This window comes from Nicotiana sylvestris, chromosome 5 (genome assembly GCF_000393655.2).
Source record: "Nicotiana sylvestris chromosome 5, ASM39365v2, whole genome shotgun sequence".
Classification (NCBI taxonomy): Eukaryota; Viridiplantae; Streptophyta; class Magnoliopsida; order Solanales; family Solanaceae; genus Nicotiana; species Nicotiana sylvestris.
In genome coordinates this window covers 112,545,132-112,617,220 of record NC_091061.1, presented here as the reverse complement: position 1 = coordinate 112,617,220, position 72,089 = coordinate 112,545,132, and the positions used below count along the sequence as shown (strand labels likewise).

Genomic DNA, 72,089 nt, shown 5'->3' with positions numbered 1-72,089 from the left:
AATTGGATGATGGTTTTATCCCTTAGTTTTTAAGGGATTTTTTGGTGAAAGTCCCCAGTTATCATAATGGGGCACTTGTATAAACTTTTATTGACTAAGTTTCTACTTAGTCTTTTTAATTATATTAAGAAGTTTTGTTAGTACTTCAATGTGTTCTATTCTTGCCTTTTCCTTACTTATTTAGGACTTATAGAATAGTTTAGCATTTTTATCCTTTGAAAATGCTTTATGATTCTTCTCATGACTTATTAACATGAGGTTTATAAAAGAGGGCCCTTTTATTTTATCGACACTTAATGAAGAAGACGTCTCAACTTCACAATGGTGTTATAATACGATGAAAGAAATAGGAATACACATGTTTTGTATGAAACAACTTTGACAAGTTTTATTCATGAACTTTAACAAGTTTTTTTTTGACTATTACATGTATTAAAATTTATCTATGACTTTCTCATAACTGTTTTTCTTGTAACAGATTTTTACATAATATAAAATAAACAAGGTTTTTCTTCATAACCTGTTTTAGTACATAGCCAAGACCCTATCTTTATATATTAAGAAGGATTTGAGAGGTGACTTCGTTTATGAGTTTGAGAGATGACTCTGTTGTTCTCATGGGAAAAACATTATGATGAATGTCTTGTGTTTGTTGAACACGATGATGAATGCTGAAGACTTCGTAACTTTTTCTCAACACTTGTCTCTTTGTGGCCGACTTTTGTTCGATATTCGTATCTGTTTATCTACACATATCTGTGTATAATATGTAGTCCCCCAAGTGTTTGAGCGTTGAAGTATGAAGCCTCGAGCACTTGTTTATTTCTTTCTATTTGATCCTTTTCCTGAAACAGAAAAAAGATACGGGACTCGGAGGTGTGATTATAGATGAAGACTGCCTAACTCGTGTGTATTTCCATCAGATTAATTGTAACCCTGGGCTAGGAATTTTAGAACACTCCATTTTGCCTTGCAGGTCGTGACTCATCATTTGGCACGAGTTAGGGTTTTTGCCTAGCATCTAAAATCGTTAGTAAAACCTTAATAATTCAAAAGAAAATTTTTTAACATGGCGATACCTGACTGTGGGTACTTTCTCAGAAGTAATACCTCTTTAAATGGACGATATTCCAATGTGAGGGTAAAACTTTGCCGTCCATTGTCTCCAACTCATATGCTCCTTTTCCCGCAATGTCACGAACTTTGTATGGTCCTTCCCACGTTGGACTTAGCTTTCCTGAATTAGCAGCCTTTGCAGATTGGAACACCTTTTTAAGCACGAAGTCCCCAATTTTGAAAACTCTGAGGCGTGCTTTCCTATTGTAATATAGTTCAATTACTTGCTTTTGTGCTGCCATTCTTATCAATGCAGCTTCTCTTCTTCCTTCAAGCAAATCAAGGTTGACCCGCATCTCTTCATCATTAGATTCCTCCGTTGCCCGAACGTACCGTGTGCTTGGTTCACCTATTTTAACTGGAATTAAGGCTTCCGCACCATAAACCATTGAAAATGGTGCTTCTCCAGTGCTTGTTTTTGTCGTTGTACGATAAGCCCATAATACTCCAGGTAATACCTCAGGCCAATTACCTTTTGATTCCTATAATCTCTTCTTCAAGTTGTTGATAATGACTTTGTTAGTGGATTCCGCTTGTCCATTACCCACTGGATGGTATGGCGTAGACGTTATCCTTTTAATCTGCCAACTTTGAAGAAATTCTGTGATTTGAGCTCTTATGAATTGTGGTCCATTGTCACACACGATCTCCTTTGGTGCTCCAAAATGGCATATTATATTTCGCCATATGAAGTCTTTAACTTCCTTCTTTCGTACCTATTTAAATGCTCCTGCTTCTACCCATTTAGTGAAATAATCCGTGAGTATAAGTAGAAACTTTACCTGACCTTTTGCTTGTAGAAGTGGACCTACGATATCCATTCCCCATTTCATAAAGGGTCACGGGGCTATAACAGGGTGTAGTAACTCAGCTGGTCTGTGCATATTATTGCCGTATCTTTGTCATTTATCACATTTGGACATGAAACTGTTTGCCTCTTCTTCCATCTTAGGCCAATAATATCCTGCTCGAATCAATGTTCTTACCAGCGACCTTCCCCCTGCGTGATTTCCACAATGTCCTTCGTGCACTTCCCTCATCACATATTCTGTTTGAGAGGGTCCGAGACACCGTGCTAGTGGTCCACCGAACATCTTTCGATAAAGATTTCCTTGATAAAAACAATATCGAGCGACTTTTTTGCAAAGCGCGTGAGCCTTCCCTTTGTCAATAGGCACGGTTCCGTGCTGTGAAAAAACAATAATTTCGTTTCTCCAATCACATGTTAGATGATTAAAATTTACCTTATTCTTATCGGGTTCGAGAACGGAATGAAATAAATGTATGACTGAAGCATTTGCGTCGTTTGCTACGTCAGCTGCAGATGCGAGATTAGCCAAAACATCTGCCTCCACATTCTCATCTCTTGGGATCTGCATTACCTTCCAAGTTTGGAATTGCTTAATTAGATCCCGTACCTTTTCGAGATATTCTTGCATTCGAGTTTCCCTGGCTATATAAGTCCCCAGCATTTGATTGACCACGAGTTGAGAATCACTCTTGATTATAATTTGTGTTATGCCGAGTTCTCTTGCCAATTCCAAACCTGCAATTACAACTTCGTACTCTGCTTCATTGTTAGTTATAGAATGACATTTTATAGCTTGCCTAATAATTTCACCCGTAGGTGGTATGAGAACTATACCCAGACCTGCTCCTTTTATATTAGATGAACCATCAGTGAATAAAACCCAAGTCCCCGGGTTTGCACCATTAAAAACTTGTAATTCTTTTTCTGCTTCTAAATGCATCCCCTGACTAAAATCAGCCACGAAATCAGCTAGTACTTGAGATTTTATAGCGGTCCTGGGTTGATAAATGATTTCGTATTCACTTAGTTCTATAGCCCATTTTGCTAATCTTCCTGACAGTTCGTGTTTATGCAAAATATTTTGAAGCGAAAAAGCAGTAACTACAATAATGGGATGACTTTGAAAATAAGGTCTTAATTTTCTAGATGTCATGATCAAAGCTAATGCTAACTTTTCTAGCTGTGGGTATCGTGTCTCAGCATCTAATAAGGACTTACTTACATAATAAATAGGAGATTGTTTACCTTGGTCCTCACGGACTAAAACAACACTTACCGCAACTTCAGATACAACCAGATAGATGAGAAGCTTTTCTCCCACCTTTGGTTTTGCCAATAACGGTGGTTTTGACAAATAAGCTTTCAAATTTCTAAGGGCTTGTTGACAATCTTCATTCCATTCAAAATGATCTTGCTTTTTGAGTGCAGAGAAAAACTTAAAACACTTTTCTGAGGATTTGGAAATAAATCTCCCCAAAGCTGCAATTCTTCCCGTTAATCTTTGAACTTCCTTTTTATTAGTAAGGATATCAGGGATTTCTTCTATTGCTTTGATCTGAGAAGGATTTACCTCAATACCACGGTTAGAAATAAGAAAACCCAAAAACTTACCTGATGCAACTCCAAATGCACATTTTTCTGGGTTGAGTTTCATATTAAATTTTCGCAAAATTTCAAATGTAACAGATAGATGAGAAATATGATCATGAGACTGCTGGGTTTTGACGAGCATATCGTCTATATATACCTCCATTGTCTTTCCTAAAAATTTTTGGAACATTTTGGTGACCAACCTTTGATAGGTTGCCCCAGCATTTTTGAGACCAAAGGGCATTACTTTATCACAGTAAGTCCCCCTGTCTGTAATGAAAGAAGTTTTTTCTTCATCACTAGGGTCCATTTTAATTTGGTTGTACCCTGAATATGCATCTAAAAAACTTAGAAGTTCATGTCCTGCAGTTGCATCAATTAACTGATCTATATGTGGTAAAGGAAAAGAATTTTTTGGACAAGCTTTATTAAGATCTGTATAATCTACACAGACTCACCACTTACCATTTTTCTTAGGTACAACAACTGTGTTGGCTAACCAATTGGGGTACTTTACCTCGCGGATTGACCCAATTTTTAATAGCTTTTGGACCTCATCTTGAATCACCTGGTTTTTGAAAGCCCCTTGCTTTCTTTTCTTTTGCTTTATTGGTATAAAGGATGGATCTTCATTTAATTTGTGAGTCATCACATCCGGTGGTATCCCTGTCATGTCAGCATGGGACCAAGCAAAACAGTCCACGTTAGCTTTTAAAAATTTAATCAACATACCTCGCATATCTGAGCTTAAATTGGCTCCAATGTAAACCTTCCGTTCAGGCCACTGTTCGAATAATATCACAACTTCGAGTTCTTCAATTGTTGTTTTGATATTTTCATTCTCTTCAGGTTCTTGAATTGTATCAGGTCTCGAGTCTAAATCCGTCTTTTCTTGTTCAACTGAGGTTTGATCCTTGAATCCTTCAACTGTTTCCTGTAATTGATATTTTTCTTTATTTACAGTGCTCGTACCTGTTACAGCGTTGATACTCCTAGCTGTCTGCTGATCCCCACAAATTTGGCAAATTCCCCATGGTGATGGGAATTTAATAACTTGATGTAGAGTTGATGGGACATCATCCATATCATGTATCCACGGTCTCTCCATGATCATATTGTAAGCCATTTCCATATCTACCACCTGAAATTTAGTTTCTTTAACAACACCTGCAGCAAAGGTTGTTAGAATTATCTCTCCTTTTGTTACCACACTTGAATTGTCGAAGCCTGACAAGGTATGCGCCTTGGGTATCATTTTGTCTTCAGCTTGCATTTCACGCAATACCCTTAGTAGTATAATATTTACGGAACTCCCTGGATTAATCAAAACTCATTTTACATTAGTATCATGTACAAGTAAAGATATTACCAGTGCGTCATTATGCGGAGTTATCACTCCTTCGGTATCTGCATCATCGAATGAAATACTTTCATTTTCTAAAACCTGCCGTACCCGTTTCCCGTGTGTAATTGTTACTTTAGAAACCTCGTTAGAGGCTGTGTAGGTTATGCCGTGAATATCTTCTCCCCCACTTATCACATTCACTGTTCTCTTGGGTGAAAGAGGCTTTGGTGGCTCTTGCCTATTTTTCATATAGGCTTGTTTACCTTTTTCACTAAATAACTCAGTGAGGTACCCTTGCTTCAATAGATGGTCCACTTCACTCTGCAAGAATCTACATTCTAAAGTTTTGTGCCCGTGATCATTGTGGAATTCGCACCAATGATCTGGATTGCGTCTATTTGGATTTGACCGCATCTCTTTTGGCCACCGCACCTTATCCCCCATACTTCTCAAAACATCCACGAGCTCGGAGGTAGTGACATTAAAGTTATATCCGCCGAACCGTGCCTTTAAACTCCTGTCATCATCTCGTGACTCTTGTCTGTTCCGATCATTTCTGAATTTCGATGAAGAACCAGAGTCCCTATTCCTCGATTTTTGATCATATTGCTGGCTATCTTATTTTGACCGTGGGTCTTTTCCTATAGGTCCCATATATGGATCGTACCTATTTTTACCTGATCTTTTTTCGGTTTCTAATCTTACGGAACCACCCCTTTCTTCATGATGAAACTTAGGTACGGTATCTTCTTCGATTCGCAGCTTCGTACTATACCTGTTGTAAACATCATTCCACGTGGTTGCAGGGAATTCTCGAAGGCTTTCTTTGAGTCTTCTCGTGGCTTCAGAACTTTTGTCATTTAAATTACTTGCAAAAGCTATTGCAGCCCAGTTGTCAGGCACACGGGGTAGAGTCATTCTTTCACGCTGGAATCTATCAACAAAGTCTCTGAGCAACTCTGAATCTCCTTGTTTGATTTTGAAAATATCTTCCATTCTTTTCTCAACCTTTTGTGCTCCCGAATGTGCTTTAATAAAAGAATCTGCAAGCTCAGCAAAAGAATTTATAGAATTTTCAGATAAAAGAGAATACCAGGTTAATGCACCCTTGGTGAGTGTTTCTCCAAATTTCTTGACCAGTACTGATTCAATTTCTTGTTTGGTCAAGTCGTTGCCTTTTACGCCTGTTGTAAATGCAGTCACGTGGTCACGTGGGTCTGTAGTACCATCATATTTCGGGATGTCAGGCATTTTGAATTTTTTCGGAATTGGAAGGGGAGCAACACTTGGCTTCCAAGGTTGTTGTGAGTATTTGTCCATGTCAACTCCTTTTATTACAGGCAGAACTTCAGGGATTTGCTCAATACGTTCATTTTGTTCCTTAATCTAATTCTGCAAGGTTAGTACTAAATTTTGCAAATAGGAATTATTTGAATTACCTGGCTCCCCTTCCTATGGTTCACTGGTGGTTCCTCCATTTTCAGAATTAACAAGACTAGAACGGGGATTCTCCAATGTATTATTATTAGGAGTTGGTGTGGGTGGTGCAGCAGGCAATCGACTAACTAGAGCCTGGAGAGCTTTGCCGACCTGTGCATCAATTAGCTTTTGTAAAGCTTCATTTGTACCACCTTCAAAGTGTTCAGATTGTTCATGTTGATCAGCACGAGATTCAGGAGTGCCTTCACGAGATTGACGTGATGAATTTTGAGGAGAGGGAACCACTTCAATGTTATGTAAATCTCCTTGATTTTGATGGATTTAATTTTCAGGGTTTCCCAAAGTGTTTTTATTGTTATTGTTGGTGTTGTTGTTTGACATGGTGATAACAATGGACAAGATGTAGCTTAAAAGAAAAGATTATCAGATTCCCGGTAACGGAACCAATTTGTTTAACCAAAAATTTGAGTCTTTGGTCAAAGCTAGAAAGAAATTCGGGTTACTGATAATCAGGAGACGAAAATAAAATATTTTTGAGAATGATGGTAAAGCAGTAAATAGTTTTGTATTTCAGTAAGATCTCAATAATATTTCGTGTCCTTACAGATGTTGAGTCTTTCCCCTTTTATAGTTGACTCTAGGAGAAGGTATAATGTCTTTGTCTTAATGAGGCAATTATGAGCAATAAATGATATTTAAAAGAAACGTTACACAACCATTTCTATTTAATTCAGATTCTCTAACGTATTTGACATTTAATGCTGTATTTAGACTCTTTTATGTCATCAGATTCGTGTCTTCAACTTCTTCTGATCTTTGATCTTTAAACGACTCGAATAGGTACGAGACTCGTACCTATTTTAGTAATGGTCCACACCTATGTTGCTTTCTTTTTCCCCTATCTGTTGTCGCCCGTGCCTCTTGGCTATTTATTGCGTTTTGACCTTTTGACCAGTCCACGTGTCATGACACGTCATCTTCAATATTCAGACTCAGTTTTTTCCCAATACACACATGCTCTCCCTCTTTTTCTTTATAATTTTTTTTAAAGAAAAATATTTGACACTAAAATTAATAAAGTATTTAATAAAATTAACAAAATCAGGAAACATAAGCCACATTTAATGAGAGATTGGAAGTTTGGAGACAGACGCTTGAGTCTAAGGGTTTCAAGCTAAGCAGAACGAAGACAAAATACCTTGAGTGTAAGTTCAGCGCCGAGCCGGAGAAAGTGGACGTGGATGTGAGGCTTGAGTCACAGGTTATCCCAAGTAGAGGCAGCTTCAAGTACCTTGGTTCGGTTATCCACGGGGGAGGAGATCGACGAGGATGTCACACACCGTATTGAGGTAGGATGGATGAAGTGGAGGTTAGCATCTGGAGTCTTGTGCGACAAGAGAGTGCCAACGCTACTCAAATGTAAGTTCTATAAAGCGGTGGTTAGACCGACCATGATGTATGGGGCTGAGTGTTGGCCTGTTAAGAACTCACATATTCAAAAGATAAAAGTAGCAGAAATGAGGATGTTGAGGTGGATGTGCGGGCACACTAGGATGGATAAGATTAGGAATAATGATATTCAGGAGAAGGTGCACGTGACTCCCATTGATGAGAAGATGCGGGAAGCGAGGCTCAGATGGTTCGGGCATGTTCAGAGGAGAAGCCCAGATGCTCCAGTAAGAAGGTGTGAGCGGCTGATTGTGGAAGGCACAATAAGAGGTAGAGGACGGCCTAACACTACAAGAAAATCACGTATTACATGGAGATTTTTCTGGGATTACACAGAAAAATTCGCAGGAAACTTAGTTTCCTGCAAATTTTCCTTCCAAAAAAGATTTGATGGAAAAACCTTCGTGGGTAATTATTACCTGCGAAATTTATAAATCCACAGGTAACGTACCTGGGGATTAAATTACCTGGGATTTTAAATCTGCATGTAAATTACTTGCGGATTTTTTCGTGGAAAATTCTAAAAATTCACATGAAACTTTTGGTAAAATTTTTATGAAAGTGAGTTTTCGCGAATTTTCATAGGGAAATATCTACAAGAACCCCATGAAAATTCCAAATAAATATTTAGAACCTTTAGACAATAAAATAAATTGTTGTCGTAGTATTTTATTATTCAAATTAATTTTTATTTAACGCAACTCCTCACATATTATATGTTTTGTATACGAACCCCACACAGGCACCACAATATTATTTTATTTTTAGTAATTACTAACAACTATAATTTATTATTAACTATTAATTAGTTTTCTAATTATATGCAAACACTCCTCCTTTATCAATATGCCAGAGGCTTCTAGTAGCGAAGCTCGCGGCAGCGGGCGAATGTGTTGAGCTTATAAAGTGGAGAATCTATCTCTCTTGGCCGATGTGGGACTAGGCTGTCCAAGTCTCTCCCAACTTGCTACAATTTTAATGTTTCCTTCTTATATATTTTTGTTGTTTTGAAAAAAGATGCATTAATTATATTACTTTTAATCTAAAAATATTCTTAGTTACTATTTATATTCCTGGAATACCACATTAATTTCCCTTTTATATATAAAAAATATATTAATTACTGAGAATTATTACACATGAAAATTAGTAAGAACTGTTTCGTTAATCCTATATATGCAAGATTAATTTATTTTAATAATATACAAAGTTAATCAAATGTAGAAAATAGAATTATACGATCACTTGATATTAAGTTTCAATACTAAGAGGTGACATCTACAACTAATTCCATTTTATACATATTATAATTAAATTTTATCATTTTAAAAAATAGAATTATATGATCACTTGATATTAAGTTTCAATACTGACAAGTGACACCTACAACTAATATTATTTTATACATATTATAATTAAATTTTATCATTTAAAAAATAAAATTATATGATCACTTGATATTAAGTTTCAATACTGACATCTACAACTAATATCATTTTATACATATTATAATTAATTTTTTTCATTTTAAATACATGTGAGAAATTGGCATACATACTATAAAAAGTTAATTAAAGTTAGTTATATTTTTTATAAATGTAACATAAATTTTTTATACTTAGAAATTAAACTTAAATTGTGCACTTATGCACAATTTAGTATATTTTCTGATAATATTAGCCGAAGATGCTAGATATAGTCGTATCTTAGTTTTGTTATATCCTTTTATATCAATCATATTAAAATTTAATTCTTAAAATAACTAAATTTATGAAAATTATTTGTTATTGAATTTGTTCAAAAAAGGTAATGATTGACTGTATTATGCTAAATGACTTGTAATGTTCAATCCGAACATATATACAACATTAGTTTCATCATTCTAACTATACATCGGAAAAAATAAGATATGTAAGATAGAAAGTTAATAATATATATATATATATATATGTGTGTGTGTGTGTTTGTGTGTGTGTATCCCCAAGAAATAATCCCCAGCTAAAATCGCAATAACAAATCCCCAGGTATTTTCCTAAGTAATATAATTCCCATGTAAATCCCCAAGAAATAATCCCTAACAAAATCCGCAAGTAACATTACTTAGGGAACTTCCTACGAAATCACAAAGGAAATAATTTTTTATATTTTTCATTATTTACCTGCTAAATTACCCACTAAGATGATTCTTGGGGATTATTTCCCAAATGAATCTCTAGGTAGTATTTTGGCGCTAAATGGCGCCAAATTTATTTGCGAATTTACCTGAAAAAATCAAATTGACAGGTAAATATTCTAGAAACTAGGAATCACTAGATTTTCGCATGAAAATTTGCAGGAATTATCTGCGGAAAAAATTCCTAGGCAAAATCCCCATGTAATTTAAGGTTTTCTTGTAGTGTAAGAAGTATTGGAGAGAGGTGATTAGATAGGATATGACGAGACTTCAGGTTTTCGAGGACATGATACTTGATAAGAAGTTGTGGAGGTCGAGTGTTACGGTTGTAGGATAGGAGGTTGTTGAGTCTTGCGTTACTTTGTGTCTTTGTGAGCCTAGTCCGGTAGGGTTTTGTCTAAGATAGCTAGGGGTTATGTCATTTCTTAATATTTTCTATTTTCGATGCAGGTTCCACTTACTAGCCATCGTTTTTGCTTTGCATTTTTTCTTTTGCATTTTATGTTCCTATTTTTCATATGATCTCCGTGATGAATCTAATATTCTCTCCTTTTGTCTTTTTATTATCTTGAGCCGAGGGTCTTTCGGAAACAGCCTCTCTACCCCTTCGGGGTAAGGGTAAGGTCTGCGTACACACTACTCTCTCCAGACCTCACTTGTGGGATTCTACTGGATTGTTGTTATAGGCCACATAACTTGCAATTCAAATATATTTTCTAACTGTGTGATTCACTTTACAAAATAATTATATAAATTTGGAAGTGTTTGGAGATAGATATACCGATTTAAACTGTATAAAGAAGTTTGCCTTAATTTTTTGCGCAAAATATTAACTATTGCAAACAAGTAACTAAATGTATTCTATACCACAAATTATTTGCAAGACCAATCTTTAAATATTACTATGCCATTTAAATTTGTATGCCAAATCTTTAAGTATTTGTATGGATTTCTAACCATTAAATCTTCATAATAATTTTGAATATTAGCTAAAAACTTCTAGGTGCATTTATTAATATATAGTTTTAATTTAGGCACTTAATATGAAAATTCTATAAAAAGAAAGCGTGGAACTAGCACTTCTTTAGAAAAACTATTTTCTGTATTTTCATTTTGTTTTAATCTGCTTCTTTCTAAGTATTTCTTAATAACAATTTACGAGTTCATAATATATATAAAAAAATTATTATGAGTAGGAAATGAAGCAAAACTCCTATCACATTTTTATTTCTTTTTTAGCTTTCATTTGGGTTTAACATTTGCATTTAACTTTTATGCTAATATGACATTATGTTATACTATAATTTAATATGTTAGAATTATATTTTGTGATTTTGGAATATTTGAAAATGAAGCTTAAAATACGAATTTTATTATAATAAAAAACACATGATAAAGGATAGCATTTAGGCTGAGCTACGTTCATACAATAAAACTATAAATTTATGAAATTTAATTGTGACAAATAGTGATCTTATCGGTTGTTTTGTCTCAAAACCAAACAAGGAAAGGAGGTTGTCGTAGACAACTAAATTAATGATAATGAAATAAGATATCTAGAGAGACGGGGACTCCGAGGCCTGCGGATGCCAGTAGGTATACCTTGAAGTCTCCGCAGTAGAATCTCGACTAATGCCCGGGCTGGTAAGAAGTATTTGGATCTGCACAAAAAAATATGCAGAAGAGTAGTATGAGTACACCACAACGGTATCCAGTAAGTGCCAAGTCTAACCTCGGTGAAATAGGAACGAGGTTAGGTCAGGGCCCTACTGAAAATAAATGAAAGACTGAACAATTGTAGACAATGTAATAAAAACAGTAATGAAATTGAGACAACGAATAGCATAACAAAATTAGCTACACAGAACTAAGCAAATAGTGTAACACAGAGAAAGACAATTAATAATATGCTAAGGAAAAAACAGTCAAAGACAAGTACAAAAGAATGTGAGCAAAAATTACTACCGAGGTACCGCCTCATAGTCTTAAATCACAAAAATAAATCACAATCTTTCCTTATACCACCGCGGGAGCCTTTACATTTAGTTTTGAAAATTATTTTTTCTGAAATAGCATCCCGCGTTTTAGCCCACCATATCACACCGCATGGTTTTTAGTAGTTCCCTACTAGCTAGGCATATCAAGCCCACCTTATCTCACCGCATGCATTTCAACACCCAGACCTTATACCACGACATGCGTATCAATATCACAAAGTATCACAAACCGCACCTCAATTGCCCAATATCACAATTTGCCAGAGAAGCCAAACAATAAAAGAATATCACAATAAGGAGCCCACAACTCAACCACAATGTACACAAAGTCTCAACAAATACCAACCAGAAGAATGACTCAATAGAATGATATTTAGCGAGTTAACACTTTGCCTTAGTAGGAATCACAACCTTTGCAACTCAATACCAATTTCAACAACAAGATATGGTAAAGAATTCAACCTTTAAATAATGAATACGGAATAAGAGAAACACGAATTTCAACTAAACATGTAGATCAATTAGCAAGTAAGAGATAAGACAAGTAGACATGTAAAATTAGACTAAAATGATGACTATAATATGTTAAGGTAACTCAATTAAGACATGAAAGTAATTTACATAGCTAAAAACCAGTAATTACCATATTTAGCCCGTGTACACACTCATCACCTTGCGTACACGGTTCTTACACATCAAAATTATCACGAGCAACATCAATCCTAAGGGAAAATTTTCCAACATAAAGTTAGGCAAGCCACTTACCACAACCACGCTAAATCAATCCACTAGAAGGCCCTTTCCTTGATATTCCAACTTCGAACGACTCGAATCTAGCCAAAATCTATAGGAAACTAATTCAAACAATGAAATTACGATCTTTTCAAAGAATTAAAAAATCGACCAAAAAAGTCAACCCGGGCCCGCATCTCAAAATCGGTCTAAAGTTGTAAAATCCGAATACCCATTCGATATCGAGTCAAACTATACAAGAATTTCCCAAATTCGACCTCAGTTTGCCTTTCAAATCTCAAAAATTTAGCCTAAGGAATTTCTACCAGTTTTCATCAATTTCCAACTCCAAAATACTAATTCAATGATGAAACCATCAATAGATTCATGAAAATTAATAAAAAAACGAGTTAGAATTTCGTACCCCAAAGTTCTCTCTGAAAAACCCTCGAGAAATTGCCTCCCACCGAGCTCTCTAAGTCCAAAAATGTATTATGAAAATTAACCCTCGATCAAGCCCCTTTTCTACCCTGCAAAACCGCTTCAGCAGCCTCAATGTCGCTTCTGCTACGCCGCACCTGCGGAAAAATCATGTAGGTGCGGATTCCACTTAAACCGAGAAGTCTCTCACCTGCAGACCCCTTATTGCTTCTGCACAAGCGCTTCTGCAGACATTGCCCTCTTCTGTTATCCAAGGCCTCCCTGGCCTTCTCCGCTTCTGCGATGCCTTCCTCGCATCTGCAAATCCGCTTCTGCGGAACATAGACCGCACCTACGGTCCCAGCTGGCCATGACAAAACACGCTTCTGCGGCTCGAGGTCCACTCCTACGGCGCCGTACCCGCGGGCCAAAATGCACAGGTGCGATTGCACCAGAAGCAACAGTGTTTCAAAAATCTCACAAGCCCAATTTTGTTCCGGATTTGATCCGAATCACACCTGGAATACCCGGGACCCTATCCGAATATACCAACTAGTTACAAAACACATAACGGATCTACTCGAGGCCAAAAATCACATCAAACAACATAAGTTCTGCGAATTGCAACTGAATTTCAAGCCTAAGTAATTATGAACTTCCGAATTACGAAACTATTGCTGATTCATACAAAAAATCTCCAATTGACCTCAAATTTTGCACACAAGTCATAAACGACATTATAGACCTATTTTAACTTTCGAAATCGGGATCCGATCTCAATATCAATAAAGTCCACTTCCGGTCAAACCTCCCAAAATTTTCAACTTTCCAACTTTCTCCAATTCACGCCGAAATAATCTATGGATCTCCAAATCAATATCCGGACACGCTCCTAAGACTAAAGTTACTACACAGAGCTATCAGAACCATCAAAACTCCATTCCGGAGTCATCTTCACACAAGTCAAACTATGGTCAACTCCTACAACTTAAACCTCCAACTTAGGGACTATGTGTCCCATTTCGCTCCGAAACTCACCCGAAACCAAAACCAAATACCCCGACAAGTTACATAATCACAATATAGCATATAGGAAACATAATTTAGGGGATCAGGGCTAAAATACTCAAAACGATCGGCTAGGTCGTTACATCAACTGCTGGATCACCCTCAACAGGATCTGCATAAATCAATAAATAGTGAGTCTAAAAGACCCAACAAGATGACTGACTCGCCCAAATATCATCTTACCCTTGGAACAAGTCCTTAAAAATTATTGGTAGTGCATAAATCACAAAAGGCATAATAGGTATAAATATAATATACAAGTATGCAACTGAAACTAAAATCATGAATACAAATACACAGAGTAAACATGATGCTGCTATGCTGATAAACGGCTAAACTACCGAATATATAGCTATTATGGAGCATCGGGTCCGTTAACCGACATGTTTACCTAGTTTCGAAGCATTGGTTGCCTGTCTGACCTACCAGGCGATATGCATCAACCATCTCTCTTACTCGGTACTAACTCAATAATGCAAAACTGATAACTAAACTGTGACAGTGTGTGAAGCAGTGTCATAAAATTATTGAAACTTGGAAGTATCAAAACAGTGTAAATACACATATTGGGAGTATCAAAACAGTGCAAATATACACATGGAAAGACAAATCTAGATATGACAAGATTTTTAAATCGCAAGTTGGACATCCACCTTCTGTGCAAGTGGATGTTTAACACTTACTCCTTTTTCCCTTCCTTTTAGTCAGCTTCTCCACGCTTCATGCTATTAAGAAACGTATATAAATTATATTTAGACAAAAAAAACTTATATATAGTACATAATTTTCTCTGATTTAACTAATTTAAAGCTGTCATTACCCCAAATTCCCTCGCTAGGATGTCATGATGGCACCTAGTCCCTAAGAATAAGTAAGCGTAACACATGCTGAGATAATAACAGAATTGAACCATTTAATCATTAAACATAAACCAGTAAATGACATATATCACTAGTTATACATCTCCCAAAAATCGGTAGTACAGAGTCATTAGCTCTACCGAAATGCAGTAGAATCTAATGATGATAACATTAGTAAAGATATTGTCCCAGGGTGACTCCGAGGCCAGCGAAAGCCAAGCAGGTATACCTTGAAGTCTCCAGCCGCATAAGCACAACTCTCTGTTACACCCCACGTTTTCGTACATTAAAGCTTCGTCGTAAGTTAATCGACGTCAGTTTGGGAATGAGATTTATTTTGGAATTATAAGTAGCATGCTATTTTAAACAAGTGATGAGTAAATTTGTGAAGGTAAGAGGGTAAGTGAATCGAAAAAAATGAGTTTCATCGAAGTTTGACAATTTGGGATAAAATACGGTCTGAGCTATAATACCCAATATTTATGGAGTAGTACCATACAAGGTATCACTTGACCATGATAGTAAGGTGTATAAGGTGTGTTAAAAGTGAGTAATATTTTAAATAATTTGAGATAATTCTTAATTATGTGGATAATTGGGTATTTATGGATTTTAAAAGGGACATTAACTTGTAAATTAAATTTGTGGACATTTATGTAAGAAAGATTTGGATAAATATTAGGAGGGAAAACACTTCCACGTGGGATGTCAAAATCTTGGCAGCAAATAGCCATTTAATCAAGTGATTAAGTAGGTGGTGGCATAAAATGAACCAAACTTGAATATTGGATTCATTTTGCTGGACCAACTATTGGGAATAAGTATATTTTCCAATCTTGAGAGATGGATGCGTGAGTTATGCATCAAAGAGCACTCCAAAAATTAATGATTCTTCCAAGAAAAAATATGATATCTTGTATCAAGACCAAAACCAGTAGTGACCAAAAATGCAAGAGATGGAAACGTGAAATTGCTTCGAAAAATTAATACAAGATTCGATTATGCGAAAGATGCATTCTAAGGAAGCACGATATAATCTTTCTCAAGAATATAATACAAATTTTTTCCTACTTCGATCCACCGTTACGTGTTGTCGCAATTGACGTGTGTTAGATGGATTTTCAAGAGAATCGACTCAGGTATGTTAAGGCTATCCCTTCTTTCTCTTTGGCATGATCTGTACGATACAAACAAAATGAGCAAATGCACAATTTTCATAAATGACTCTATTCATAGAAGTATTAGAAGTGCCTATGGTCTTGAATTCATATGTATCTTATTATTCTATTATCTGTTCATGGGTCTCAGAAAATACGTAAGTTGATAAAGTTTATTTCATGATATTAATCAAAGGCATAGTAGTCTTATGACACTCCGAAAGATTTTATTGATGTACTAATCATGCATTGCATTCATTTACATTGACCCATGACCAGTTGACGTTATATGCGCGTATATATGTATTATATATTATACATATAATATATGCAATGCATATATTATATGCATTGCATATACCCTAGGTAAGCAACCTCCACTTCCAACCTAGAGGTTGCGAGTTCGAGTCTCCCCAAGAGCAAGGTGGGAAGTTCTTGGAGGGAAGGATGCCGAGGGTTTATTTGGAAACAACCTCTCTACCCTAGGGTAGGGGTAAGGTTTGCGTACACACTACCCTCCCCAGGCCCCACTAAGTGGGATTATACTGGGTTGTTGTTGTTGTATATGTATATAGAATATAGGAAAAGTTATGGCGTTATATATGCACCACGATCTGATCAGCTGGTATACGTTGATGATTTGCCCATAGTGGCAAGATAATATGATGGGATTCCCTCAGAGACTTGATGATGTTATGAACGCATATACCCATGCATGTTATGACTTTTACACGCATATGCATGACATTTTAAATATCAAAAGATTCATAAAGTTTTTCAGACTTACATGTTGAGTCTTTTACTCCATGTTTCTCTCATGTCTATTATTTACTGATTTTTATTCCTTACATACTCGGTACATTATTTCTACGGATGTCCCTTTTGCCTGGGGACGCTGAGTTTCATGCCGCAGGTTCCGATAGATAGGTCAAGAGCCCTCCAAGTAGGCTATCAGCTCAGCGAAAGATGTTGGTGTGCTCCATTTGCTTCGGAGTTACTTATTTGGTTAGTATGATTTAGACGTATTTTGTTTGGTATGGCGGGACTCTGTCCCTACCTTTATGAAAATTATATATTTTTAGAGGCTTGTAGACAGATGTCATGTACGTAAAAGATTTTATGGCCTTGTCGGCCTATGTTCAGTGTATGAGTGGTTATTTTGGTGTTATAGGCCCGTATGTCTTATGTATAAGTTGGTATCACATATTGTATTCTACTTATCTCATGACAGCCTTCCTGCTCAGTTATCTATGATAGTATGACATGAAAAGATACGTTATATTGGTACTCGGTTTAGTAAGGTACCGGTTGCCAGTCGCGGCCCATCGGTTTAGGTCGTGACAAAAGTAGTATCAGAGCAGTTCTGTCCTAGGGAGTCTACAAGCCGTGTCTAATAGAGTCTTATTTATGGGTGTGTTGTGCACCAAACATATAAGTAGGAGGATACGGGGCATTTAGGACTGTCACTCTTTCTTCCTACTCTAGATCGTGTGGTAGAGCTGAGTTATAATAACTCAATTTCCTAAACTCTATATTACTTATAGTACGACGATACCTACATCTAGAAAGATGGTTGGTAAGAGATATAGCAGTGGAAGAGTTGAGTTAGAGGAACTCAATTTTTGCATCATGCTTATGATGGATAAATATGAGGTATTCAACAAATCATGTGTATACTAAGATGTGTAAGCTTCTTGATAAGGATCCATAAGGCAAGAATGCCTACCCACTCTTACGATAAAAAGAAATAAGGAGGGAGACACAAGTTTCAGCAAGTAAAAGAAGCAAGGTGAAGAAGGGTACGCGACACCCAGTTAATGAAGATTATCAGTATTACAGTTCTAGCAGAAAAATATAAGCATTGTCAGTTACCCTCAACAGTAATAGAGGTATGTATAATTGGCCACACCCATCTCAGTTATACCTTATTGGGGGCTAACAGGTGTAGATTAAGAAAATGACAAGATATCAGGATCCGGTTGGGGTTAGAGTAACCCAAAATGGTGAATTGATTGTTTGCGTTAGTTGACATGTCCGAAGGATAATGCAAATGTGCTAATAGATCTCCTTGTAAGGCAACCAGATGGCGCACTCTAAAATAATATAGCTAGATATGAGTACTATAAAGATAGACATTGAAAACCTTGAAGGGATAAATATTACCTTAGTGTGGCTCGCGTCCCTAGTAGAGCGAGAACGTTAAGCAACCCGAAGAGCCACTAGATAGAGCAAAGGGGATATAAAAGCAAAAGAATGCCTTGTTCGAGTTTTCAGAATAAAGTTATAGGCATAAATGTTAGCAGGAAATAAGAAAAGAGTTAATGAAGCATCATGAGTAAGATATGATACATGGATGACAACGGTAGATCAAAATATGACAGTATTACAGAATCTATAATCAAGTGAAGGAAGAGACGAGAGGTGACAGGCCTTAGGACAACAAAAGAGTATATGACATACAATCATGTCCTCATTTCGAGAAATAAGTTCGCAACTCTAACACGATTACCAGAAGGAAAAGCTAGACCCCAGAGTAGTAAAAATCAGTATGGGCTGGTGAACAAGATAAACTAAACGTGAACTAGGGACCGAGTGATATGATAATAGTCGGCATCATAAGAATTTCAGAGATAGCGTTCCGACGATAATAGAATGGACGACAAAAGAATACCCTTTAAAGGTCACTCTGGAAGACGCTTCCCTAAAGCAAACAATATGAGCAAAGTTAAGCTTAAGGGACTATGTGCGCTACTTACACTAAGTGTCATCTTCGCTAGTAAGGAATTTTGTTTTCCCTTGTAAAAAAAGCATTACCACAAGACGAGTAAGGGTAATCAATGATGATTTACCACAATACGTTGATGATTTGCCCATAGTGACCGAGATGATATGATGTGATGCCTTTAGAGGCTTGATGATGTTATGAACGCATATACCCATGCATGGTATGACTTTTACATGTATATGCATGACATTTTAAATATTAAAAGATTCATAAAGTTGTTTAGACTTACATGTCGAGTCTTTTATTCCATGTTTCTCTCATGTCTATTATTTAATTATTTTTATTCCTTACATACTCGGTACATTATTTGTACGGATGTCCCTTTTGCCTAGGGGCGCTGTATTTCATACCCATGGGTCCCAATAGACTGGTCGAGAGCCCTACAAGTAGGATATTAGCTCAGCGGAAGATGTTGGTATGCTCCATTTGCTTCGGAGTTGCTTGTTTGGTTTGTATGATTTAGACGTGGTTTGTTTGGTATGGCGGGACTCTGTCCCGACCTTTATGAAAATTATGTATTCTTAGAGTCTTGTAGATAGACTTCATGTACGTAAAAGATTGTATGGCCTTGTCAGCTTATGTTCAGTGTACGAGTGGTTATTTTGGTCTTATAGGCCCGTATGCCTTATGTATAAGTTGGTATCACATGTTGTATTCTACTTATCTCACGGCAGCCTTACGACTCAGTTATCTATGATAGTATGACATGAAAAGATACATTATATTGGTACTCAGTTGAGTAAGGTATCGGGTGTCCATCATGGCCCATCGGTTTGGGTCGTGACACTCTCAACAACACGATCAGAAGAACCTGGATCTACACAAAAATGTGCAAAAATGTAGTATGAGTACACCAAGCCTAACCTCTATAGAGAATTGACGAGGACAAGTTGAGACACCTACTAGACATAGAAGTGTGTGCAAGATATAACACAAAGCTAACAATGGAAAGAACATCAATATAAGACTAACAACGAAAAGATTATTGATGTACAATCGACAATGAAATAATAGAAGCACAAATGACAGCAAGAAGTGAATGAGTAATAAAGCAGCAACATAATCAGAACTCATATGAGATATGCAAGAACTCAAATATGGAAAATAGATGACAATTCAAATAATCAAATTGTTCCCAACACATGACTTACAATAAGAATTACCCCGAGGAACCACACTTCGTATCCACAATCATGAGCTACAATTTTGAATCTTACACGTATGGCACCTCGTGCCCACAATGAAAATCTCTTTCGCATGGCAAAGCCTACGTGCTACCATGTACATTGTATCTACATGAAATATCAATTCTAATGTTCGAGTGATATTTTAAAACACAATAAAACATAATAAAAATCTTGAATAAAGTAAGGCATCAAATGAGAAAATATGTCACGACCCCAATTTTCCCTCCATACGATGTCGTGATAGTACCTAGTCTCTACGACCAGGTAAGTCTAATACTTAATAATGACTTGACAGAAATAATTAACAAAATACTAAAAACAAAACTGAATAACTGATATAATCTTCCGAAAATAGAAGCTCATCAATACACTCCCCAAAATTGGTAGAACTGAGTCATAAGCTCTACATAGTAATACTAGAGTATCTACTAGATCACTGTCTAAGTGAAAATACAATAGGAATAAGGATAAAGGAAGTTGACTTCAAGGCCACCAGACGTGGAAGGTATACCTTGAAATCTTCCAAAAAATAGCAACTCAACCAACTCTAACGTCCGGCACGGACAGATGTATCTGGATCTGCAAAAAAAAAAGACGTGCAGAAGCGTAGCATGAGTACACCACAATGGTACCCAGTAAGTATCAAGTCTAACCTCAGTAGAGTAGTGACGAATCCAGTTCAAGACACCTATTAGAATATAAATAAACAATAGGAAAGTGTAATAAGGATAAATAATGAAAAGCGGAGAAATGACTGATACGAAATAGTTAATAGTATAAGCTAAAACCATAATTATAAGCATGGAATATAACATAAAGAAATCAGTTAAAGAGAACCACAATGATCATATATAAACAATAACTGACAAAATAAGGAAGAACAAAATGAACAAGAATCACAACGAAGTACAACCTCGTGTATAATAAGAATCACCACCGAAAAACCGCCTCATGTATATATATCAAGAATCACAATCGAGGTACCGCCTCGTTGATGTTTGGCTATAATTATATATTTTTAGTGCATTACTTACCTTATTTGGGGCTTTAATGCTAAATTATACTATATTCGTGCTTAATTGAGTTTATTTTATGTGTAGGTACGTTAAAAATAAAATTTGGAGAAAAGTGCACAAAGAAATTGGAGTAGAAATATAATACATACAAAAGGAGAAACTAACGAAAAAAGAAGTTTAAGAGAACTCACCTGGAATAGCAACAATGTTGGTTGTGATTGAATGAAGCTTGGAAAGAGGAGGGGAAACTAGCACCAACAAGAGAAAGCAAATTAATTGAAAACAAAGCAAAGTTCCAGGGAAGCGAGCAAACTTTATCGCGTTTCATCTCGCGACGCGAGGGCTGCAGCGAGATGGAGCTCGCATTTGAGCTCGCTAGAGGCGGTTTGTCGCGAGGCGACGCGTGTTCCGGGTTTCAAGCCTATTTCGTCTCCCTTTTGGTTTTGGACTTGGTTATTTCAACTAGGTCTTTTTCCTACACATATAAATAGTCAATAAACACCATTTTAGGGAGGAGACCTGAGAATTTTTAAACCTAGGGAAAGCACGGAGCCGCTGTGGAGGCCGAATTTCATCAGATTTCATCTTTCTTCTATCAAACTTAGTAATCTTTACTTTTTCTTGATGATTTGTTGTTTTGCTACCATATCTATGTGGAGCTAAACTTCACGTTCTAGGGTTGTGGTTGTCATAAATATTGAAGTTTATTAATTATATTACCGTTAATTCGAGTTATCATCTTTGGTTGTTTCTCCAATTCTGTGCATAATTTCTTAATTGTTTGGCTAGCTGTTGAGTTCTTTTTGTCACACTTCCTTTTTTTTACCCGAAAGGGGAGATAGGGGAGTTTTTTCAATTAAAGTGACAATAACCGAAATGGAATTATTTATATCAAATTCAGAGTCGCCACTTGGGATGATTTATGGTGTCCCAAGTCATTGGTTTAAAATCCCGAATCGAGGAAGTTTGACTCTTATTTATGATCTGCGAACACAAAAATCTGGGTAAGGAATTCTGTTAACGCGGGAGAAGGTTTAGGCATTCCCGAGTTTCGTGGTTTTAGCACGGTCTCTCAATTATTATTCTTGGCCTAATTATATGATTAATTACACATTTAACACATACGTGCATTTTTAATTTTCTAGCCGCTTTTAATGATTTATGGAATATTCTGGAACAAGTTACGATTGTCGTACACTTATTTGTTTGGTACACATCGCGAATCGTGTCATGGAAAACGTACCCACGATCTACAACATGTTTAATTTATTAACATTATTAGTTGTTGTGGCCGGGTCACATAAATGTACCCCCGAATATGGAACTTATGTATCACAACTACGTCACGGGAACCGTATCCGTAGCTATGATTTATTATAGCGCACCTAAAGTAAAACTACGAAGGTTCATATTTACTTCCTAAATTAATTCGAGATTTGTTGGCAAACCACGGATTATAGCTAAGGCATTAGAAAGTTGTGCATGCTTTTAACCTTTCTGAAATATTGGGCCATCATGAGGCCTGTTATCTAAGGAAAATCTTTGAAGGAGATACGGTTTGCGGACTGGGCTCGAAATTGAGCCCAAGATTGAAGGTGAAGATATCGAGCTTGCCTGATTTTGGCTGGGCAGCTTTGATTGGGCCAAAACCAGGCCCAACTGTCGATGAAAAGGCCTTCAACGTTAGAACTATTTTATTATCTTAATAAAAAACTTAGTGTATAAAAGAAAGCTGAAGACAATTAGGCTCGAAATTGAGCCCACAAGTTAAAGAAATCAAGAGCTAGAACCTATTGAGCCTGGTACCACATAGGCTGTTTTATCTGGGCCATAAACGAGCCCAATTGCTCCCAGCAGGAGAGCCTTCGATATTAAGGCCCACTTGAGACTTAACTTTCCTCTAAATCATATGTAACATAAAATATTGTAAAAATTCTGGAGAAAGAAATCAAAGGCTGACCAAACATATTTTGAATCTAATTCATCACTATGCCATTAGTAACATCAATATAAAATTACTTAACCCAAACTACTAATTAACTACATTGAAACCATGCGTATAATTACTTTACTTGCAACTGGAGATTCGAATATCACCTAACAATTTAACATTGAATATCCTTTGAAATTGTATGGGCTTAAACCCCAAGTTTTAAGAAAAATACATCATGGAAACACGCTAATCAACAGACCGTTTAATGAACACTTCAAAGTAAATGAACCAAAGACACTATACATTCATTCTGGACTTCCAAATGAATCCAACACATGGAGGCTAAACTATTAACACCATTCAGTGCTAATTGTCCCTACATGAACATACAACAGAATCAATCTATATGAGAATTTTTTATCTCCTAGCAGTAATGAACCATTGATTATCAAGCTATAGCTAAACCAAATGAAGCTCAATCTATGAAACCATAGACAAACCTAAACTAAACTATCAAAAACAAATGTTCTAATGACTATAAGGGAAGTTTTAGCAGTAGCTTTCAGCAAGTTGCCAGGTCTTCCATGTACATCCCAGAATTCCATTTTTCAGCTTTAAATCCCATGGATCTGACCATGTCAAGGATCAGATCCATCAAGAGCATAGCTTCACATATGTTAGCAGTAATATTACCACACAAACTCAGCCAAAAATATAACGGTGGAGACCAGAATGACACAACATCATACATATCATAAATCCAGTAAATACAAATATTATGTTTAACATCACAAACAAACAGGTTTTTCATAGCATAAAAAGAACAATGAAATAACAGGGAATCACATGATCAAAGAAAAGTTAAATGTTGTTGCATTTATGGGAATGAACCTCATTATACAAACAAAACAGTATCAAACAGAAGGTTGTATCAGATTTGCAAACATTTAGACATTAGGTGAGATGTGTACATAGCTGTTCAAGAATTGTTCCAAATGCTAAGTAAAGCAACTAGTTTAGCAGCAAAGTGATGGATTTTCAACAGTAGAACAGTAGACAACAAACAACAAGAACCAGCCACACACAACCTCAAACTTAAACCATTCTCGACTTGTGGAAAATAGAAATCCCAAAGAAGTTCTTAAAAGTTTTACTCAAATCAAAGGAAAAGGGAATCAGCTCTAATGAAACAGTGCTGAATCTTTAGGAGTGTTTTTAGGGTTATGACTCTCCCAAAATGAGTGAAGAAAGGTTTTATATATAGCTATAAAGAATGTCATGTGCTGAAAAGGATCAGGGAATTATTCCCTTCAACCACAAGAGCATCTTTTAACAGAATTTGGACAGCTGGCAACCCCTAATTGGTTCCAGTATTTTGTACTGGCCAAATAGGGCCAGTTGCCCACAGGGCCTTCTGAATTTCCTATTTCAATACCCTTCCCATGACCCCCCTTAAGTTTTCCTTTTGTTCGATTAACCCCTCACAATTTCCAATTTATTTATAAATCAGGACCAACAAAACAAAGCAAGAATCAGCACAAATCAAAGATCAAAGACACGAAATATTATGCAATTAAACCTTTAGACTAACCTTAACCCTAAATAAATTAGCATGAACCAGCTCTAAAATAAGGCGGAAATAGAAATCAACAAGGACCTATTACCAAAAATGACTCTTACCAAAGGAAAATTATTAAAACTCATTAAAAATACTGTTCAGATGATGACTTAACAAATTTGAATAAGCAACAAACAAAAACACACGCTGTAATTAACCTAACACTAAACCATGCAAGCTAAGCAGAAAAACGATTATGAAGGAAAAAAAAACAGAAAGAGAAATTACCCAGAAAGCAAAAAAAACCACGGAGATGAGTTGGTCTAGCAGCAAACTCGGATAGATTCTGATGGTCGCAATATGTACTGAGACTAACATCAATCGATTGATATAGGTCTTGGGTTCAAATGAGCCGAACTTGAATGGGAAATTAGAAAGAGAACAAAAACTAGGGTTTCGACTTTTAGATCTAAAATTTGGGGATTTCTGGGTTCATTTGAAGGACATGGTTATGGGATATAAAAAGAAGGGAATATGGTGGTTGCATGGTATTAATTTGGGCGGATTTGGAGTGTTGCTGCCGCCGTGAGGCGATTTCCGGTGGCCGGTGGTGAGGGGCTAGGGAATCCTAGGCGGCTAGGGTTTCTATTTGGGATTGGGGTGAGAGATTGGTGAGTCTTTGGGGGAGGGGGTTATGGGGGCTCTCCGACATATATAAGGTGTGTGGGTGATGAGTTCCCAGCCGTTAGATCATTGAAGATCAACGACTGGGGTTTAGATAGGCAAAACGGTGTCGTTTATTTAGTGAGGGGTGCTGGATCGGGTGGGGAGGCTGGGCTTGGACGGAATTGGGCTAAAATGATTTTGGGCCACTAAATTTAGTATTTTAGGTGGCCCAAATCAAGACAATCCCTTTGTTTTGTTTTTTATTTCTTTTCTTTCTTTTTTCTTTAAAAAAAATCCTAACTAAGTTAATTAAAGCCTAAATTATTCTAAATTATAAAATCAAGTTAATTATCTTTTTTGTAATATTTACAAAATTTATTAAACCTAAGCTACTGAAGAGAAAATTACTCATCTAATGTTAAGAGCTAAAATGAACCATATCTGTGATTTTCATTTTAATAACAATTAACTAACCAAACTAATCCCAAAATACGAACACAAAACCTAATATGCAATGCATAGAATTGATATTTTTGGGGTATTTTTGATGCTTTTAATGTGTGCAAAAATGCAACTAAAAATGCGAACACTTGAACAAATATTCCTGAAAATTCTATAAAATTAAAATGACCCACAAAAACCTATTGTGTGATTCTGTAAGAGTATTTTGAGTCGGGCAAAAATTAGATGCTCACACTATTCACTATCTATGCTATGCTTGGGAAAGTCGTATGTAGATTAGAGTAGAATTAGAGAGAGCTTGTTTTTAAACCCGTGGCTCAGGTAAAGATTTCTCGCTTATAGGACTATACCTAACAATCTTGCTGAGTTGATTACCGTATTATATTCGTTCATGATGGATTCAAGACCATAGGACAATGTGGTTGATATATTTTGGATAGACAGATAATATTGTGGGAAAATGCTATTTATATAAATGATCCAGTCAACTAGAAATCATAGATAATTCGGATTAACAGGTGTAATTACGAACTAAATAGGATTGATAAACCAATCATAATCCTGGAATCTATATCTCCCTTGGTTACGTGTTTAAATTTCGCAATAGTAGTTGTAATAGAAAAGTTAAACTTTAGATCATCTTGGACAATAAATTGATTTTAGTTTGCTTAGTTAACGGTTAATCTAAGTCTCTATGGGTTTGACATCCGACTTTCGAGTCACTTTATTACTTGACGACCACGTATACTTGCGTGTGTATTTGGTCCCAACACTCGTGTACAATAAGATCACCATCGAGGTACCGCCTCATAATCACAATCTTTCTTTATACCGTCGCATGAGCCTTACACTTGAAATAGGTTTTGAAAATATTTTTCCTGAAATAACTACATGCACTTTAACCCACCTTATGACGCCGCGAGGCTTCACGTAGTTTCCCTACAAGCAACGTGCATATAAGTCCCACCTTATGCTGCCGCATGCACATTAACCCTAAGCCTTATACCATCACATGGACGTTAATATTACATCACAATAACAACTCGCACCACAAGTGCCCATATATCACAACTTGCTTACCATCAACAATATCAATATTTCCATAACAATAGCCCATGACTTAACTACCACGAGTACAAGAATATCAACAACAGAAATGAATGTAAAATGCTCAATAAGGTAGATGTTTCAACAATAACAATTTCGCCTCAACGTGATTCTAAGATATTCCAAGTCCCAAAATCAAATTCCGAGCTTGATATCTAAAAGTCAACCTATAGTCAAACTTTTCAACTTCGAATTGCCAAATTTTGGCAAATCAACACATATCAACCAGATGTACCATAGATAAACTAGGTGGCAATGCAAGCTTGTAGGCCATCTCACCAATCATCTACGTGATCTCAAAAGGTTCGATATACCTAGATCTCAACTTGTCCTTCTTCCCGAACCTCATCACACCCTTCATGGGTGAAAACCGGAGCAAGACTCACTCTCCAATCATGGATGCAACATCACGAACCTTCTGATCCGCATAACTCTTCTGTCTAGATTGAGTTGTACGAAAGTTGATCCTAGATCATCATGACCTTCTCCAAGGCATCTCGACCCAAGTCTCTGCCTAATAACTTAGCCTCTCCCAGCTCAAACCACCCAACTGAGAGTGACACCGTCTCCCATATAGGGCCTCATGAGGAGCCATCTAAATACTCGATTGGTAGCTGTTGTTGTATGTAAACTCTGCAAGCGGCAAGAACTGATCTCCAAAACCCCAAAATCCATAGCACATGCATGAAGCATATCCTCTAATATTCGAATGGTGCGCTCGGACTATCCGTCCATTTGATGGTAAAATGCTGTACTCAACTTAACCCGTGTGCCTAGCTAAAGATGTGCACCTCTCTAGAAATGCAATATGAACTGCGTACCCTAGTCAAAGATGATGGATACCGGCACGTCATGAAGTCGGACAATCTCGCAGATATAGATCTGAGCCAAATGCTCTGAAGAATAGGTAGTCACTACCGGAATGAAATGTGTCAACTTAGTCAACCTATCCACAATCACCTACACCGCGTCAAACTTCTTCTGAGTCTGTGGGAGCCCAACAATGTAGTCTATGGTGATACGCTCCCATTTCGACTCGGGAATCTCAAGTCGCTGAAGCAAACCGCCCGATCTCTAATGCTCATACTTCATCTGCTGACAATTTAGGCACGAAGCTACATACTCTACTATGTCCTTCTTCATCCTTCTCCAGCGATAGTGCTGCCTCAAATCCTAATACATCTTAGCAGCCCCCGGATAAATGGAGTACCGTGAACTGTGGGCTTCCTCATGTTTGGCTATAATTTCGTATTTTTAATGCATTACTTACCGTACATTTAGGTGCTTTAATTCTAAACTATATTATATTTGTGCTTAATTGAATTTATTTTATGTGTAGGTATGTTGAAGACGAAATTGGGAGCAAAATAGAGATTTTAAGTGTATTTTATATGCTACAAGAATGGTTCATGATTATTTGATAACAGAAAATATTATGATGTATTGTTGTGCAATGATTGAAGACAAATCAAAAGAAAACAAAAAGAACAATTGAAAAAAGAAACAAAAACGTGAAATTGGGAAGTTAGTCAAAGCAACTCAAAGTGTAATTGAAGCGGCAAACAAAAGAACTTGGAAAAGAAGAGAAAACATGAAATGGAAAAGTTAGGCAGCAATTAAATCGAAGCAACAGGCGACGCAAGACTCATTTCTCGCGTTTTTCCTCGCGAGGCGAGGTCTGCAGCGAGAGGAGGCGCGCAGCGAAGCTTGCGACGCCAAGGCTAACGCGAGATGGGGGCGTGCGTTTTGCCTCGCGATGCGAGGCCTGTAGCGAGTGTGTTTCGGGTTTTTAAAATCTATTTTGTTTTCTTTTTGGTTTTGAACTTGGTTATTTCGTCCAGGTCTTTTTCCTACACATATAAATAGTCATTAAACACCATTTTGAGGGGAGTTTTTGCGACCGGAGGCAAGAACATCACGTGGAACAACTTTTGGAGGAGAAAATCATCGAGTTCTTCATTCCTTTATCTTTTATTTGTACCTTGTTTATGTAAAATACTTGAAAAATTGTTACTACGAACATGAGTGGCTAAGCACTCTAGTTCTAGGGTTGTGGTATACATGATTATTGAAGTTTATCAATTACATCACGTTAATTCGAATTATCATCTTTGCTTGTTTCTCTAATTCTGTGCATAATTGCTTGATTGTTTAACCAGTAGTTGAGTTCTATTTACTATTTATGCAATGCTTTGGAAATCCATGTTTAGATTAGAGTAGAATTAGAGAGAGCTTTTTCTGAACCCGTGGCTCGGGGAAAGATTTCGCGGTTAGGATAAGAATATACCTAATAGTCTTGCTTAGTTGAATACCATATTATATTTGTTCATGATAGATTCAAGACCATAGGAATATAGGGTTGACATATTATGGATAGACGGATAGTATTGTGGGAATATGCTATTTATATAAATGATCCGGTCAACTAGCAATCATAGATAATTCGGATTAACAGGTGTAATTACGAACTCAATAGGACTGACAAACCGATCACAACCTTGAATCTTCATCTCCTTTGATTATAATCCAACCATAATCACTTGCTCCTAATTAATTTAGCTAATTACTTGTTTAATTTTTGCAATAGTAGTTTAGTAGAAAAATAATATATTTTTATTATCTTGGACAATAAATTGATTTTAATGTTCTTAGTTAACGATCAATCTACGTCTTTATGGGTTCGACATCTGACTTTTGAGCCACTTTATTACTTGACGACCACGTATACTTGCATGTGTGTTTGGTCCCTACAAGGTTTTGGGGCGGTTGCCGGAGACTTAGTTATTGATTTTTTATCTAAGTTAAGCTTTTAATTGATTTCTATTCAAGTTTTTAATTTTCCTATTTAGTTATTTTTCTAGATTAGACTGTTACTCTTATCTTTATAGATTTTGTTTATTTATTTTTTCATTTTGTAAATATTTTTATTTTTATAAAAATTTGATTATTCTCTTAGTGTGTTCATAGTTCCTCTCAACATGACATCTGGAGATGAAATATTCGGAGGTAAGGTTATTGATGAAGACGCTTGGTTGACGAAAGACTTTTATAGCCCGTCTTTATGGGCTTGTCATGACCTGAACTCTGGGAGGTCTGAATTTGTATATGAGAGTAAGGGTTGATTGTGACAGATATTCACGATTAAGGGAATATGCGGAACAACGTTCTCTTCTAACAAAATTGGTGAATGATTGGTCGAAGGACAGAGTTGATCTTGCACAAGAAATTGACAAGTTTGGCTTGGCTTTGCACAACTTGAATGTAGATTTGAGTGCGAAGGTTGATGCGTTCAACGTCCAACAATTTAATGATGAGTTGTGTAAAACTGAGAAAAATCTTCTAGACCTAATTGGGGAGCTAAAACGAGAATACCAAGCATTAGACCATATTTTTATTGAGGATGTCCATGTTGAGATGAGTGTTATAGAGTCATGTGAGGAAGTAGATAATATTATATTTGAAAACTCTAGTGTGTGCACATATGAGGATGTAAATGGTGATACAATTCTAGAGTTGGGGCGTGTTGGTCCTCATTCTAAACATTTTTTGATATTGTGTTTGGACGATGACATGGAAATCGAGTCATCTGAGCCTATAGAGGAGTCAATGGAAGAGGAACAAGCTGCTTACATTTTTGGGTTTGTCGTGCCAGAGAGAAAAAATTACATTCCTCATATAAAGACCGAGAAGTATAGAGTGAAAAATTTATTACTTGATCTATATATTTTTGTATCCCCACCAAAAGAGCATAGCCACAGACTGGATGCCATGTTAGGAGTACAATTCATAAGTTCGAGGTGGAGGTAGAAAGTGGTTCACGTCGTGCCACAACGTTAAATTAAGCGCTTGTTGGGATGCAACCCAGCTTTACCACTTTTTATTATTTTAATTTATTTTATTACTTTTGTATTATTATTTTATTTTGTAGGATTATGAGTATAGGAAGAAAAACCAATGGAAGTATGCAAAATCGAGCCAGATGGTTGGAACTAGTGTGAGGTACCCGCACAGAATACCATGTCGGGGGGAAGTCTGAGCACCTCGTGAGCCGCTATTGCGTCGTCCTTTGGCCTCTCATGAAGTTTCTTGTCCACCCTCGTTATTGTTTTGTTTTATTGGTGCATTGGGGACACTGCACTCCTTTAAGTATGGGGTGATAGAATTTCTCTAGATGATTAGTAGTAGTGTGTTAGAAAAATATTAACTTCTTACTTTTATTTTTGTAGTTGTGTAGTATTTTAGTAGCTCCTAAGAAAAATTGAAAAAAAAAACGGAAAAAGTAGAAAAATTGGACTTTTCCCGACAATAGATCTCCTAGACAGTTTTCTTGAGGGATTTAAGTCTAAAGAAAAAGGACAAAAAGATTTTCTTTGTAGGTGGTGTAGTAATTCCCCCTTAGTTTTTCTTTTTGCCGCGATTCTTTTTCAAGGATTTTGTTTGAACCGGGTGTAGTTAGTTTTATTTTTTTAGGAGTAGGAGCCATTGTGCTATGAATTTAATTGAAGCAATATTTCTTGACTTTATTATGCCTTGAGAATAGTGAGTACTTTGATTGTGATGCTTAGGCTCAATTTTTGACTCTTGTATTAGTACCTTAAATCGTATAATCTTAACTTTGCTTAACTGCTTTGACTAGAGCGTCTTAATGAATCCAATCCTGAGTGAGTTATGTGCCATGTGTGTGGGAGGTTTATGTGTTATTGTATGCATTACATTTGATATATAGAACTTTCCCCATGTGTTTGCAAAGCGAAACAATAGTTTTGTTCAAGTCTTGGAAGTGATATAGGCGTTTCTTTGATGAGCCAGACATATATAGTTTACTTGCCTAATTGTTATATATCGTAGTTAATCTGTTGAGCCTGTAATCCTATTTCTTTGGTAACCATATTACAAGCCTTACCTATCTGTTTGAATTAACCATCTATTTGAACCTTTTCACCTCTCATGAGCACTTCAATTGTTATGAACTTTATAAAAGTAAAAGTGTGGGGTGGTTGGTTTAGCTTTTGAGTGGAACTAATGAAATAAGGAGAAAGGCGCACTTTTTTGAATAAGTAAGAGCCACTTGAATTGAAAAAAAAAATAGTTGTAATGCTGTGAAAAATATTCTTTGATAGTGGTGACTCTTGATGTAATTGTGCTTAAAGAAGTATGGAGTTAATATACATTGATGTGAAGGCGGAGCTATGGATTGACATAAGTATGAGGTTTAAATGCTAAAGTGTATGTATTAAAGTACTTAGGGAGGTGTAGTCACTCTTATATCCAAATGTATCCTACTTGACCAACAACCTACATTACAACTAATTAAAGTCCTACTTGATCCTAGACTGAATGAGCTCGATTGGTAGAGTAGTACACTACAGGCAAGCCGATGGTGCATCTTTTGTGGCATATGAATGTTATTTCTGAGAGTGAGTGAACTCTTTCTATCTTGAGTTCCTAATTGTTCTTAAATTTTATTATGTGTGGAACTACTCTCTTTTGTTGTATGAGGGCACGTGATTCACGAAGGAAAGGTAATGTCATTGACCTCTATGTTAGAGTAAGTGAGTGAGTTATAAATAATGTATGGTACTTGTGAGTCAAATCTTGAGGTGAAGATGTTACACTCTTGTGCTTAGTCTATTTTAAAGATTCTTGGTGTGATAAGCTAGGAGAATTATTTAAAAAGGTCGTGATTGTATAAAGTGTAGTTTGATTGCTCGAGGACGAGCAACATTTAAGTGTGGGGTAGTGATGTTTAGCTATAATTTCGTATTTTTAGTGCATTAATTACCGTATATTTAGGTGCTTTAATGCTAAACTATAATATATTTGTGCTTAATTGAGTTTATTTTATGCGTAGGTATGTTAAAGACGAAATTGGGAGCAAAGTAGAGATTTTATGCGTATTTTATATATTACAAGAATGGTTTGTGATTATTTGATGACAAAAAATATTTTGATGTATTATTGTATAATGATTGATTACAAATCAAAAGAAGACAAAAAGAACAATTGAAAAAAGAAACAAAAACGTGAAATTGGGAAGGTATATGGCAAAAATCAAAGGGTCTGATTTTGTGATCGTCAAGGCACCTCGTAAAGACAGCCCCTGGAAGGCTCGAAGTTCAGTTCGGGGCTCGACCCCGAGGTTCTCAATGACCGACCTCGATGCAATACAAATCAACGGTTATGATGGACTAACAAGAAGTTCCCAAGGCATGTGACTAAAGCTGACCAAGTCTATTAAGCTAGTTCAAGCCCGTACCGAGGCATTAAATGGCTGTACCAACCATAAATCTTTGTAATAAATGCATTTGTACTATATTGGGATTCCCCCTCATATATAAAGAGGACCCTTGTCATTTTGTAGGGGAGATAACATATTGAATACAAGAACAAGAACATTCTCTACTCTCTAACTTAAACATATTCTCTTGATTTCACTACTGACATTTATTGTGTTCTATTAATTGTTCTTCATTTATTGCTCATTATTGGTCATGAGCCTTCATCAAAGCTCTCAATACTATTAGCCCTTCATCGGCTGTCCATAGTGTTACAACCCATATTCACGTACGTTAGTTTATGTCATAAGTTAGTCAACATAAATCCAGGAAGAGATTATCCTTGAGATGATAAGAAGTTAATACTATTGGTTTTGAATGTTACAAAGGTGTATAAGGGTGGTTAACAAGTATTAAAAGTTAAACGAATTAAGGATGTTGTCAGCCGTATTTTGCATAAACCTAGAGGTTCTTAATACACTCAAGAGGTCGTGTTTTAAGGTATTTGAATCATATGATATCCGTATCATAAGTCTTGAAGTCAAACGAGTTATGAAACAAAAGTCGACAATAGTTGTCGCAACTTACGTTCATAATTTTACATAAAATTTAGGTCAAATTTTACTTGACTTTTTTCCTAATTTACTTTGAATTATGGGGATATGTATCCACTAAATTGAAGATCTATGAGTCTAGTTTCCAACTCATTTAACCGTTTGTCGATACAACATCGGAGTTGAGAGATATTCACGTTTTCGCGACACTGCGCCAAACACCTCTCTATGGGTCACACATAGTTGGTTTAAGAGATATGGATATATATAATATGCCTAGAACCCATTTTAAGTCATTCATTTTTAGTATATTAAGACCTTAGAACCCTAGAAATACCCTCTCAAGGTTCTCTTAAGATTCAAGACCCAAACAAAGGGCAAACAACACAAATCAAGTATCGGGAATCCCGTTGCGCTAGTAAGTTTCTTGTTCTTCTTGTTGTTGCTCATTTTTGTGTTGTTCCAGCTTTTTGTAAATACTCCGTCAAGTTTTTAATATCAACCCTAGGTGATTTCAAGCCTTCTAAAGTGATTCTAGTATCGAAAAACCCAAATTGATTGCTAGTTTCGCTTCCTTGTTGTTGTGGCAGCATTAGAGGGATATTTCATGGACAATTAAGGTCAAATTGGAGTTGTTCTTTCTGTATAAAGGTAAGGAACCTCTTACTCTACATATATTTAAGATTATCCAAGTTGCGGCTAAGTCATTAAAGCTAGAACTTATGAAATATATATCGAAAAGCTTGGTAGTAATATTGTCGGTTGATGGACTATTTTGGGAGGCTCAATATGATTAATATTGATGTTGTTTGGGCTGTTTGGTGATTTTTTTCACTTGTGGGAAGTCAAAACAATTGGGTAGGTTCTGTCCGTTTCATCGTAAAATAGGTTGTGGTCGGTACATAAAGGTTACGATGCTTAAACGTTAATGATAGTGTCATTTCTCCTATTTTAGACTAAGGAGCCGTGACATTTTCATGGCTTGAGGTTGGGTAGTATATACAAGGTATGTGAGGCTATCCCTTTCCTTCTTTTGCACGACTCCGCTTATACATAATGTAATAAACGAGCTTCCAAAGATACTCTACTCTTAGAAGCTAGCAGTACTTACATAGTTTCCCCTCTTATGCAACGATTGATGTTGATGTTGCTTCTCTTATTCTTATGTTATCAATGTTGTCGTACTTCCTGATTCTTATAAGGTTCATAGTGAAGAGTTAGTCCTAATAACGTGTATAGAGGATACCGACCTTACGACACTCCGAAAGGTTTAGAACGTGATTCCATGAGTCGAGCATGCATTATATATATATGTATCTACTTTACTCTATCGAGCCGCGCTATAGTCGGTCGGATACGACACCTATTGTGAAACAACTGATCAGTTGGATTTTACCGAGCCTTATAATGGCTGGGTACGTTTTTATAGAGTCCTCTTTGAAGCCGGGTATAATATGATGATGATGATGCCCACAGAGGTGTGTGTTTTAAAAGTTTATGTATATATATGTTTGTATCATGCATTTCATGTCAGTAGCCTATAGATGTACCCAGATGTTACATGTTGTATCTTCTCTATCGTTATTCACATTACTGTTCTTACTTATGCTTTCCCACCTTACATACTCAGTACTTTATTTGTACTGACATCCTTTTTATTTGTCGACAATGCATGACGTGTTGTAGGTCCTGATAGACGGGTATATGCAGCTCCCAGTTCAGCGATTATTGCCGAGATCCCTTCTCCAGACTTACCGTGGTCTTGGTATGCATAGACATTTTGGGTATGCCGGGGCCCTGTTCCGGCTATGTTGCATCACTTATGTTCCTTTAGAGGCTCATAGAAAGGTGGCGACTCATGTATAGTTTAGTATGGCATATCGGTTGATTTTTGTTGTATAGTCTTTCATGGCAGCGTGGTAGGTTGTACCTTATATGTAGTTTCCTGACTGTCTGGATATTCCATGTTAAGTATGTTCATGCCATTATTTTTCATTGTTGGTTGTTCATGATCCATATCTACCATTTATATTGATCTCGTTGGCCCTTAAAGATAATAAGGAAGGTTAGATAAAATGTACGTTGGTGCTCGGCAAGTATGGCTCGGGTGCTAGTCATGACCCTCCAATTTGGGTCATGACAAATTAGTATCAGAGTAGGTCTGCCCTAGGGGTTGTCTATGAGCCGTGTCTAGTAGAGTCTTGATTATGGATGTATAGCACGCCATATTTATAATCAGGAGGCTACATGACATCTAGGTTTGTTACCTTCTTCCTAAATCCAGATCGTGCGTAGAGTTGAGTCGTAAGTGTTCGTCTCTAATATTCACCTTATTTTCTTTCAAAAATGCCTTCGACTAGAAAGCAAGCGATTAGTAGACGGCTCGATACAGCTATGGGAGAGGGTACCATTAGGGTGCCCCAAGTTAGAGCAGGACAAAGTGAAGCTTAGAGTGAGATGTCGTCTCATACCTCATCTACTCCATCCCTTACAGAGGATATTAGGAGGCACCCAGCACCTCTAGTTCCTCCGTCTGGCACTACAGACCAGGATATGTAGAGTGCTTCGCAGTTGTTGACTAGCTTGGTAGCTGCTCAGGATCAGAGGCAGAATACAGGTGTTGCTGATAAACCAGTTAGTACGAGAGTTCGTAATTTTATTAATTTAGACCCTCCAGTATTTACCGGATCAGACCCTAAGGAGGACCCGCAAACTTTTATTAACTAGGTTCATTGTAATCTTGAGTCGTCTCCAGATGTTGTTACAGGTATATTGTCTGTGTTTTCTTACGATGTGTATACGCTGATTGATCCGGGATCTACATTATCATATGTTACACCCTTTGTGGCCAATAAGTTTGGCATTGAACCTGAATTAATAAGTAAACCACTTGTGGTATCTACTCCGATTAGAGATTCTGTGATTACTAGAAGGGTATATAGAGGTTGCACTATGATGATTTGTAGTCGTCAAACCTCGGCAAATTTATGTGAGGTGATAATGGAAATGGACTGGTTAGCCTCATGCTATGAATATGTTGACTGTCATACAAAGATGGTTAGGTTTCAGTTTCCTGGTGAACCCGTCATTGAATGGAAGGGGAACATTACTATGCCGAAAGGTAGGTTTATTTCCTATCTTAAGGCAAGGAAGATGATCTCAAAATGTTACATTTATCATCTCATTCGCGTTAGGGATGCAGAGGCGAAGCCGCCTACTTTACAATCAATCCCCGTGGTTAATGAATTTCCAGATGTTTTCCCCGATGAAATCCCAGGCCTTCCTCCTGAAAGGGAGATTGAGTTTAGCATTGATGTGTTGCCTGACACTCAACCCATATCTATTCCTCCATACAGGATGGCCTCGACAGAGTTGCAAGAGTTGACGGCGCAATTGAAGAACTTGCTGGATAAGGGCTTTATTAGGCCTAACACTTCACCTTTGGGTGCGCCAGTTTTGTTCGTGCGGAAAAAAGATGGGTCGTTAAGGATGTGTATCGATTATCGACAGTTGAATAAGTTTACTATAAAGAACAAGTATCCACTTCCAAGGATTGACGACCTTTTTGACCAACTCCAGGGTTCCAAGTATTTCTCCAAGATTGACTTACGTTCAGGATATCATCAGATGAGGGTTAAGGAGAAGGATATTCCAAAGACAGCCTTCCAGACAAGATATGGGCACTTTGAGTTCTTGGTGATGTCGTTCGGGCTAACAAATGCCCCAACAGCTTTTATGGATCTCATGAATACTGTATTCAGGCCGTTTCTTGATGTGTTTGTGATCGTATTCATTGATGACATTCTGGTGTATTCTCGTTCGGAGGCAGAACATGCGGTCCACTTGCAGATAGTATTACAGACACTTCAGGGGCGTAAGTTATATGCTAAGCTCTCTAAATGTGAATTCTTGCTAAACTCAGTAGCATTCCTTGGCCATGTGATATCCGATGAGGGTATTAGTGTCGACACTCAGAAGATTTATGCCGTGAAGAATTGTCCAAGACCTACAACACCGTCAGAAGTCCACAACTTCCTGGGGCTAGAAGGATAATATAGGCGGTTTGTAAAAGGTTTTTCCTCTATATCAGCGCCATTGACTAAGTTAACGCAGAAAGCTACCAAGTTCCAGTAGTCTGACGCTTGTGAACGTAGTTTTTAGGAGGTAAATAATCGATTGACGTCCGCACCAGTGCTCACTCTCCCTGAAGAAACAAAATGTTATGTGGTATTTTGTGATGCCTCAGGTATAAGTTTGGGGTGCATATTGATGCAGCGTGGGAGGGTTATTGCTTATGCATCAAGACAATTAAAGAATCATGAAAAGAATTATCCAACCCATGATTTTGAATTGGCTACAGTAATATATGCTTTGAAGATATGGCGAAACTATTTATACGGCATCCATGTTGACATCTACATATATCATAAGAGTTTACAATACATCTTCAAGCGGAAGGAGTTGAATTTGAGGCAGCGTAGATGGCTTGAACTATTGAAAGACTACGACATCGAGATATTGTATCATCCTGGTAAAGCCAATGTTGTGGCAGGCGCTCTCAGCCGTAAGTCAATGCGAAGCTTAGTACATATTGAGGCAGGTAGACGGGGGTTGACTAAAGAGCTTCATTAGCTAGCCAATATGAGAATCAGATTGTTAGACTCTGATGACGGAGGTGTTACTGTACAGAATACAACAGAATCATCTTTGGTAGCCAAGGTAAAATCATGTCAATATGAAGATCCTACCTTACTAAGATTGAGAGAGGGCATTCAGCAGTGTAAGATTACAGCTTTCGAGATCAGAGAAGATGGGGCACTGAGATACCAGGGCTGATTATGTGTACCTAATGTGGATGGGTTGCGAGAGAATATTATGATTGAGATTCATCAATCCCAATATTCCATCCATCCCGGCTCGACAAAGATGTATCATGATATTAAGGAGCAATATTTGTGGGATAACATGAAGAAGTCTATTGCAGAATTTGTAGCCCAGTGTCCTAATTGTCAACAAGTAAAGATCGAACATCAAAAACCCGGTGGATTGCTTCAAAATATAGAGATTTCGACCTGGAAATGGGAGGTGATTAATATGGACTTCATTATTGGATTACCTTGCTCTTATCATAAGTTTGACTCCATCTGGGTGATAGTTGATCGACTTGTAAAATGTGCCCATTTTCTGCCAGTTAAGACAACTTACACGACTAAAGATTATGCGAAGTTGTATATCAAAGAGATTGTTAGGCTTCATGGTGTGCCAGTATCTATTATATCAAACCGAGGAGCTCAATATACGGCTAACTTTTGGAGGTCTTTTCATAAGGGTTTAGGCATACAAGTAAATCTTAGCATTGTATTCCATCCATAGACTGACGGACATGCTAAATGTACCATTCAGACACTTGAAGATATGCTATGAGTATGTGTTCTAGATTTCAAGGGGAATTGGGATGACCATCTACCACTCATAGAATTTGCCTACAATAATAGCTACCATTCCAGTATTAAAATGGCTCCGTACGAAGCACTATATGGGAGAAGATGTAGATCACCACTTGGATGGTTTGAAGTCGGTGAAACAAAATTATATGGGCCAGATTTAATTCACCAAGCCATTGAGAAGGTTAAAGTGATACAAGAACGATTGAGGACGGCGAAAAGCAGGCAAAAGTCTTATTCCGATGTACAACATCATGATCTGGATTTTGAGGTTGGTGATTGGGTTTTCATGAGGATCTCGCTGATGAAGGGTGTTATGCATTTTGGGAAAAAGGGTAAGCTGAGTTCGCGATATATTGGTCCATATATAATTCTTCAACGAATTAGACAGGTTGCTTATGAGCTAGAATTGCCATCCAAATTGGAATTTGTCCATCCGGTATTCCATGTATCTATGTTGAGGAGATGTATTGGAGACCCTTCTCGAGTTTTCCCTATCAAATATATACAAGTTACAGAGGATCTATCATATGAAGAAGTTCTAATGGCTATATTAGATCAACAAGTCCGCAAGATGAGAACAAAAGATGTAGCTTCCGTCAAAGTATTGTGGAGGAACAAGAATATGGAAGAAATGATATGGGAAGCGGAAGAGGAGATGAAGTATAAATACCCTTACCTATTCTAGAATGAAGTTAATGAGAGTGCCAGGGGAACGTCGGACGCATTAGAAGGTGAAACAGCTCTATGAGGTAAGCAATAGCTTGAGAAAACTCTTCCTTAATACAAAATGGTGATATGCAGATAATGTACATATCCATTATGCTTTATATAACCTTGTGAGGCCATACGTTGGGCTTAACTGCGTGCAAGTTTGGCTAGTGACCATTTTATAGGGGAACACTAACCAGAAATTTCTATTGGAATCCACGATGATTTGGACTCCCAATAAACCCTTACATTAGAGGACGAATGTTCCTACGGGGGGGGGGGGAGGGTGTTACAACCCATATTTACGTACCTTAGTTTATTCCATAAGTTAGTCAATGTAAATATAAGAAGAGATTATCCGTGAGATTATAAGAAGTTAATCCTATTGGTCTTAAATGATACAAATGTGTATAAGGGTGGTTAACAAGTATTAAAAGATAAACGAATCAAGGATATTGTCAGCCATATTTTTAGGTAAACCTAGAGGTTCTTAATGCACTCAAGAGGTTGTGTTTTAAGGTATTTTAATCATATAATATCCGTATCATAAGTCTTGAAGTCAAACAAGTTATGAAACAAAAGTCGATAAAAGTTGTCACAACTTACGTTCATAATTTTACTTAAACTTTATGTCAAATTTTACTAGGATTTTCTACTAATTTACTTTGAAATATGCGGTGATGTATCCACCAAATTGAAGATCTATGAGTCTAGTTTCCAACTCATTTAACCGTTCATCGATAAGATATTAGAGTAGAGAGATATTCACGTTTTCGCGAGACTGCGCCAAGCACCTCTCTATAGGTCACACATAGTCGGTTTAAGATATATATATATATATATATATATATATATATATATATATATATATAATATGGCTAGAACCCATTTTAAGTCATTTATTTTAAGTATATTAAGACATTAGAACCCTAGAAACACCCTCTCAAGTTCTCTCAAGATTCAAGACCCAAACAAAGGGAAAACAACACAAATAAAGTGTCGGGAATCCCGTGGCGCTAGTAAGTTTCTTGTTCTTCTTGTTGTTGCTCATTTTTGTGTTGTTCCAACTCGGGGAGTTTTTTAAGGGGTTTAAGTTCTTTAAATACTACCTCAAGTTTTTAATATCAACCCTAGGTGATTTCAAGCCTTCTAAAGTGATTCTAGTATCGAAAAACCCTAATTGATTGCTAGTTTCGCTTCCTTGTTGTTATGGCAGCATTGGAGGGATATTTCGTGGAAAATTAAGGTCAAATTGGAGTTTTTCTTTCTGTATAAGGGTAAGGAACCTCTTACTCTACATGTATTTTAGATTATCCAAGTTGCGGAGAAGTCATGAAGCTAGAATTTATGAAATATATATCGAAAGGTTTGGTAGTAATGTTGTCGGTTGGTGGACTATTTTGGGAGGCTCAATATGATTAATATTGATGTAGTTTGGGCTGTTTGGTGATTGTTTTCACTTGTGGGAAGTCATATAAATAGGGGATGTGCTATCAGTTTCATCGTAAAATAGGTTGTGGTCGGTACATAATAGTTACGACGCTTAAACGTTAACGATAATGTCATTTCTCCTATCGTAGACTAAAGAGTCATGACATTTGCATAGCTTGAGGCTAGGAAGTATATACAAGGTATGTGAGGCTATCTCTTTCCTTCTTTTGCACGACTCCGATTGTACATAATGTAATGAACGAGCTTCCAAAGATACTCTACTCTTAGAAGCTAGTAGTACTTACATTGTTTCCCCTCTTATGCAACGATTGATGTTGATGTTTCTTCTCTTATTCTTATATTATCAATGTTGTTGGTACTTCCTGATTCTTATAAGGTTCATAGTGAAGAGTTAGTCCTAATAACATGTATAGAGGATACCGACCTTACGATACTCCGAAAGGTTTAAAACGTGATTCCATGAGTCGAGCATGCATTATATATATGTATCTATTTTACTCTACCGAGCCACGCTATAGTCGACCGGGTATGGAACCTATTGTGCAACCACTGATCAGTTGGATCTTTCCAAACTCCACGTGGCCGGGTATGATTATACCGAGCCTTATGATGGCCATGTACATTTATATAGAGCCCTCTTTGAGGCCGGATACGATATGATGATGATGACCACAGAGGCATGTGTTTTAAAAGTTTATGTATATATATGTCGCAGAGGGAGCCCAACTTAGTGTGCGAATTTCATGGCACACACGGTCATATGACTGAAGATTGCAGACAACTCTGAGAAGAAGTAGCCCGACTACTCAGCAAAGGGCACCTCAGAGAGTTCCTTAGCGACCGAGCCAAAAATCAGTTTCGGGAATGAGAGGCAAACAGGAAGAATGAAACAAATGAACCACAACATGTCATCCACATGATTGTTGGGGGAATCAATGTCCCACAGGAACCTACTATCAGAAGAACAAAAATATCCATCACCAAGAAAAAGAGAACTCGATGTTACATACCTGAGGACGCTCTCACATTTAGCCATGAGGACATCGAGAGCCTATCTCAGCCTCATAACGACGCGCTGGTAATCTCTTTTCTTATGAATACTTTTCAAATTAAACGTGTACTTGTGGATCCAGGTAGTTCAGCCAACATTATCAGGTCAAGGGTGGTGGAGCAGCTCGGACTGCTTGACCAAATCATGCCCACCTCTCGAGTCCCCAACAGATTCAACATGGCGAGCGAAACAATGAAAAGGAAAATCACCCTCCCGGTCAACGTGGCCGGCACGACCTAAAATGCTAAATTCCATGTCATCGAAGGAGACATGAGGTACAACACCTTGCTCGAAAGGCCGTGGATACACTGAATAAGAGCAGTACCATCAACCCTTCATCAAATGATGAAGTTTCCGACGAAGGATGAAATAAAAACTGTATATGGGGAACAACATGCTGCAAGAGAGATGTTCGCAGTGCATGACGTAGCACCGACATCGACGCCTTCGACATAGAAGGAGCCACAGGATAAGAAAATAGTGAAATAGCAATCACGAGACATATTCTCGGCTATACCTAAATAAAACAAGCAAAGGACCGTTCCGTGTCCTTAGAGCAAACATTGAAGGCATACCGAAGCTCGAAGCGCCATTGCCTCTAAGGTTTAAACATCTCCTTTTTTATTTACATCTTACACTAACCTTTGTATAGGTTCTCGATCAGAACAGTCGAAGAGCTGTCCATCTCGAAAACCTTAAGGTTTCAAAACATATGTTGCACTCTTTTCCTTCGATTGGGTTTTATCCCAAGAAGGGTTTTACCGACAAGGTTTTTAACGAGGCAACATCTATATGCTACCTAAGGAGAAATTCACGAGTATTCAAGGCTTCTCTTCAATCAACCTCAAACACTGGGGGCATCCTCCCGGAAGATCACCTTCTCGAAGAAGCCAAGATGAGCCAAAAAGGGTCTTAATAGGAAAATGATGTATCGAGCCAAACGGTCGAATGAACCATGTACGTATAGAATAATTGAGCCCTTGATGGTAAAAACATGTATACTTGTACTAAGTAATAAAATAATATCTTCTCCTCCATCAAAACGCTTTACGCCTCAAAGAAGTATGCTACTTTAACAAGAAACGGCTTCAGAGCCAGAAAATTTCTCGAACGCTTGGGGACTGATGCCAAAAACTCGAGGCCACATGACCTCCGGGTCAGAAACTTCGAGCTCGTAAGCCCTCAATGAGGCAATACGAGGTTTACAAGGAACGACTCCAGAAGCCAAGAAACCATCGATGATTCGGGGACTGTCGCCGACTGTCACCCCTATCGATTTGCCTACAAGAACCCATGTGAGCAACCTTGGGATCATAGGACCTTCACAAGGCAACACCAAATCTATAATAACTCAAGCAAGGCATGAGTTATACTTGTACCAGGTAACCAAATCTGTAAGACCTCAAGCAAGGCATGAGTTATACTTGTACCAAGTAACCAAATCTGTAAGACCTCAAGCAAGGCATGAGTTACACTTGTACCAAGTGACCAAATTTGTAAGACCTTGCAAAAAGCATAATCCCGATCTTAAAGCTAAGGCTATATAGTCGAACTTATAAGACTCCTAAAAAGGCATACCCTCGATATAGACGCTGAAGTTACTTCACTCGGGGATTAAAAGGCTATGGCCAAATACAATGACTATGGTCACAGGGCTGTACCGACCAAACTAACGCAACTTGAGGAAGCCTGACCTTTGCTATAAAATCATAGTCCTTCAATTACTTCAAAAAAACTTTGAAAAGAACCGGTTAATCAGGATACCCTCACCATAAACAAAAGAACTTCGATCATATCAGCTCCAAACAATAGGCTTTGAAACAATTCAGCCATCGAGCGAAACCTCTCGAGGTGTTCATTTATCGCTACATAACGGCTCACAATCGAGATTCTAATCGAGCCGTCAAAGAGTCGGGCGAGTACAAAAACTTCAAAAAGTCTTTAGCGAGGGAAAAATAAAGCCTAAATAAGAGGTCGTATTGACCTAATGCGTAAGAGCCACTATCGCCAGCCCACATTAGAGGTCGTATCGGCCCAACGTGTAAGAGCTACTGTTCCCAGCCTATATTAAGAGGTCGTACAACCCAATGCGTTAGATCCACTGTCGCCAGCCTACATTAGAGGTCGTATCGATCCAATGCATAAGAGCCACTGTTACCATCACATATTAGTGGTCGTACCGACCCAACGCGTAAGAGCCACTATCGCCAGCCTATATTTAGAGGTCGTACCGACCCTACGTGTAAGAGCCTGATGGCTAGCCTATATCTGCTGTCCATAGTGTTACAACCCATATTCACGTACGTTAATTTATGCCATAAGTTATTCAATATAAATCTAGGAAGAGATTATCCTTGATATGATAAAAAGTTAATCCTATTGGTCTTAAATGTTACAAAGGTGTATAAGGGTGGTTAACAACTATTAAAAGTTAAACGAATCAAGGATGTTGTCAGCCGTATTTTCGAGTAAACCTAGAGGTTATTAATACACTCAAGAGGTCATGTTTTAAGGTATTTGAATCATATAATATCCATATCATAAGTCTTGAAGTCGACTGAGTTATGAAACAAAAGTCGACAAAAGTTGTCGCAACTTACATTCATAATTTTACTTAAACTTTAGGTCAAATTGTACTAGGATTTTATCCTAATTTACTTTGAATAATGGTGTGATGTACCGATAAAATTTAATATCTACAAGTCTAGTTTTCCACGCATTTAACCGTTTGTCGATACGATATTGGAGTAGAGAGATATTCTTGTTTTCGTGAGACTGCGCCAAGCACCTCTCTATGGGTCACACATAGTCGGTTTAAGAGATATGAATATATAATATGCCTAGATCCCGTTTTAAGTCATTAATTTTCAGTATATTCAGACCTTATAAGCCTAGAAACACCCTCTCAAGGTTCTCTCAAGATTCAAGACCCAAGCAAAAGGCAAACAACACAAATCAAGTGTCGGGAATCCCGTGGCGCTAGTAAGTTTCTTGTTCTTCTTCTTGTTGTTCATTTTTGTGTTGTTCCAGATCATGTGGGAGGTTTTTTAAGGGGTTTATATTCTGTAAATACTCCCTCATGTTTTTAATATCAAACCTAGGTGATTTCAAGCCTTCTAAAGTGATTCTAGTATCGAAAAACTCTAATTGATTGCTAGTTTCGCTTCCTTGTTGTTGTGGCAGCATTGGAGGGACATTTCCTGGTCAATTAAGGTCAAATTGGAGTTGTACTTTCTTTCTAAAGGTAAGGAACCTCTTACTCTACATGTATTTAAGATTATCCAAGTTGTGGCTAAGTCATTGAAGCTAGAACTTATGAAATAAATGTCGAAAGGCTTGGTAGTAATGTTGTCGGTTGGTGGACTATTTTGGGAGGCTCAATATGATTAATATTGATGTTGTTTGGGATGCTTGGTGATTTATTTCACTTGTGGGAGTCATATAAATAGCGGAGGTGTTGTCCTTTTTATCATAAAATAGGTTTTTGTCGGTACATAATAGTTACGACGCTTAAACGTTAACGATAGTGTCATTTCTCCTATTGTAGACTAAGGAGTCGTGACATTTGCATAGCTTGGGGTTGGGTAGTATATACAAGGTATGTGATGCTATCCCTTTCCTTCTTTTGCACGACTCTGACTGTGCATAATTTAATGAACGAGCTTCCGAAGATACTCTACTCTTATAAGCTAGCAGTACTTACATTGTTTTCCCTCTTATGCAACGATTGATGTTGATGTTGCCTCTCTTATTCTTATGTTATTAATGTTGTTGGTACTTCCTGATTCTTATAAGGTTTATAGTGAAGAGTTAGTCCTAATAACGTGTACAGAGGATACCGACCTTACGACACTCCGAAAGGTTTAGAATGTGATTCCATGAGTCAAGCATGCATTATATACATGTATCTATTTTACTCTACCGAGCCACGCTATAGTCGACCGTGTACGACACCTATTGTGTAACCATTGATCAGTGGGATCTTACACAGCTCCACGTGGCCGGGTACGATAATACCGAGCCTTATGATAGCCCTGTACGTTTTTACAAAGTCATCTTTGAGGTCGGGTACGATATGATGATGATGATGCCCATAAAGGCGTGTGTTTTAAAAGTTTATGTATATATATGTATGTATTATGCATTTCATGTCAATAGCCCACAGAGGTACCCAGATGTTACAGGTTGTATCTTTTCTATCTTATTCAAATTACTGTTCATACTTATGCTTTCCTGCTTTACATACTCAGTACTTTATTCGTACTGACGTTTTTTTTATTTGTGGACGTTGCATATCGTGCTGCAACTCCTGATAGACGGGTAAATGCAGCTCCCCTACCATAGTAGGCTGACCAATTCAGCTGGTTTTGGCGAGATCCCTTCTCCGAATTTGCCGTGGTCTTGGTATGCATTTTTGTTATAGACATTATGGGTATGTCGAGGCCCTATTTCGGCTATGTTGCAGCATTTATGTTCCTTTAGAGGCTCATAGATAGGTGTCGACTCATGTATAGTTTAGTATGCCTTGTCGGCTGATTTTTGTTATATAGTCTTTCATGGTAGCGTGGTAGCGTGGTAGCTCGTACCTTATATGAATTTTCTTGAATGTCTGGTTATTCGATGTTAAGTATGTTCATACCATTATCATTCATTGTTGGTTGTTCATGATCCATATCTACCATTTAGTAAACTCGATGACTGTCGCCAATCGCCATTCATTTACAAAAGTTGAGGCCATAAGACCCCGAGCGGGCAGACTCGGTCTTGTAAGACCTATTTAAGGCAACAAAGAAAATTGTAAGACCTCAAGCAAGACATGAATCATACTTGTACCAAGAATCAACAAAACTGTAAGACCTTAAAGGCATGAAAATTTTGTAAGACCTTACTACAGGCATAAACCCAATCCTGAAGTTTAGGCTATATGTCGCATTTGTAAGACTCTCGAAAAGGCATACCCTTGATGTAGATTCCTAAACTACTACACTCGGGGATCAAAAATGGCTCCAGCCAAACACAAATGACTACGACCACACGACTGTACCAGCCAAATTAATGCGACTCAAGGACGCCCGACTGTCGCTACAAAATCATAGGCCATTACTTCAAATCTACTTCGAAAAGAATCAGTTAAACAGGCTACCCTCGACAGGCAAAAGAGCTTCGACCATGTCAGCTCCAAATCACAAGGCTTCGAGCTACTCAGCCTACGAGCTAAACCTTCCGAGGTACTCGAACATCGCCGCAAATGACTTGAAATCAAGGTTCTTCCTGAACCGATGACGGGTCAGGAAAAATCATTTCAAAAGTCCTTAATGAGAGGAAAACAAAGCCTACATATGCCTAAGGGCAAAGCGTAAAAGACATTGTCACCAGCTTAATGAGCCTCAAATGGTCGCATCGACCAAAAGCGTAAGAGCCACTATTGCCAACCTAAACTTGAAAGCTTGAGGGTCAATATGAGCTCGAGTCACAACCCGATTCGAAGACTGGATCCAGAATAGCTAACTATTCATGCCTAAAGGCAAAGCGTAAGAGCCATTATCGCCAACTTAATGAGCCTCAGGACCACACATATAAAAGGTCACTTTGACCAAAGGCGTAAGAGCAATTGTCGCCAACACCCACAAATACAAAACTTGAGGGTCGATTGAGCTCGAGTCGAAACCCGACTCAAAGACTGAACCCAAAATAGTTAAAATACATATGCTCGAAGGCAAAGCGTAAGAGTCGTTGTTGCCAGCCTAACGAGCCTCAGGGCCGTACCATGAATTTTCTACTAGCTCAAAGGTCGAATCGACCTGGTTGAAATCTTGACAAACGGAAACACAGAAGACACAAATTGCGGGGTTCCCCCCTTATACATACAAGTGATAAAATACAAGCTCCACTTACAACATACTGTGAAAGCTATGTACACAAGAACAAGGCAGGAAATGAACGTCCCCCCTCGTTGACTACGGCCCGATGACCCCTTCCTCGCCATCTTCAACATCAGATAGAAGGAACTTGGCATCATACTCCTCCCCTTTGGCTTGCTTGATCTCTTTCTAGAGATAAAAGTCCCTGGCGTGGATCTCCTCGAGAACTTCCCTCCGGGATTTGCACCTCGCATGCTCCTTGCTACTGCTTGTACGATCAAGGCTCTCTTTAGTTCAGCTTTAGTAACAACAACACTCTTCAAATAGGCTGCCACTTTCTGTCTTACCATGGTGTTGCTCATCACAACCTCGGCTTGGACATTCACCACCTCGGTCTTCGCCTTCGAAAGCTTGGACGAAAGTCTTGCGATCATATTCGCCCGTGCAGAATCATTCGCATGAACGGTCTGGATTTGCACCTCAAGAGCAGAAACCATGGCTAGAGCACTCTCTTTGGCCGCAAAATGGGCACTTACATGCACCTACAGCTCGTTGAATTCGCGTTTGGCTCGACCAACCTCGCTCCAGCTCCTACGCCTTATTCTCCAACTGAAATATCAAAATATCAAGCCACCAAGATAAAAAGAGGAGTGAAAGCTAGCATGGAATGTAGGTACCTGTTTTTCTAGGCAGATCTCACGGCTCCGGCTCCGGTACACCTCGCGCTGCTGTGAAATCAGATCACTTTCTTTTTCCGCACAAAGAAACTTAAAGGATTTTTCCCTACCCAAAGCCTCTCGCAACAGGGCCTCACAGTGAAGCAGCTCGGATTTGAGCGTGTCGAAGGCCTACGAAAGAAAACTGAATGAAAAGAATGAAGAGTGTGGGATCCGAACGATCTTACAAAGATCAAAAACTCAACATAAGGCCAAGCCGCAGAGCCTCGTCAAAGGCCAAGCCAATATCCGATGGCTTACTACCTTCAGAAGGTAGCCGATCGACCGAATTGCTTCTTCTTAACCATTGAGAAGGAGTTGCCCCACTATAGGCTCCTTCACACCTGGAGCATTTTTTCATTTTCGTCGATCCTCGATCCGGAGGCCAGCAATCTCTCCTCCTCCCCCGGAGGACACGGCCTCATTTCGGAAAAATCTCTAATACCTGCAGCAGTTGAGTTATTAAGCCGACAAGAAAAATTCCATATTTATTAAACAAAACACCGGAACCTACCATGGCGCTTCGCCTCCCATCTCCCTTTGGATAGATCTTGCCACCGGTGCCTATCATAAATCGAGCAAGATGCCATCTTTTGATACCACTCGGCTAAATCGGGGAGCTCGTTCGATGACCAATGAGTTGCTACAAATACAAAACGGAAAGATATCATTACGAAGCCTGCCCCCAGTCAAAGCGATGATAGTTCAGATGAGACACTTACGTGTGAAGTTCCATTTCTCAGGAAATGGAAAAAAGTCTCTAGGGATGACATCACTCGTTCGAAGCTGAACGAACCGATTCATCCATTCACGATCTTCCGTCCTCTTCGCTACCGACGTCAGGAGCTCGGGTGGATCGACGCTGGAGGGCAATCAAACCCCGATAATGCAGTGGCCGATATAACCTCATGAGATGACTGAGGGTAAACTCTATCTCGGTCTTATTGGTGAAATATCTTATCATCTGTACTATTTTCCAAACGAAGGGGTGAGCCTGTGCCAATGTAACCCGATATCTCCAACAAAAATTAAGCATGACCCGACGAAAAAATATGCATATATATGCTCAAAAACCCCTCAACATATGTCGTGACGCTCTTCTCGGAAGAAGGTACTTGTAATACTGCACCTTCTCCCCATACGCAATCTTTTATGATCATTTCGAGGTTTTCCTCTCCCACTGATGAGATGATCCTCGACACATGCTCCCGGTGACCCGGAACATTGGGAGGCTTCCCCGGCGTGACGGCTTTCCTCGAGGCAGGGCACCCTAAGGCTCGCTCATTGGGCACTGACACTGTGTCACTATTGCCAACCGAATGTGGAGCACAGGAAGAACTCCCCTCTCCCCGGTGGTCGTACGTCGACGTAGCAGTCATGGCTACAATAGAATAGGAGGAGAAAGATGTGGATCTGAGCAAAAATTTTGATTGAAGCAACGGATGCACTAGCACAATATGCCAGGCTCTGTGGAAGAGATAGTCTATCAAAGCAGCAAAATCACCATTGGAAAGGCAAGTGAATGAATATATAGGGGCAAAGCAACAACTTCCCGCCTACCCAAAAAGCCAATTAATTCTGGCCACGTTAACATCACCTTCTCCTAGGGAAATGCACTGGCAGAATTGCCCCGGGCCCCCCCTTACCAAGTCAAGCAAATGTTTCAACCCAGCAGAATTCGAGAAACTGCGAGGCCTTAGGGGCTCCTCGGTATCGCCGGCACCGGCCCGTGAGAGGCTGTCAATTTAACCCCGGGGCATGGCCCAATTTGAGGGTCCTGATCGCTCCAAGAATGAACTTTGAAAAGCTAACTTCAAAGTCGAAAGTCTAAATCCGCGAAAGCAAAGGAACAAAAAAGAAAAACCGAAAAAACTGAAAGAAGAAAAGTCCCTCTTTGTACATTTCCAAAAACGTATCCACAAGAAACATCCTTACAAGATCCATCCCCCGGGGGACTGCATACAAAAGGAAAAAGAAAGGATGAAAAACAACTTGGGGACTACTCTTCATCACCACTATCTTCGCCCTCATCTGGGGCAATTAAAAGCTCACTCCAATTCGCGGGCTTCCTCAAGATCAACCGACAGATCGATGCCCCTGGATCCGATTGATACACTCAAATTACACTTTAATTAAATAGTGTAAAGCGGTTGGTGTGAAATATAATAACCCAAACAAGGTTGGGGTCGAATCCCACAGGGAATAAGTGTGAAAAGGTTACTCAAATAGTGTGTTATTTGACTAAAGTCATAATTCTATTTGGTTAATGGTAACAAGAGTATGAATTGAGTTTGGTTTGAAGAAATAACTAATTGTGATATTGATAATGTAAATAATTTGATTAAAGAAACCAAGGTTGTGTCCTCTTCAATGAAGTGTAATGCTATCAGTGTTAATATGATATATTTCTAATGGAAGGTTCTTTTGATATGCAAATGATTTCTAAATGACTACCCAATATTTTCTAATAGTTGGGTAGTATTTCCTCTTTATGATTTTTTCAAATATAAAAGAGTTGAAATTAAGAACAATCAATATATGCCAAATAAAACCCACTTATTCCTAAGCGATTCTATTAAACAATGTTTAAAGCCTTGAGTCTTTGATATTTACTTCTACCAAATTCTAACCCACTTGCCCAAGCAAAGTAAGAATTTAGTGGCACTTGTTAATGTTTGCAACCACCAACAATAAATGAAGAATGAGAAGTAAATAAATATCAACCAACCATTATACATATATTCAATGTTAAATACCCATTAACATAACACCCATTTAGGATCCACAACCTTAGTATTTAAAGTTAGCTACACATACTAGAATACAAAAGGATGAGAATATTTAATGCCATAAAGCTTACAAAGTGAAAGATTCTTGACCCAAAAGCTTCCAAAAGAGAGGAATATTAAAGCCTTGTATTGTAGCTCCAAAATCAGACAAGATGCCCCCACAAAACCCTAATAAATCTATTTATAGTAGGTCAAAACTCGGGACAAAAATCGGACAAAAATACACTTTTCGGTTAAATATGCGACTGCATATCTGTCGCATAACAGACATGTGGCCCGCATTCTTGACATAGCCATCGCATCTTCAAACCCTAGTTTCCAGGCCTTCATCGCATTCACATTTTGCGGTCCGCATTGCAGATATGCAATTGCATTTCGCGTCGCATTTTCCACTTTCAGCAACCTTCATGACTAGTTTGCGGTCCATTATGCGGCTCGCAAACAGGTTATGCAATCGCAAACTGGACCGCATTTCTTGCACTGAACTTTGCCCAACAATCTGTTACGGTTTGCGATTTCCTTGATCATTATGCGGCCAACATGTTGGATTTGCAGTCCGCATTTCCACATTTACGATGCATTTTTCTCTTTTATTGTCTTTTTGTGGCTTTTTGATTCTATTTCCACGCTCTGAAGTCCTTAAACCTTATACACTGCAAAAACACTAAAATTACATAAGTATAAAAGTAATTGCATCTAAAACAAGTTAAAATCTAAGCAATTTGTATTAAATGTGCCGAAATTCTCCGGCACATCAACACCCAACTTAAACTCTTGCTTGTCCTCAAGCAACTAAAACGACACTATCCTATTCTAGACTCCATCTAAAAAGATATGAAACAAAAATGACCGTGGATGGTCTTCGTTGTCAGTACTATAAGCATGCATTTTTGCTTGTTTTACCCTTCCTGAACCATCAATATTTTACAAAGAAACTAATCAACTTGTGAAACTTTTAGCCTCGACCAATTTGACAAAATGTTACCCTCAGCTGAGTGCACTTGCATTTGACTCAAAAACTCAACTTCTGTCCAACCTCACAATTCATGTGCCCTCACTAGAAAGAAAGTCCTAAGCTCACAATATTTATAATGACAACAAAAAGGGACGAATTCACAAATACAGTCACTCTCAAAAAGAGTTTCAAGTGTTACAACATACCATACCATAGGCTTGCCCTTATTTTAATTCATCGCTTTATTCTAAGAACGCTCGACTGGAGATCCCATAAGGACTTTTTAAGCTTGTAATGTAGGTTTAGGGAAGGTTCGGATAAGCATTTGGGTACAAGTGACTACACCCTCCTTGAACACTACTCATATTTTTCTTTCTTGTTGCTCTTTTCTTCTTTTCAAACCACATAGCCCTCATTAGCTTCAACTTTTCCACCATTTAGCCACCTCAACTACCTTTTTTATTCTCTTCAAGACTCATTATGTATATATACTCACAACTCTTATATCTTTTTCTCTTTTTTTCTTTTTATTTTTAATTTTGCTTTTGGAGCTTGAGTAGTTTCACATTTTGAGGTACACTTTCCTACGTTGCACAACCTTGCCAATTTACGGTTTGACACCACACCCCCAACTTAGGCTTTTAGCCTCAGTCTCAATGCTCAAGGAGGGATGGGTTCAAAAGAGGGAATTATTTCACAAAAAGGGAAAGGTTTGTAATGAGGTAGACAAACAAAAGGTTATAGGCTCAAATGGCGTGACTAGTGATACTATCTGTACAATGGATGGCTTGAAAGGCTAACTGGTTTTCCAAAAATCACAAAGACTGCCTAAGGTCATTTCTCCAACCAAATGTAATTATTATAAGCATCGAAAAACCAATCGGGCAAGTTCTAGATGGCAGAAGTAAACACAAGATTTATTTACACAAAGACTCACACACATGGCACACGAACTGTTTGGCTCACATAGTTTGAAGCCCTCGAGTCAACACTTGACAACTCAAAGCTTTCATCATATATACAGGTATAACTCTAGGTAGACATAGAGTCACAGAGCGAGCCTCAAGTTCATACAGTTGATATCTTTTTTTTTTATTAATGGAAGGGTATAGGCTATATACAGACACATATGTTTGAAATAGACAATTACACCAAACCGGTCAACATGCTTCATTCTACTGTCCTGGTTCTACTATTACACCCTTGGAAAAGAACCCGACGAAGCAAACCAAGGAGAATTCATTGCTAATTGCTAAAGATGGACATGCAACTATCTACTTGTTTTTGTTTTTTTATACACAAGGATAACATAACTGATGTACTACAAATACAAAATACCAATATATACAGAATCATGAAACACAAATAAATACAGAAGTTTGCTTATATAGCTCAAAAACATAAACATGTACAACAATTGCCAATTTCACAAAAATATATACAAGGCTACCACCCCCAACTAAAAAGCATGCATTGTCCCCAATGCATAAGAACGTAAAACAGAGTTTAGGGGCTCCCTGAGGCGCACTAAGCGCTATGGGATTCGGAAGACGGCTGAGTGATGGTGGGGTCACCCTCTGATGCTGAAGCTGGGACCGATGAGATCTCGGTCTGAGGAGTGACCTCCACTGATGGAGGAGGGATCTCTATCTGACCCAATATTGGAGCTGGGGCCTGTGAGCTGCTAGCCTTGCCTGCTGATGGATGAGTGGCCGATGGATCTGTAGGGGAGGGCCATGTCTGCTAGCGAATGTTCTATTGCTATTTGAATTGCTGATTGTTCCTCGTCCTCAACTGTAGAGGCAACAATCTGCTTGCCCTTCTCCTAAGGGCCGTCATCCTCTGTGGACCATGAATCCTCCTCATCCTCTCCCTCATATACCTCCTCACCCTCGAACTCTGTAGAATGTCCGGAATCCTCCTCAGAAGGAATCTCAATATGTGCAGGGGAGTTGGAGGCTGGGAAACCCCGACAGTCGGAGGTGCAATATCTGTCATCAGAGTGGAGAAGTCAAGATCCAAGCTTGGTGCTGTTGTGTCTGCTCCCTGCTCACCTTCCTTGGGCAGGAAGGATGATAGATAGAACTCCAAAGTCTGCATCTCGTGGAGCTCAGTCTTCATAGTGGAAACTTCCTCCCGGAGCCTAGGCAAGTCACTAACTTCACATCGCTCTATCTTCTCAACCCTTAACTCAAGCTGTTGCAGACGATCCCTGTAAGATGTTTGTTGTTGTTGGAGTACTGTCACTGAGGACTGAATAAGAGTCAAAGACTGTCTGATGAGGGTGGGCAAGTTCTTAAGAAGATGGTCTATGTTAGCATTGGCATGCTGAGCTATGAGACCAATCCTCGAAACGACTGGCAGTGCAGTAGGAGGCTGGGCAATGGTGGACTGAGAGGCGGGCTGTGAAGTAGAAGTGGATGCAATTGGAGATTGAGGGGACATAGGAGCCTGGGAATCTGAGGGCTCTACATCAACTGGACCCTGAGTCTGAACCTCTAGGGGAGCAACAATATCATTAATGCGCGTGATATTAATATCCTTCAGCGCTTTTCCTGTCTTGTCAGTGTGTGGCATGGTAGGGACTTTCACAGCCTTACAGAGGGCTGTGATCAAACAGGGGAATGGAAGTGAAGTGGCTACCTGCTTTTCCCGAATCCCTAACTCTCGGAAGATAAGAGCACCCACATCAATCTTGTTTCCTTCCATAATGCATGCAATGAGAAGAGCTTTCTCAATGCATATATAAGTCTCATTTCTTGACGGTATCAGTCGAGAGGTGACAAATCTAAGCCAAAACCTACCCCCTCGTGTGAGATCCTCCTTGTATATTGTGTGCACAAGGTTGATCCAGGCAGGGGTCCCCTTTGCAATCACAGATGCTATCCAACTCCGCTCATTTTCCCCGTTTGCCCATTTGGCGGCATACTCAGCTGTGCCCGGGCTCCAGCTAGGGAAGTAAAGCTCATTGATTATGTCACTATTGCAGAACACACTCTTCCCCCGAACCAATATAGTGTCACAAAAGATCATGTTGTACTTCTGGTGAGCAGTCCCGGAGGCTCCATACGAGGCATAAAACTCACGGACAATAGTTTCATTATATTCATTAGGCAGCTCAATGAAGCACTCCCATTTCCTTGCTTTGATGTTCTCCCATATGTGGGGGTACTGCTCTTGTAGCCCATTCATACTCAGTTGTTTTTCGGCCAAGATCTTCCGTTTTGATAGCCCTTCTCTATATAACTCCCTAGAACCTTCGACCCTAAACCTGAGCTGGAAGTCATCTCCTTGTTTTCTTCTTGCCTCATCTTTTAGGTTAACTTCGGGCAAGGTCTCCTCCTCATCAGACTGGGAGGTAAGTGTAGTAGTAGGGTTCGGTCGCGAATGTTTTGCTTGTTTAGTTTGACGACTGGAGAAGGCCCTTTTTTGGGCTGAGGATGTATGTTTATTGGGAGCCATATCTGCACGGAAGTGAAATGTGAGCGACATTGTAGGCAAAAATGAACAGAAAAATAGAAAACCTAAAAAAATTCTAAGTCTGCGACAGGTTATGCGATCGCATAACCACTATGCAGACCTCAATTGTATCACAAACTTTCAGACTGGTGAAATGATCTAAGTATGCAATGGGTTATGTGATCGCATAACCATTATGAGGTTTGCATAACCATCGCATACTTGATTGCTCAGAAAACAAAATCACCAAATGCGATCGCAAAATCTATCGCAAAGTTAGATTTGCGATCGCAAATTGGCCGCAATCAGCATGTTATAAAACTGGGTCTACTGTGTCAATATGCGGTGACTTTGCGGTCCACATATTAATTATGCGATCGCAAAGTCGCCGCATTTTGTCATCTTCTTCAGCTAGCTAGGGTTTACTTATGCGGCAGAAATGTGGACCTCATTTTAATTCTGCGAGCCGCAAACTTCATCGTTCCCAATGATTGAACTTAACCCTCAACAATGGCGGTCCTAATTTTTACTACCCAGCACCCCAAAATACACTACTTAACCAAAATCACATTATGAACTGACATCTAACTATAAAACATAAGCAATGCACTAACCGTTTTGCCTTCTCTATTCCTTTTTTTTCGTTTTGTTTTGTTTTTGATAATAATAATAAAAAAGTTTTATTTTTGTTTTGAATGAATAGATGCGAAGGGATGCGACAAACTTACCTGGGAGAATTACGACGGGCAAGTCACCGCATAACACACTATGCGACCGCATAAGTGTTATGCGGTGGTATTAAGTTGAGTTGCTGTAGGGCCAAAAATGCGGTGCACTATGCGATCGCATAGTGGAAATACGATACGAAAAGTGCACCACCTTGTCGTATTTTTATCACCAATTTTAGCCAGACACACTGTCTGGGTTTGCGACCAAAATGCGGTCCGCATAGTGAAAATGTGACCGCATATGTGTAGCAAACTTCCCAAAGTGATTTTTCTTCCCTTTCTCATGCAATCTTACCCCGTGTTATGTTCTTTTGAATCCCCTGCACTCTAACACACACTTTAAATTTCTCAATTAAATCTATCTAACAAAAATTAAAAATTTAAAGTCCAAAAAGGGTGTTACCACACATGGGTTGCCTCCCATGAAGGGCTTGATTTAATGTCGCGACATGATGAATTTGGCATTCCTTAGGATTCACTCATTGGTCGGGCATGGACCATCTTTGAGAGCCAATTGCTCCACCAAATGGTTTTCTCTATCTGTGCCCAAGTATTGCTTGACTCGTTGGCCATTCACTTTGAAGGTTCGGAGCCCATCCTCCGATTCTAGTTCCACAGCTCCAAAAGGAGAGACATTGACCACCTTGAACGGATCGGACCATTTCAATTTGAGCTTTCCCGGAAATAATTTGAGCCTCGAGTTAAAGAGTAAAACCAAGTCACCCGACTTGAATTTCCTCTTCAAGATCTTTTTGTTGTGGACAAATTTCATCCTTTCTTTATACACAACTGAACTTTCATATGCATGGCAACAAAATTCCTCCATTTCATTGAGTTGAGTTAACCTCAAATTTGCAGCTTCAGCCCAGTCCAAGTTTAACCTCTTCAGAGCCCACATGGCTTTGTGTTCCAGTTCTATGGGTAGATGAAAAGCTTTGTCGAAGACTAACCGATTGGGAGAAGTGCCAATAGGAGTTTTCTACGCCGTGCGGTACGCCCACAATGCGTCATCTAGTTTCCTGGACCAATCGGTCCTGTTTGCATTAACAGTCTTTGCTAGAATGCTCTTGATCTCCCGGTTGGAAACCTCAACTTGACTACTTGATTGGGGATGATAAGGTATGGCCACCGTATGTTTGACGCCATATTTCTCTAGTAACTCCGTGAAAGCCTTGTTACAGAAATGAGACCCACCATCACTAAGAATGGACCTAGGAGTGACAAACCGAGTGAATATGTTTTTCTTTAAGAATGCGGTCACACTTCTTGCCTTGTTGTTTAGTAAGGCAACTGCTTCAACCCATTTGGAGACATAGTCCACAACCACCAAGATATATTTCATCCCACAAGAGCTTACAAAGAGAACCATAAAATCTATTCCCCACACGTCAAAGATTTCTATCTCCATCACAAAGTGCATTGGCATTTCATGCCTCTTGGAGATTGATCCTTGCCTTTGGCATTAGTCACAAGACTTGACCATTTGATTGGCATCATGATAGATCAATGGCCAATAATAACCACATTCAAGAACCTTAGCCGCCGTTCGATTTCCCCCATGGTGACCCCCAACCGGAGAGTCCTAGAATGCCTTTAGAATTTGCATAATCTCTTCTTCTGGAATACATCTTCTGATGATGTTGTCAGCACACACACGAAACAAGAATGGTTCTTCCCAATAGTATTGCTGACAGTCTCTCAAAAACTTCTTCCTTTGATAGGATTCCAATCGATCCGGAATAAGGTCACTAACCAAGTAGTTAGCAATATCGGTATACCAAGGATCAAAAGTGCTAGAAAGTACCAATATATGTTCATCCGGGAATGCATCATTGATCTCAAGATCTCCCTTTGGTCTCCCTGCCTCTTCAAGCCTTGATAAATGATTCGCTACTTGATTTTGAGTTCCCTTGTGATCCTTGACCTTGAAGTCAAATTCTTGCAACAACAAGACCCACCGAATTAATCTAGGCTTTGCATCCTTCTTTTCCATGAGATAGCGAAGAGCAGCATGATCTGTGTACACTATCACCTTGGATCCCAACAAGTAAGCCCAGAACTTCTCAAAGGCATAGACAATGGCAAGAAGTTCTTGCTCAGTCACTATGTAATTCATTTGCGCTCCATTTAGTGTCTTGCTTGCATAATAGACCGGGTGAAGAACCTTGTTGTTACGTTGGCCAAGCATTGCTCCAATAGCTACACCACTAGCATCACACATGAGCTTGAAAGGAAGAGACCAATCGGGTGTGACAATAATAGGTACCGTGGTTAGCTTTTGCTTCAATTCCTCAAAGGCTTTGAGGCATTTCTCGTCAAACACAAATTTGGCATCTTTCTCAAGGAGTTTGCACATAGGATTTGCAATCTTGGAAAAATCCTTAATGAAACGCCTATAGAACCCGGCATGCCCCAAAAAACTTCGAACACCTTTAACGGAAGTAGGTGGAGTAAGCTTGGAAATAATCTCGATCTTTGCCCAGTCAACCTCTATACCATGTTTTGAAAATTTATGTCCCAATACAATACCTTCATCCACCATGAAATGGAATTTCTCCCAGTTGAGCACAAGGTTGGTCTCTTCCCATCTCTTAAGCACTTGTCTAAGATTGTTAAGACAGTGCTCAAAAGAGTCACCTACCACTGAGAAGTCATCCATGAAAACCTCTAGAAAATCCTCCACCATGTCGGAGAAAATGGACATCATACATATTTGAAAAGTAGCCGGAGCATTGCACAAACCAAATGGCATCCAGCTAAAAGCAAAAGTTCCATAAGGGCAAGTGAATGTTGTCTTTTCTTGATCCTTCAATGCGATGTTGATTTGGTTGTAACCGGAATATCCATCAAGAAAGCAATAGAATGACCTTCCCGCTAGCCGATCAAGCATTTGATCAATAAAAGGCATAGGGAAATGGTCTTTGCATGTGGCACTTTTGAGCTTCCTATAATACATACACACCCTCTATCCGGTTACCGTTCTTGTAGGGATGAGCTCATTTTTATCATTTTTAACCACAGTCATGCCTCCCTTTTTTGGCACACATTGCACTAGGCTCACCCAAGAAATATCGGCAATAGGGTAGACTACCCTTGCATCCAACCACTTGATTATTTCTTTCTTTACTACCTCTTGCATAGGCGGGTTCTACCGTCATTGATGTTTCACACTTGGTTTTGTCTCACTCTCCAATTGGATCTTGTGTTTGCAAATTTCAGCGGGGGATCCCTCGGATATCCGTAATTGTCCATCCAATAGCTTGCCTATGCTCCTTCAAGACTTCCAACAATTGTTCTACCTACACATTATTCAACAAAGAAGAAACGATTACCAGTAAAGTATCATTTGAGCCAAGAAATTTGTACCTCAAGTGTGGTGGAAGTGGTTTGACCTCTAGTTACGGTGTCTCAATAATAGAAGGTTTTGCGGGAGGAGTGTCTCTATTCTCCAAGTAGAGAGAGAGCTTTGCTGGAGCATAAGTGTAGGACCCATGCCCCTCCAATGCATTTACCGATTCCATATATCCTTCCATATCTTCACCATCAAAGTTCACCAAGATAGCCGCCAACGCCTCACCAAGGCATTGTTCTTCCATCTTTATTTCAACCGCATCTTCCACTTCTCAACAACATCAATCACCGAGATGCTATCATATTCATGTGGTATTTTCATACCCTTGCTTGCTTGGAATGTGACTTCTTCATCATTCATACGAAATTTGATCTCATTCCGTTCTGAATCCATTAGTCCTCTTCCTGTGTCTAGGAATGGTATCCCCAAAATGATAGGGATCTCTTTGTCAACCGCACAATCAAGGATTACAAAATCGGCGGGTAATTGAAACTTTCCCACTTTAACAAGTACATCATCAACAATTCCCACCAATCTCTTTATGGAATGATCGGCCATTTGCAATCTCATACTTGTAGGCCTTGGCATACCTAACCCTGCTTGCTTGTAAATGGAAAGAGGCATCAAGTTGATGCTAGCCCCATTATCACAAAGGGATCTTGCAAAATCATGTACCCCAATAGTACAAGGAATGGTAAAAGCTCCTGGGTCTTCTTTCTTTTGAACGGTAGATGTTGCAATGATGGAACTAACCCGGTGAGTCACATTCACCACTTCATTTTTGGTGGTTCTCTTCTTGGTAATCAAATCTTTCAAATATTTTGCAAAACCTAGAATCTCTTGAAATGCTTCCACAAATGGAATATTCACCGATAATTGCTTGAGAATGTCATAGAAATTTTTGAGTTTGCAATCATCAACCTTCCTAGAAAGTCTTTGAGGGAATGGAGGAGGAGGTCTAGGAATAGGTCGTAGAGTTTTTGGTGTCTCTTTTACCTTTTCCTTTACCTCTTCCCAGTTTTCTTGTTGCACTCTCAACTCTTTCGGAACCTTTTCAACTTCAACAACACTTGGCTTTTCAACCTCAACTTCATGTTCGTACTCTTTAACTTTAACCAGTTGTTCACTCCCTCCTTGTAGTACCTTCCCACTCCGAGTAGTAATTTCCATGACATGAGAAGTTGGACCACTCCCACTACCTTTGGGGTTCGCAATTGTGTCACTTGGAAGTGTGCCTTTTTGCTTCGAATTTTGTTCCCTAGAGAGGTCTCTCATTTGCATCTCTAATTTTTGAATGGATGCGGTATGAGAACCAACAAGCTCGGTCATATTCCTCATAGAAGTGTCGGACTTCTCTTGATTTTGCAATACCCGTTCGAGCATGCCTTCAAACTTAGACTCACTTGAGGAACCTACATTTGAATATTGACCCTTTGGAGAAACATAAGAGTTTGAACTCCCATTTGGGAAGTTGTTGTTGTTGTTCCAATTACCTTGATTTGAGCCTCCTTGGTCATTTCTCCACTATTGGTTGCCTTGACCTTGCGGGTGAGGCCTCCATTGATTTTGTTGTCCTTGACCTTGGTATTGTTGCCTTTGATAACCTCCTTGAGAGTTGTTGACATAGTTTGCCTCCTCAAAGTCTTCATTTTATATGGGTTGCATATCTTCCACCACATTTACTTTCTTTGTTTGGCTTTTTATGAACATCTTTGTCAACACATTGACATTTATGGCAAGCCCTGCAATCACTTGATCCCACTCTTGGTTTTCCTTGATCATGGTGGTCAAGGAAGGAGACCCATATGCAATTCCACCTGTGGTGTCCTCTGAGTGCCCTGCTTGATTATGCTTTGCTATTTTGTCAAGTATTTGTGTGACCCTTGCGAATGATTTGTCCATGAAAGATCCGTCAGCTGCATTCTTGGCTATATATTGGTTCATAGGATCCAAGCCCATGTAGAATTTTTCCAACAAGATAGAATCCAGAAAACCATGATTAGGAGACCTTACCAAATATAACATGAACCGATCCCATGCCACATGTAGATGTTCTCCTAGTACTTGCTTGAAGAAGAAAATTTTATCCCGGAGCTCAGACTTCTTACTTTGCGGGAACCATTTAGCTAGGAATACTCGGACAAGTTCAGGCCAAGAATGAATGGAGTTTAGTGGCATATTCTGAAGCCATTTCCTTGCATCCCCAGCTAGTGAGTACTTGAAACACCTCAACCTTAGAGCATCATCCGAGACATTGTTCTGCTTATGCATCGCACACACACCAAGAAGTTTCTAAGATGTTGTGTCAGATCATCATCAGTGGAATTCTCGAAAAACCCCTCCGCTTTGAGCATAAGAATTAAACCATGTTCCATCTTGAAAGTTGCAGCGCCAATGGTCGAAGCTATAATAACATTGGTATCCTCAATGTACTCCTCTATATCCGCAAAAGGATTTTCTTCCATTTCTGCCTCCATTTATTCTTCATATTCGGCCATGTTTTCCTATCAACACCAAGCAAAACAAGCAAAGTGTGATGGAATAGACTAAAACGTAAAGTAAAGCACACACTAATTAGTAATTTCAAAATCGTATTCCCCGGCAACGGCACCAAAATTTGATACGCTCAAATTACACTTTAATTAAATAGTGTAAGGCGGTCGGTGTCACATATAATACCTAATAAGGTTGGGGTCCAATCCCACAGGGAATAGGTGTGAAAAGTTTACTCAAATAGTGTGTTACTTGACTAGTCGTAATTCTATTCGGTTAATGGTAACAAGAGTATGAATTGAGATTGGTTTGAAGAAGTAACTAATTGTGATATTGAGAATGTAAATAATTTAATTAAAAAAGCCAAGGTTGTGTCCCTTTCAATGAAGTATAATGCTATCGGTGTTAATATGATATATTTCTAATGCAAGGTTCTTTTGATATGCAAATGATTTCTAAATGACTACCCAATATTTTCCAATAGTTGGGTAGTATTTCTTTATTATGATTTTTCCAAATATAAAAGAGTTGCAATTAAGAACAATCAATATGTGCCAAACAAAATCCACTTATTCCTAAGCGATTCTATTAAATAAGGTTTAAAGCCTTGAGTCTTTGATATTTACTTCTACCAAATTCTAACCCACTTTCCCAAGCAAAGTAAGAATTTAATGGCACTTGTTAATGTTTGCAACCACCAACAATAAATGAAGAATGAGAAGTAAATAAATATCAACCAACCATTATACTTATATTCAATGTTAAACACCAATTAACATAACACCCATTTAGGGTCCACAACCTTAGTATTTTAAGTTAGCTACACATACTATAATACAAAAGGATGAGAATATTTAATGCCGTAAAGCTTACAAAGTGATAGATTCTTGACCCAAAAGCTTCCAAAAGAGAGGAATATTAAAGCCTTGTATTGTAGCTCCAAAATCAGACAAGATGCCCCCCCACAAAACCCCCATAAATCTATTTATAGTCGGTCAAAACTCGGGACAAAAATCGGACAAAAATATCCTTTTCGGTTAAATATGCGACCGCGTATTTGTCGCATAACAGACATGTGGTCCGCATTCTTGACATAGCCGTCGCATCTTCAAACCCTAGTTTCCAGGACTTCATCGCATTCATGTTCTGCGGTTCGCATTGCAGATATGCGATCGCATTTCGCGTCGCATTTTCCACCTTCGGCAACCTTCATGATGAGTTTGCGGTCCATTATGCAGCTCGCAAACAGGTTATGCGATCGCAGACTGGACCGCATTTCTTGCACTGAACTTTGCCCAACAGGTTTGTGAAGCATTTTGCTCTTTTCTTGTCTTTTTTGTGGCTTTTTGATTCAATTTCCATGCTCTTAAGTTCTTAAACCTCATACACTGCAAAAACACTAAAATTACATAAGTATAAAAGATAATTGCATCTAAAAACAAGTTAAAATCTAAGCAATTTGTATTAAATGTGCCGAAATTCTCCGGCACATCACCGATCTCCTCTAGGGTCTCTCTCTTCGCCTCCGCCTTAGCATGACTAATAGCTCAAGCTAGCTTCTGCTCAGCTGCTATCAATACGTCACGAGCTATTTTATGCGTCGTGGCTGCATCGTCTAGATAAGTGACAACATTTCTTTCAACCTCGGACTTGGCCGCAGCCAAGGCATCAATCTCCTTACGAGCATTCTCGAGAAGATCATGGGATGACGCCAACTCTTCAGCCACTACTTTGCTTTGTTTCCTCAACCCAAATATCTCCGTGTTCAGTTGGCTAATCTGCAAACCATTCTACTCAACCTACAAAAGAAAGGTAAGCCAATTTATGTTGGAATACGGGAGCAAAGATCGGGTACACGCAGGGTGAAATACCTGCGCAGCAAGGTCAGTCTTTTCCCAGAGCGCTCACTCCAAAGCAGCTCGGAGCTCTCTTAATTCCTTCTCTCCCTGGGCAGAGTGAGCCTCCGAATCTCGCAGCATCGAGGTAAGTTTCTTACACTCCTTTTCATGGTAAGAAAGCTCCTTGCGGAGCCAAAGAAGGGCATGATCATACATATACTTGCAATGTGGCATAGCGGAAAAGTTAGAAAGACAAAGAATGACGCCCAAGACTAAAAGAAATACACGAAGGATGGCTATCACCTACCGCATAAATCTCTCCGCTGCCTTGATGGAGCCAGGAACGTCAAGACCGACACTATCGCTAACACCATCAAAGATATTAGCAAGGGAACCTCCCCCTTGGATAGGAATCTCTGCTTTGATGACGTTCGCTTCTAGATCGTCCCTCAGTTCCCCTGACGAGACCTAAAAGCATGAGATGAAATCATTAATGTTACCAATTTCTCCAAAAGGCAACCCATGCTCCTAAAAGCTCCGGGCCCTGACCCTTCAAGATCGATGGTAGCGGTCCCCCCAACGAAAACTGCGCCAAACCCGGTCGTGTGATCCAAGGCCATATTAACACCTTCCTCAAGGTTTTTTGGTTTACTGGACTGACCTGAGTCAGCCGTCCCAGACTCAGCAGCCTCCGATAGAGGCACCTGCGAGGCTTCTGAATTCGACCTCATCCTTCATGCTAACTGGCATTCATCGTCATCCTCATCCTTGGTGCCAGGATTTTCCCCTAAAGTTGAAGCAGAGGTCCTAGCAGTGGTTTGATGCTCGAGTGACCTGGGTTTCTTTACCATAGGAAGGTCGACAACTACCTTGCCTTTTCTCTTCTTGCAATTGCCAGGATCTGAAGCCTCCATCCTGCCACCAGAGGGTGGCTTCATCTCCATATTTTTGCCAAGGCCTGCACAAGTATGGTAACTATAATTTGTCAGCACAAGGGGCGCAGTGAGAAATGCAGTAGCGTAAATCTAAGACATAGACAGCAAAAAAGCTCTACCATGATTCTTGGCCACCCATCGCTCCTTGACCAGATCGATCCAAGACCGAGTATGATATGGGAACACGATGTCCAACTGTCCGATCCATCCCGGCAAGTCTGAAACCACCTTGGGGTACCAAGTAGTGGCTATGCGAAACGACAAAGAGGTCATCATTCCAGGGAAAGTGAAGAAAATTACAAAACATGGTTAATGGAGAATCGCTTACGCTGTGTGTTCCATCTCTCCGGAAAAGGTATCCTCCAGGTCACAATGATGTCCGAGGTCCTTACTCAGACAAACCTGCTCATCCATCCTCGGTCCTTCCCCTCATCGGTGCTCAAGAAAAATAATGTTTTGGATCGATGATGGGGCCTGATCAAAACTCAGTAAAATCGAGGGTTGTACAACCTGATCAAATGGTTAAGGGTAAAAACCTCGCCCGTAACCCTTTCGGTGAAATGACGGAGCATCAATACTATCCTCCAGATAGCGGGATAGATCTGGATGAGCGTCATTTGATATTTGTCGCAAAAATCAAGGATAACCAGATCTAGTTCTGGGGGAGAGGATTCATAAGATTTAAAGGACTCAGGACCCAAGGTGAACGGGTAGGTATTCACATAAAGGAGTCCGGTCTTGTAGTCCGTTATATTTTCATTGGGGCCAGGAATTTCCACCTTCACTTCCTCACCCCATCGGCAGTCTGTCTTCACTATTTCGATGTTAGTCACAACACTATGTATTGGGACACATGTTCACATCAGCCTGGTGTGGATGAAGTGGTATCAACGGTAAAATCTTTTGACATATCAAGCTTGGAGGGAGTACATTGTTCCAAGGTGGGCACTACTTTGGATTTCTCCTTAGACGACAAAGATAAAGATGCAGCTTCATTCCATCGAGGAACCGTTCTAGAAGTCCTGGCCATAGTAATGGTAAAATTTCCTCTTAGAAAGCAAGTTGGAAGAGTGTAAAAGAAGATAGGTATGGACTCGTGAATTTGAAGATACTACGAAGATGAGGATTATCAAACAGTCGATGTATTTATAGAAATCACTTGGGTAGCGGAAAGGATGAGCCAATAGCAGCTCGTGGGTTCCTCGATAATTGTATTTGACGGCGACCCTCGCACAATTTTCTGGACCATGGCATTTAATACACTTATAGGTTGATGTCACGACAATGATGTCCTCAGAATAATGGCTCAATATCGTTTCCTATTACTTCATTCCAGGAGCGAAGACTATCTGTATACAGTGAAATCGGAGGGTCCGATTTTTCGTCATTAAGGTATTTTGGGAAGTCATATCGAGATCTTAAGGCTGTGAGGTTGTGGTCGAGTTCCCTCCCTCGATGTCCATTTACGCTCGACCTAACGATGATTCCGAGAATGGGTAGTTCCCAAGGCGAGCAGATAGCACTAGCAGAGCCTGGTATCATGTCTTGCCGTCCCATCTCCATACCTTTACAATTAATGTATTTTGTACTATGTTGGATTTTCCCTCCTATATAAAGGTGATCCTTACCACTTTGTAGAGGGTTGTTGTTGCTCCAACTATTCTATACAAGATAAATAACAACTCTCTCTCTTTTCTCTCTCTAACATATTTTCCCAACGCTATTGTTTATTATTTATTCTTCATTTATTGCTTGTTATTATCCATAAAGAACCTCCTTTAATTATATTCTGACTGTTAGTCCCTTCCCGGTTATCCCCAATAGCTCGAGCCCGAGCCCAGGCATCGACCTCGAGGTCCCTCATCGGTTAGCACGAGGCCGAGACAGCTAACTCCTCGGTTTGATCGTAACTCTGTTTTAGCTCGCATTTCACCTTTTATTTTCAAATATCTAGCATCAACTGCTTTAACAACTAACATAAAAATAGATTATGTATTTTTAGAGTCCCATCAACAAATTTAATTTTTATTACCATTTTCACTGTAAACAACTTCAATTTTGCTTTCAACGTTGGCTTTATGTTAATTGTTTCCTGGCTTCAAATGGTCTCATGAAGAGCCCTTTTCTATTCCCTCAAATGATGGATATATGAATCTTTAATTTGTTGAAGGTTATGTAGCCTTGTTTTGAATTTCAAGGCTTATAATTTAACTAGTTGCCACCTAACCCAACATGACAAATGAGTCATTTGGTTTGGGTGGTGCTTGCTGCCACATGGGGTGGGGGCGGGGTTTTGAATCTTATCCAATTATTAATTATTTAATTAGGTAATATCCCGCTACCCGATAATTAACCAATTACCCGCATAATTAAGAATTGTCTCAAATTACTTAAAATTCTACTTATTTTTAATACCCTTTTATATATCATACTATCATGGTCATATAGTACCTTGTATGGTACTAGTCCATAAATATCGGTATTAACGCTCGGCCTGTATTTTATCCCAACATGCCAAAATTGGATGAAAATTCATTTTCTTTGACTTGCTTCCCCTCTCACCTTCACGAATTTACTCATCAGTTGTTTGAAATAACTTAATCCTTATAATCTCCAAGTAATATTTTCCTTGGATTGATGTCAATTACCTTACGATATATTCAACGTACAATACTACTGGGTGCAATATCGTCGTAATTTAATATTGCGAAGCGTAACATCATCGTAATGTAGTACTACGGGATGTAATATCGACGTAATATTGCAGGGCGTAACATCATTCCTTCATTTGGAACCTTCTTCCTTGAATGTTAACTGATGCTTTTATCATTTTCATAACTTATAGCTCTTGTGAATACCTTAATACTCTCCTCGCCATTTAGGCAGTTGTTCTGTGAATAAATCCAAAGGCCAGGGCATTCCCCCTTTAGGACTCTTTCCCACGCCATGACTTGTGATTGAATTCCTTCCATTTCATAACTGTTGCTACCTTCTATCATGCAGCCTCTACGATACTGATCTTGTAAGTGTGCTTATGCGACACTTCTCTCCTTTTACCTCCAGCTTTTACCCAATCTCTAGTCCTTACTTTTTAAACATATACAAGGCTTAATACGATGCCTCTCCGGGTATCTATAGGTGTACTGAAGTTCTTCGCTCGGTACTTTGTAGAACTTACAAATGTGGAAATATCTTATTTCATAGACCTGGTTATCCATTCATATGAATTTACTGCATCTACTTATGTCATGTTACACCATAATTCTTACTTCGATTTATTATTACTGAGGTTTGAAACCAACTCCAGGTTACTCTCGTTGTTTATCCTTAAGACTGATAGTCTAATCTCGTCTCATATTGTTGAACTTTTATCCATCTATTGTTGATTTACTTTAATGTTGATTCATCATCTACCACTGATAACTTGATTTTTTATGTAATACCGCCGCTAGGACTCGTGTCTCATCGGGGACATATGGAGTAATTAGATTGATCCACCTAGGGGTGATATTGTACTTCCATCACTGTACTTTATAGCATCCCAATGTGACTCACCTTATATGGGTATTTTAGTCCCATACAATTCATGAAATCCTCTTTCCCCCCTTTTTTCTTCTTCAAATAATTACTAAAGCGAAGGCCCAAACATCATCCTTTATTTATCACAATTACACCCTCATTTTGCTACCAGGGCAACATCCCATCTCTTCTAAATGCTACTAGTCTTAGAATTCTTTGAGTTCATTTAGGCTATATTGAGCTTTCTATAACTTAGAGGAACCATCAGCTCCTTTATTTTCACAGGCTTAATCCCGAGGACTTATCCATTTTTGTCACCTTCTCACTTGCGTTCTTCTGATACTTCTCTTGTCTTTCTAAAACCTTGTCATTCTATCAAGCGAGATATCGCATTGTCTCTAACTCTTCTTTTACTCTGTAATTAGATCTTTCGGTACTTAGAAACCATAGGCTGGAAGGTATGCCACTGACGATGCTGCTATCATTCCTGGATACCGAATCCCAGTGCTTCTAGTCTTTTACCTAAAGTATGGACCACTCTCATACGTTGTTCACCTTTACTTTACTTACTTTAAAATATCACATCATATTCTTCTATCTCTCTTTCATAACTACCCTTCCACATAGCTATAAATCACATCCACTATTTGAAGCTCTATTATAATACTTGCACCTTTGGTGCCTATACAATCCGGTGGGAGCTCTATACTAAATTTTTATGAGGTTGGTATTTTTCTAACTGGCTTTATCATAGCGCTGTTATAGAATATGGATGTTTTGCTATCTCTCTTCACCTCTAATAATAAGAGTGATTCTGCTATGTTCTCAATCATGATTCCTATAACTTCTAGGTCTAATAATCGGATTCCTGATTTACTTCGTTGATGTAACTCTTAAGTTTCCTCCTTCTTTTGATCAGCCTTTATGTCGGCTTAAGTTATCTCCCGATCTGGGGTTCATGGTATTAGTTTTTCTGTTTAGCCTTTCATAGGCGCTGAGGAATATGCATGATACAATCCTTTAACAATTTAATCCTTCATTTATAACCTCGCTCAATTATTTTTTTAACGTATACCAGAATCTTCTATAGTTGTATATGCTACGTGTATAAAACTCTGAACCCTTAAGTGCATTCATAACGTAACCAACTCTGGATGATTGATCGAATAATTTCTTTCGTTTCATCTTAGCTTTCTTTCTACGTAAGCTATTACTTTTCCTGGTCTTTCTGCCCCCTTGTTGCGTCCATACTTAGCTTACCTTAGTGCCCACACATGCTAGAGTTTTTGTGCAACTCATATGATCTCGAATATTACTTTTAATTTTACTTTCCATTTATTAGCCACGGTAGGTGCCACTTTCCTTTGAAGTGCTTACAATGTTGTTGTGAGACTGTTGTTACACGACCATTTCCTCTTTAGGTCATTGTGCTTAAGTTTGAGCCTTCTTCCTTATCTCATCAGCTAGTCTTTTGTTGTAGTACTTAGGGAGCACCCTTGACTCTTGTAAAAATGTGAGCTTATTACAGACCTTTTGATGTCCTTCCTTGACTATAATTATCCGTAGTTGCTTACCTCCATGCCCTTGTGCTTGTAGGGTTGCTTCTAAACTGATATTTTGACTGTCTTCCCACTGACACTCTCTTTTATTCCCGTAAGATTCATACGGTACCTTTAACTACCTAGACTCCTATTTGAATATAGCTTAAGTATTATAATGCCATTACTGCAAGGCTGAATTCTCCATGTTGGGGTTTACTACATTTATCTTGCATGATCTGCTGATTTGTCTGTAAGTCTTATCTACTCATGACTAGGCTCTTCCTGAATCAACTACTTACTACCCGTCGACCCATTCTCATATCCATATTCCGCATAATCTTTCTTGGGTTATTTCTTTGTATTAACTTACCTCATGTACTGGCTCCTTATCTATCAATAACATCCCGGGTAGGAACCTTACTTCCTTTTTTTGACGTCGTGCTTACATAACGTTCTGGAATCATAGCATATCTGTAACATTTGGATAAGGGCAATCTCATCCCTTTCTCATTTTTATCACATTCTTCCTTTATCATTCCATATTCCCCCTTTAGGGGAGTACTAAGACTTGGAGCTATGACGACCTGCCTATAGATTTTTTCCTCTTCATCTTTGGTATCCTTTCACATTATCAATGACCTTTACATGCCTTGCGGTAATCCTTTTGTACCAAGGATAACAAAATTTCTCACTCGCGATGGTGACACTTAGTGTAACTAGCACATACAGTCCTTTAGGCTTCACTTTGCTCATATTGCTTGCTTTAGGGAAGCGTCCCCCTGAATGACCATTCTCTGAATTCATCATGGATCTTCTTCTATTGTCCATTCTTTTATTATTGGAATGCAATCTGAAATTCTCATGATGCTGACTATTATCAAATTACTCAGTTCCTAATTCATGTTTAGTTTATCTTGTTCACCAGTCCATACTGATTTTTGTTACTCCGGGGTCTAACTTTTTCTTCTGTTAATCACGTTAGAGTCGCGAGCTTATTTCTCGAAATGAGGATGTGACTGTATATCCTATACTCTTTTATTGTCTTAAGTCCCATCACCTCTCATCTCTTTCTTATTTGACTATAGATTCTGTAACACTCTACCATTACCATCCATGTATCACATCTCACTCATAATGCTTCATTATCGCTCTTCGTACTTCCCTGCTAATATTTCTATCTAGCACTTTGAAAACTTTAACAAGACATTCTTTCGCTTTTACCTCCCCTTGCCTCATCTACTGGCTCTTCGGGATACCTAACATTTTCCCTCTACTAGGGACAAGAGCCACACTAAGGTAATATTTATCCCTTCAAGGTTTCCAGTTGCTATCTTTGTAGTACTCATATCTAGCTGTACTATTTTAGAGTGCACCATCTAGGTGTCTCACAATGAGATTTATTAGAAAATTTTCAATATCCTTCGACATTGTCAACTAACGCAAACAATTCATCCACCATTTTGGGTCACTCTAACCCCATCCGGATCGTGATATTATGTCCTTCTCTTAAACCATATTTGTTAGCTCCCTTAGAGAATAACTTA

General features: G+C 38.7%; 3 protein-coding genes across 3 annotated transcripts; 1 reads left to right on the top strand and 2 right to left on the bottom strand.

Moving 5' to 3' along the window:
• Positions 1 to 39,215: 39,215 nt before the first annotated feature.
• On the top strand, positions 39,216 to 39,833 carry LOC138869164 (uncharacterized). Its single transcript, XM_070146761.1, has one exon. The coding sequence runs from the start codon at positions 39,216 to 39,218 to the stop codon at positions 39,831 to 39,833; it is 618 nt and encodes a 205-aa protein (XP_070002862.1).
• Positions 39,834 to 57,342: 17,509 nt separating this feature from the next.
• On the bottom strand, positions 57,343 to 57,765 carry LOC138869163 (uncharacterized). Its single transcript, XM_070146760.1, has one exon. The coding sequence runs from the start codon at positions 57,763 to 57,765 to the stop codon at positions 57,343 to 57,345; it is 423 nt and encodes a 140-aa protein (XP_070002861.1).
• A 2,700-nt stretch (positions 57,766 to 60,465) lies between these two features.
• Positions 60,466 to 61,868, bottom strand: LOC138869162 (uncharacterized). Its single transcript, XM_070146758.1, has 2 exons — positions 61,713 to 61,868; positions 60,466 to 61,650 (listed from the first exon to the last, which is right to left on the bottom strand). Exons 1-2 carry the CDS (start codon positions 61,866 to 61,868, stop codon positions 60,466 to 60,468), a joined length of 1,341 nt encoding a protein of 446 aa, XP_070002859.1.
• Positions 61,869 to 72,089: the final 10,221 nt, after the last annotated feature.

Excerpts from the sequence above, each read along its gene's own strand:
- LOC138869163 (XM_070146760.1), bottom strand. The coding sequence starts at position 57,765 with ATGTGGGCTCTGAAGAGGTTAAACTTGGACTGGGCTGAAGCTGCAAAT.
- LOC138869162 (XM_070146758.1), bottom strand. The coding sequence starts at position 61,868 with ATGAAGACTTTGAGGAGGCAAACTATGTCAACAACTCTCAAGGAGGTT. Across the intron at positions 61,651-61,712 it reads CCAAGGAGGCTCAAATCAAG|GGTCAATATTCAAATGTAGG; the intron begins GTAATTGGAACA and ends GTTTCTCCAAAG.
- LOC138869164 (XM_070146761.1), top strand. The coding sequence starts at position 39,216 with ATGGCTCCGTACGAAGCACTATATGGGAGAAGATGTAGATCACCACTT.